This window comes from Physcomitrium patens, chromosome 17 (genome assembly GCF_059467195.1).
Source record: "Physcomitrium patens ecotype Gransden chromosome 17, ASM5946719v1, whole genome shotgun sequence".
Taxonomy (NCBI): Eukaryota; Viridiplantae; Streptophyta; class Bryopsida; order Funariales; family Funariaceae; genus Physcomitrium; species Physcomitrium patens.
Window position 1 is genome coordinate 7600194 of NC_143426.1, and position 72089 is coordinate 7672282.

Consider the following 72089-nt stretch of genomic DNA (forward strand, 5'->3'; position numbering starts at 1 on the left):
CTTGGTAAGGGACACTACCGATGGTTGAGAGGCCCTATCAATCATCTTCGAAGAGAACAAAGATCAGAGTATGTGGCGAATACAATTCGTCGCATCATAGATTTTTTCAACATATGATGATCGCTCTTCATGGAACTCATTCCTAGAAAGAAGGGTAATGTTACGGACATACTCATGTAAGCTAGTAATTATATATACAAATAGGTGGAAGTAAGTAAAAGTAGATAAAAGTAAGTTAATTCTATAGTATTTAATATGAAAGCTTCCTAGAAGCTTCATAGACGCTGCTTTGACTTCATAGGTGTCTTTAATTGATTTTTTGGATTAGAAACGTCGTCAACAAGTTGGCCATTTGCCACACATGTTGTTAGCTTGAAGATCAAGCTAACTATGTGGCCCACATGTAGAAAAACTTGCCTTATAAGTCAAGACATGTGTCCTACAAAGTCAACACATATTGGAGGTCTTATAGAACGTCGCCATGTAGCCCCTAGTTAGATAGTATATATAGAGACAAGAGTGAAGCCTTCTTCACTCTTGTCAACTCCTTTCTTGCTTCTAGTCTAGTTTCAAGGGTCTTTAGTTTTCTTATCTTTTGGCAATATCTATTCCAGTTTCTCTTTCAATATACATACTTGTTTATTTATATTTCGTTATCTTTCTTTGAGTGAAGTCTCACTTGTTTGAATTTCTTTTTTATCGAGTTCTTATCCATCACACTAATAAGTGCAGCACTATGCCACTGGATATCAATTGCAAGTTGTCAAAATTGTGAAACATACAACATTATTGATTGATTGTCTTGTCATAAAATACGGATCTTATTGGTTGCAAGATGAATTGCATCATATTCTCCATACATGGATCAAAACTCCACCAAAAAAGCCTCTAGATTATCTAGTATTGGATCTCGTCATTCAAAAAAAGATGAAAATCATGATAATGCTGAACCTAAAAGAAGCTCACTAATGAATTTAACTTGCGATCTTGGAGTTGGATAACTTTGGGATTGAAGTTCAATTACAAGTTGTACTTGATTGATAAATCCTCTAAACTTTGATCTGGTGCCATCAAACTTCTCGGATAGGATAATTCTAGGTTCTCTAACACTGGAAGGGCGTTCCACCATAGGAGAAGGGATATGATTTGGTGCACATGTTGAAGCAACTCTAATCATTTCTATATCTTCACTTCCTGCCAATCTTGTTGTTCATTGTCATGGTAAATTGAGTTGATGCATCGCAAGCATTAACTCTCCCAATTGCTCTTGTATTTGTGCCATTACACTCTTCATTTCAGCAAGTTCTGCCATGATAACACTTAGAAAAAAAGATGTTTAATATTGCTCAAAACAAATAGAAGAGAGGACTTGAGAATAAAGAAAATATTATGGATAATATGAGTTTAGAAGAGGGTAATCTGCAACTTCTAATATGTTTATGTCTTATCAAGAGAAAGGGATAATCCACTCTTAATGAAGATTAGACAAAGCTCTGATATTATAAGTGTACTCTTGTCTATCTGTCAAAGACAAGAACTTGATAAAAGCAAATAAACAAGTGAGACTTCTCTCAAAGAAAAATGACAAAATAGAAATAATTCAATATGTATATTAAGAAAGAAACTGGAATGGCTATTGCCGAAAGACAAGAAAACTAGAAACCCTTGAAACTAGACTAAAAGTAAGAAAAGAATTGACAAGAGTGAAGAAGATTTCACTCTTGTTTCTATATATACTATCTAACTAGGAGCTACGTGGTGATGTTCTATGGGACCTCCAATATGTGTTGACTTTGTAGGACACATGCCTTGACTTACATGACAAGTTTTTCTACATGTAGGCCACATAGTTAGCTTGGTCTTAAAGCTAATAACATGTGTGGTACATGGCCAACTTTTTGACCACATTTCTAGTCCAAAAAGTCAATTAAAGACACCTATAAAGTCAATGCAGTGTCTATAAAGCTTCTAAGAAGCTCATATAGCAGATATTGTAGAATGAACTTATTTTTACCTACCTTTACTTACTTCTACCTATTTATACATGTAATTTCTAGCTTACTTGCATATATCCATGACAAGGTGTTGCAATTGCTAAAGACTTTATATGATTTGAAACAATTTAGACATAGATAGAAGAAGAGTTTAGATAAATCTTTATTAAATCTTGGTTGAGAGCGCTTAGAATAAAATCTTTATTTGTAAGCAATGTATATCGAAGAACTAATTCTTATATTAATTATTTATGTTGATGGTGTACTTATTAGTAATAAGAACTATGAGATCTTTGTGATTTACAAAGATGAATTGCAAGTTTGTCATAAGATGAAAGACGTTAGTAAACATAGTAATTTTTTTTGTATTTATTTTTTGCAAGATAAGAAAAATGGTACTATTAGTTTGAGCTAAATTAAGTACATTTGTTGAAATTTGGAGAAATTTGGAATAAAAGATGTACAGACAATTGCTACACTAATGGTACAAAGTTATGTTACTAAATATAAGAATGATAATCTTTTGGATGCAAAAGATATAAAGCTATATTAAAAGGCTTTAGGTTCATTATTGTACCTTGAAAATGGTATAAGATATGACATTGCATTTGCTTATCAATACTTTGCTCAATTCATGGTATATCCACATGTTTCACATTGACAAGGAATTAAACAAATATTTTATTACTTACAAGAAATAAAATAATTGATATTGTAATATGGAAGAAAAAAAGAAAATTTAAAACTTATAGGCTACAATGATGTAAATAGAATAAGTTGTATAGAGATGCGTTGTTTAATAGGAGGTTATGTCTTTATATTGGACAGGGCAATTATCACTTGGTCAAGCAAGAAACAATCTTTAGTTTCTATTTTGTCAATGGAAGTAGAATATGCAGTCTTGGCTATTGCAATAAGAAAAACTTTGTAGCTTTATGAAGTACTTAGGAATTATGACATTTTTGAACCAAAAAGGATTATCATTTATAAAGATAACCAGAATGCCATTGCTTTTGCCAAGAATTCAACACACCATGGTTGTATAAAGCATTGGGATATAGAATATCATTTTATTAAACAATGTGTTGAGAAATGACAAATTGGTTTAGAGTATTGTTCCACAAAGTAGATGGAAGCAAATATCTTCACAAATCTTCTCCCTAAAGATAAGTTTCTAACTTTTAGGGATATATTAGAGAATTAAATCCCTCTTTTGGAAGAGTGATGAATATCCCATATTATATATACCAAAAGCTATGACTTATCCAACTAACACATGGAAAGTGCCCTTTTTCTTGGCTTCTGGCACCTTTTGTTAGCAACAAATAATATCCATATTGCTTTCATGCTTTCATATCAATTGTGCAACAATTGCAGGTTTTTGATAACAAGTCCTAGAAGTTAATTGATAAGAGGAAGAGCGAGGCAAGTCAAGGGTACTCTTGCGGTTCTAATGTCTCGCTTCTCATATGGAGGTCACACCTCCACACTAAGATGTCTGACAGAGTACCTGGAAATTAGCAGGCGGTGGAAAATTTCACGCTTATGAGATGGGACTAGACTTCATTTGGAATAGGACCAGCCAGCCGCATAGGTGGAGGAAGCTACCGACGAGAATCAATGTAGGAATCTATTTGCTTGTATCCTCGGCTACAATTTATCTTGCCTGTGCTGTTCAAATGCAACGGTCCAAGGTTAGTACTAATTTACGTTTTTGACGTGGGTTTTGCAAAAGTAGGAGCAGTTGAAGATTTGAAGATCGAGCGAGAATATGAGTCATGACACCTCCTGCCGTCTACCCTACCTGAGGGATGCAGAGATTCATTTTTGTCGCAGTTCTTGGAATCCCATACCTCAGTAGATGTTACTATCCAGTGAGAACGACTTAATTGCGTGGGATTGAGAGAGCTCGTAGCCAAGTGGCATAGGTGAGAGACTTCCACCTGGGAAGTTGTGCTGGCCTTGACTGCCTTTGACGATATCCGCAGCATTGAGGATAGACACAGCGGGCTGGGATACGAATTTTTTATTGATTTTCTATGGTAGAATGTAGGCAGGATTGGAGCTTTCATATATTCCGTGGAAACTTCGTCTGTTTCGAGTCAGGGGGTGCTCGCTCTTGAGTTTTAAGCTCTCGTCTCGCAGTGAGATGTCCCATTCTGCCGTTGCGATTCTTGGCTAGAAATATGGCGTCCGGAAACTTGTTTCGTTTGTTGCTGCGGGGCTGGAACATCCCTCTATTTGTGTTCACAGTGGGATGCACTCTTGTCTACCTCCTCAACTTCGAAAACGCTCATGTGAGAGTACATCGCGCTTGGTGCTGCTCCGATCTGGATTATGGGTGTTGAGTTTGAGTATGTTAGGGTCTTTCCAGGATGGTTCTTTGTCTTGAGAATGGAGATGTCGACGAGAGATACACTGGTCAGAATCATAAGCGACACAAGGTTTAGACGTATAAAAGTTGGATGGTATGTACGAAAGTGTCCGCAGCAGAAGCTCTTGCAAATGCCGTTGTCTCCGGCGGTGGCAGTTTTTTCTTGATGCTGTTAGTGAAATTGTATGCTGACATTTTCAAGTTGTCGGGTGGTAATTTTAAGGGCAGACCTTTTCCTTGATTACACGATTAGATATTTTCCCTCTTGTGAATCTAGAAGAATCCACAAGAGTTGTAATGTCCTTAAATACAATCAGAATAGTGTAACATGCCTTGACTAGACCAGATGCTTTTCGTACTCGTCTTGTTTTAAACCCGTGGATCTGTAGAATATGGCCATGACTTGTGAGTTGGGTGTGGGTAGGTTTTGCAGCGGAATGAAGGATGTAGTCTACTATCTGAAACTCATTTCGTGCTCTATAGCAAGCGTGTGGTAACTCCTGCAGGGATCGGGCCATATGCAGGTTGTCTACTGCTCCTCGCTTTTTGCAATGGATAGTAGCGACTTCAAACTATTCGTATTCAACATGCTTAAGGATAAACCATGCTGTGCTCATTATAGAAGCTTATTAGTTGATAACCTTGGAGATCCCTGCATGAGTTTCTGGACACCTCAGATCTGCATGCTTGCATCTGGTCCGGTCCATTTGTAAAGGTTAAAAGTGCTGAATATTCGGAAACTAATAAGTTGTTTGAAGTTAATACAAATCTAGCATGTTGGTTTGCTGGTTACAGTCCTGCAACCTTGCATAGAGTCTCAAATTCCGACCCTGATGCTGCGGTTTCTGTAAATACATAATCTTTGTTTTGCAGTGGAAGTGGAGGGCGAGAGGATTATTTCTATGACGAAGAGAAGTGAAGCACCTAAGAGCGCAGGAGGGAAACCTCGTGTATTGGACTATGGAAATGCTGTCATCATGCCCGGACTTATTGATGCGTACGATAATTAACCCTTTCAGTCGCTAGGAATAAGTGTACTGGATGCAGCAATTTGTGTCTTGTCTTACCGCATGGATGCTTTGGTTAGATAATTTTTTGCTAAGTGTGTTAGCTCTCTCTGCAGTTAAAATGCGAGTCATTGTCTACACGTGTTTGGCTTGGATTACAATCTCTTTGAAAATAGGAAAATGGAACATTTATGGGCAATAATTAGGACCTTGAGGGTGATGTTTGGTGCAGTCATGTACATATTAATGAGCCAGGCCGAACGGAATGGGAAGGTTTCCTTACAGGCACAATGGCTGCTGCTGCTGGTATGTTCATTTACTGGATTTTTCCTCACTTTCTAGTTTTGGGGCTCCTTGCCTTGTGCCGAACTTATTGTTGATTATGCTGAATTGCAATATGTTGGCTGTTACAAATTAGGGGTGCCTGCCTCCTCGTGTTTGTTCTGATATGCATGAAGCATGATGCATGCAATGATTCTCCACATTGTGCTTTTCAGGTGGTACAACCACGATAGTGGATATGCCTTTGAATAACCATCCCACTACCACAACAAAAGAGCATTTGGAAGAGAAGGTTGACTTGACTGCTATTCTCTTTTCTCTCTTTGTACCACACAATATCTGTTGCATCTATGCTATAACCATGAGAGCTTTAAATAATTTTGTGAAATTACTAAATATGTGCACATGTTCATGAGTGTGTATTTAGAAAGAAGCTGCCAAAGGAAAACTTTATGTGGATACTGGTAAGTATCTTGATACGTAAGTGGTGTCTGAGCTAGATAGTGATATTTGCCCCGATTAACTAAATTTTCCCCGTCATTGGAACTCACATTGTCTTCTGAAATCTCTCATGATAGATTTAGCTTGTGATCGATATGTTTTTTCACGTAGATACGCTGGTCTCATGTGCAAATTAAAATTAATTCTCACAAGAGTTTGTGTGCAATTTTTTTATTTGAGCTAGTGGTGGACCAGTAGGTGAGCATGTATAAATGAAGCAGGTACTCTACTGCTTCTTTTTCATATCTGATGTGTGCCCATTGCTTTTGCAGGTTTTTGGGGAGGCTTGGTTCCAGAGAATGCTCACAATGCATCGGTCTTGGAGGACCTTTTTGAAGCTGGTGCTCTAGGCCTTAAGGTTAGAGAAAATTTTCTCCCTTCTTTTTGCTGTGTGGTTCATGTTTTTCTCAGGATCTCAATGCAACTTGTGTGTACAGTGTTAGAGAGCAATTGAAAGTCATTTATTTATTTATTAGTTTTTTCAGTCATAGCAGAAAATAAGTTTGTAATTAATCTGTGAAAATCTGCCTTCATGTTTTATCATGTTATTATTTTTGTTTTGATTTTTATTCTGTGTGTGTGTGTCTGTTCAGTCATACTGAACCATGGTGTATAGTATGGTGAAAACAAAGAGTATGATATTCTTTAATCATTAGTGCTCATACACGTCAAGTTTTTACTTAAATTTTTTTGTGATTATGATTATCAATAAGGAACTTGTTTGCGGTTGAATTTTTGCAGGCATTCTTGTGTCCATCAGGAATCGATGACTTTCCTGCTGTTACTGCTAAACAAATAAAGGTTAGTAGGTCATGAAACAATTTGTCATTGCCTTGTTGGATGGTGGTTAATGTGATATTAAAATTGTTCTGAAAATTTTGTGTCGAACCGTGTAGTGTTCATATTTTTCTTAGACCTACAGATACTAGAGATTCATTGAATTCGTTTTTCAATTAGCTTTTTAATTTAAACTTCTTATTTAGTCGTAGTTAATATTACATATTAATTCTCAGTCATAAATGGTTACTATTTTTTGTTAATGGGATCCTTTTCTGAGTCTTGCCTCTCTGTTGATTGCTTTTGGTAGGCTTCTTTACCAGTGCTCGCAAAATATAGACGTCCTGTTTTGGTGCATCAGGAAGTGACGGACCCATCTGCCGTTCCTTCTGACTTGATGCCAGGGGAGCCACAAAGTAATGCTCGGGATTACATGAGATATCTGAGCTCTAGGCCTTTATCATGGTACTTTACCTGGTTTCCTCAAGTCCGATTCTTTGAGTTTGACCTCTTACCATAAAATTTCATTGTGGAGCAGAAATAATGTATAATATAGAATGTGCTTATCCTTTGCTTCTTTAGCCGATTATCACAGTTCCCCATTATCTCCCTTCTTTCTAGCTACTGTGCTTATCAGAACGGTTCTCAGTCATCTTTATTGATCCATAAAGTGTCAAAGTTTTAGTTATAGACGTTTTGTGGGACACCTAACTATCCATTGCCAAGTAGCAGAAAATTTGTTGAAGTCTTGGTCAGTTTTAAGCTTTAGTCAATCATTGGTCGTGTTCGTTGGTACAGGGAACGTGAAGGAGTAAGACAGTTAATGGAGGTGGCAAAAGATACGAAACCTGGTGGCGTGGCAGAGGGAGCTCATGTGCATGTTGTGCATCTAACTGATGCAGAGGATTCCCTCGATCATGTCAAGGTACGAGTTATTCTTGCTCTGCTTTCAGGACAGTTATGCTTTGAACATGAAGTTTTTGATACCGTAAATGCTATTCGTGAGTAATAATCTCTTTGACAAGTCTGGTTTTTGAACATATATATTTGTAGCTTTTTGTTTATTAGAAGTGATAATGGCTGCTTGCATAGGCAGCGAAGGCCGAGGGATCCAGTGTGACTGTGGAGACATGTCCACACTACCTTTCTTTTGCTGCAGAAGATGTACCGGAAGGTGCCACGCAATATAAATGTGCTCCGCCTTTGAGAGACGCTCGTCACCGAGAACTTCTGTGGAAAGCCTTGCTGGTGGGAAATTCATTTAATATTTTCAGATTCTGTGATGCTTGAACGTTTTTTCAACTTCTGTTGGTTTCTAGACAGCAAATCTGTTATGTGGGTTGATTAACTCTACCGGCATTAGTCGCTGTGCCCTGATCTCAGCAGATCTGAGTAAGGCATTGTCGTTCCTTTTGTGAGACGGAGAAAAAGAATAGTAACACACCAAATTTGAAAAAGTACGCTTAATGATTAGGTGTGCTTCAACTCTAGTGATCATATTGTTCAGAATGTGGGTAGACTAGCATGACTTTTGTCTTGCCTCTTTTTCTGTGCAGAATGGGGATATTGACATGATAACAACAGACCATTCACCCTCTACTTTAGCTTTGAAGCTATTAGAGGAAGGTGATTTTCTGAAGGCTTGGGGAGGTATTTCTGGCATCCAGGTTAGTTTTCAAGTTCTGCTATTTTGACCTCGCCTTTTGCATGAGCAGAGGACCTTGCTGTTAGAATAGAGCATGTCATCTTGGAACCCAGTTCGTTCTGGAGACTCAAGGCCGCAATCACTGCTATAATGAGAAAGAGGTGCAAAATTTCACGCTCACAAAACCCTGAATTCGAGGTTACGTTTTTGCAGTTTTCATTGCCAGCTACATGGAGTCATGGGCATGCCCGAGGCATGACTATCGAGCAACTGTCCAAACGGTGGAGCACGGTGCCAGCCAAGATGGTCAACCTTCCACGCAAGGTGCTCTGAATTTATTTCTATCCCTGCATCAGATATATTTACGCCTGACTCTCCACCTTCTAGGACATAAGGGAACCAACAGAGGTTTGTCTATACTAGAATCCAGAAATTCTTTTCGACTCTTTCTAGATACATTCTTTATCATTAAAAAAAAGTGATTGTCATAGTCATGGTTGTGTGAATAACACTGTAGACTTCGTTGTGGAATTAACAGGGTTCACTTGAATTTGGGAAGGATGCTGACATTGTTGTGTGGGATCCCGAGGCATCATTTTTCATCAATAGCACGTATCCCATCTATTTCAAGAATAAGGTAAAAATACTTGCTTGTTATGCTTAGCAATTATTTCATTCTCAACTCAAGTTTGGAAGTGGTTTTGTTCAGAGGGTAACTAATTATCAACATATGTATGCAAATAGGTGGCGCCGTATATAGGCCACAGATACTCAGGAAAGGTGATCACTACGTTTGTTCGAGGACGACAAGTCTTTGAAGAAGGTCGGCATGCCAAGAAACCTTGTGGCGCTATGATCAATCCAGTTTTGATTATAGAAAGAAGTGGTAATGAACTGCTGAATTAGTGTGTTTGAACTATCAGATTTTCTAATGGAAACAGGTCCACTCTGCACAGCAGACGAATTGGTGGCTTACTCAGTTGTGACATATTAGTGAGATTTTTGAGGGATCTTCTCGCTGTTGTGGAAATAACGGAAGGTTTATAATTCAAGAAAATTGTATACATTGCATATGAGGTTGTTTTGGACGTTCTACCTTTTCATATCACTAGAATTGTCCAGCTTTTATGAGTGCCAAATTAATTTGAGTTTAGTATCTGATACGTGAAGTGAGGCCTTACTGTGAATATCCTCGACATTCTTGCTATGAATTAAACACTTTGAAGGCAAGATGCGGTCTCGAAATGCGTATGTAGAACCTTAAAATTTCAATTTATGTTTTGATTGAATTATGACCCAGGCTAATTCGAACTTCACAAAAGCAGCGAATCATGGAACTTAGCAAACTCTGGGTATACATGGTCATTTTATGTGGTGAATGGTGCGGTTTTCACTGCGAAAAGATTACACGAGTTTGAGTGAGTGGTTGACATGGCAAGTTATTAACGTGTAGTCACCAGCATACATGATATGTAACACGGGTGCCAAGTGCTTTTGATGCAGAATCTGGTATATTTTCCGGCATACCAGTATTGGGTGATGAAACAAGTAAACGAAAGGTGAAAAACCTCTAGTTCTGTTCAAGAACTGTAATCTGGACACAACTTTGTTAAGAAACTGGTACTTCAACGACACAACGTTTCGTCGTGTAATAATCCGGTTATGGACCTTCTGAATATTTCTGTAACCAAATTAAACTAAACTCAGACTTGGAGAAAGGAATTCTTCAAAAAATCTCTGATATTTTCGGCATCATCAAAAACATAAGTTCAACTCACTCAGACGTCTAATTGTAGGCTCTGCTTGCATGATCACTGCTGTATGGAAGTATCGGGGTGGAGCTGATCGTGTGGCTCCAGAAACCTCCTTGCTGTTCTCGATCGCCAGGAACTTCCGGATTCGATACGATATATAAAATCTGAAATGCTTCGTCACCAGGGTGACGGATCCTAGATTACCAGCTTGCATTTCAAATTTCAGTGGTGGTTACAGTAATCATCATAAGTTACAGTTGAAGCATTCAAACCATTTAAACTGCTGATAATGCACCCGACGAGTATTCGACATTTACATTACGACCCATTAGAACGCACACGTTTTAAAAAGAACTTTTCTACAGCCCGAGATGAGCTTGCCCACCCCAGAGCTCCTTGCCGGTACCGTGAACCAGGAGCACTCTGTCCAAGCCCTCACACAGCTCTTCACAGTACTCCATGTACCGGTGCGGTGAAATGCCCTTGTAATGGTCTGGAAGGTTGATGAGAACCAGTTGGGCGTCTTTGGATTGCTCTAGAATGATATCGTTCAACTTCTTGGGAGAGTAACTCTGGCTAAACGTTTCCCATGTCCTTCGCATGGGTTCAACCATGTCCTCGGACGTTTCAGGGTTGCCTGCAGGAGAGCCTGGGTAAAATTGCCTTGTGTTGTGTGTTGTATCATCATGGTCTGATTCGTCCTGCAGATCACCAAATATTTTGGTTAATGGTTTCCAGTACAACTTTGGCAAGAGAGATGACTAAACGGAGGGCTTTGTCTGAATTCTTACCTCGTTGCTTTCGACAGTGTCAAGCCCATGCCGACCATCGTCGACTACAATTTCCAGAGATGCCTCGCCTCCGTCAGCCCATTTTGTCGTTTTCTTAGGCTTCCTCCATGTTCCCAATTCTCCTAAGGAGCTGGGGTTTGACTCAAGCTCTCCGCAAGCTGGCGTCTGGTTGGATTTCCTCTTGGAAGGTGAAGGGGATATGACAGGAGTCCGAGACGGAGAGGATGGAAGGAAAGATGGCATGATATTATGTGACTGTGGCTGTGAGTTGTTGGAACTCAGTATAACATCGTCTATATGATCGGTGGCCTTAGAATTATGTTTTGGAGATGCTTTTCCAGCGCTTGGACCTGAAAATAGGATATTTAAAACTGTGTCAACGTGATAGTATAATGTACAAACTTTGTATAAACTACTGCTCAGATTGTTTCTTCACGTTTACATTAAATCTACAAAATGAGTAATCTAATCTTGAGAATATCTTACTCGGCGGATTTCGCCGCAATTGATCCCGACGCCTTGAATGGTTGACTCCTTCAAGTTCACTAAGCTGAAAACTTGGCAATCCCTTTTCCTTGGATTTAGGATTTTCCTTCGGTTTCTCTCCTAGTTTTGGAATCTCAGTCCGCCGTTTTGAGTTTCCGGGACTGTCACTTCCTCTATGTTCGATAGTCTTCCTGTAGTCAAACATTTGCCTAAGTGGATGGGTCCTTGTACACCCTAAAATTTAGCGGGACGATACAAATGTATGATATATACAAATATTTCAAATAAAGACTTGCAAAAGCCATTGTGGAGTAGCCTAGCCAGGACACGGGTTGTTTACATGTCTACAAGTGGCTTCACAAGTCTAAAACAATGTGGAAAATTTATCTTACCGATAGTTGGCAACTTCCTCAGCAAAAGCTCTAGCTTCCTGTACTCGAATGGTGTAGTCAAACGTGTATGGTGCCAAGCACGACTCATCAAGTTCTAATACCTGAACTTCAGCCTTGATTCTCACCTGCCAAATCCAAGAATAGTTATGTCAAACAGCATTTAGAACAACTTACAGATGAAGCATGTGTTTTCATAGTTTGTGGGGCATATTATACTAATGCCGACAATAAAAGTCTATGAGTCCTTAAAGAATAAGAGATTCTCACCAATTCCAAAAGTCTCTCCAGATTTTTCTTCACCACTTGGGAGTTATCAAGCTTCTCAGCCACAGTGTGCACACGAAGTTTGCATTTGCGCCAGATCTTGTGCTGCCGCAGAAGATGAGCTAGGAGCAGTAGCAACCCTCCGTCATGGACAATCCACCAAACATCAATGAATCCTTCCTGAAATTCCTCCTTCCCAGGAAACCGGTCCAAGTGCATACACAACAAAACAGCTTTGTCTACTGCTCGGCATTCAGTTAATGTCTCCAATAAAATCTGCACATATGTAACCACGACAGTGTAAAAAAATAAGAGTGGCCAAAGAAAATATCAATCATACTGCAGTGCTACATCTTAGTAGCGACAATTGAGAACCTTCTTAATGGATGAAACCAATTTATGGTTAGTGGAGAAGGCAAAATTTACCTCAGCATTATCATCATGTCCCTCGTCACGCCACTTTGTGGGCCATCCAAGAACCAAAGTGTTGGGCTCTAAACTACCCAATCCTGATGACTGAATGGCGTAAGTCTTGCCCGCACGGTACGATTGTGCAATAAGTACTCTTCCAAACCCAGTTACTTTTGCTTCGGCCATTCGATTCTCCAACTCAATCTGCCAACACACATAATAAGATTATTCTACTTTTTATTGTAGCGTTTTGTAGAGTAGGGAGCCCTTGCATTTCAGATCCAAACCGGCAATGAAGCATGAAATTCACTACTCAAATGGTGAACATCTTTAAGCGGAATGGCATCAAGTTACAACAAACAAGGATGTTACCTTCTCCGCAGATGCCTGAGCTGTCATTTCTTCTACTTTGCCCTCAAGAATGACCGTCACCACACACAACCCTTGTCCCTGTGATTTCCAAGCAACAATTCATAAGCATACTTTACAAAAATATAAGAAAAATTACGTACCTGATGATTATAACTAGAAGAGAGAGAGCGAGAGAGAATGCAACATGCCTTCTTCAATTGGGACGTGAAGAAGAGAAACTCGTGGTCCGAGTGGCTATTGTCGGTCCATGAGGTTCGAGGCTTGGAAAGACAAAGGAGCTGAGGCCGCCAATTCACGGTGTAGCGTGCCTCTTCTCCAACAGACAAAATCCCCCGTACTGCAATTTGAAGACACAATCCTCCTATTCCTGTACCCCAATTCACTTCAACCTGCAAAATTCCAATTAACAATCATCTTAGTTTCCTGCATTTTTTTCAATACTTCACGTTTCCAGTTTCAAGTGAAAAAGTCGCATCATGACTAGCATATGTTTATTAGTGAATAAGAAAATATGATTGTAAGGTTGAATGACACTTGAAAGAAGGAGCTACCTGGCGATAGTCAATGTAGACGTAAATGAACACCAAGAAAACCATGGCAACCAAAGCCCAGTACCATACAATCACAAAATTCATTGCTGCACATGCCACAAACCCGACAAGGGCGGCCGACCAGTGATAATACTTCCACTTTGGCCTCCAACTGCACAGCACAACATGAGTTTACCGATCTGTATCAATCTTCACGTGACAAGTTCCATATTTTTCCTAAAAACATCAACAACCTTGTGACCAGAGAAAATTCAAGTTGGTTGGCGTTTTTCTTACCTGGGCGCGTTGACCACGGAGAGAACAAGACATGAGAGGTTTAGTGCGGCGTAGCAAGTTAGGAAACAGATAGAGACCAATGGAGCCACCGCATTCAAGCTTCCAATCATTGCAAAGACAATGCAAAGCAATGTGGTAACCATCAAAGCCTTCTTAGGTTCCCCATTCTTTGAAATGGTGGCTATTGGTCCCAAGAATGGAACTACTCCATCTGCAGCAATTGCCTGAATTACACACAAACAGTGGAACATATTCCTGGTCATTACTGATGTGAAATTTAGAAAGGAATAGAAAACCTCTTAAAAATATATAACGTTGGCGTACAATACTTCCAGTAAGTGCAATCACCTGAAGTAAGCGAGGAGAGATGATGATGCATTGCATGGCTTGCGCAATGGCAGCTATAGCGATACCAAGTTCCGTCAAAATTGCCACAGGAAAAGATATTTCTCTGACGACGTCAAGCATGGCATGATCACCGCCACCTATATTTCCCAGAAGATAATCTCGCTTTGCTACTGCTGCCCATAATCCCATGTAGGACATGTACATGACAAAACTGACCACCACAGCGCCCAATGTTCCTTGAGGAATCGACTTCTCTGGTCGTCGAAGATTGGTTGCCCGATCGGCTCCACTGCAGAGATAAAAGTGATTACTAACCAAGAAAATTTACTTAATTACTTGAAGCAATATCAGAGCTAAAGCTCTTCAGTGGATTGAGCTTAAACGGAAAACCAAGAGAACCGTTCAATTGGAATATTGAAGTACCTCAAAATTCCAGTGAAACAAGGGAAAAAGAGAGCTACAGCTGTGGAGAAAGACTTTCCCTCTGGGTATCCAGGGCTCCAATTGCTTTTAAATGTAGTCCAGGAAAGACCAGTAAGAGATGGTGGGTGGGCTCCTCGGGGAGCCAAACCCAAACCTAAATAGAAAGAAAGCATTGTGTAAAGGACAACAGCGAAGAAGATGAGCCCCAGCTTTGAAACGAACTTGATTCCAAAAAATACCTGCATCAATCACATTACACCCATAGTTCCTCAGTTTATTTTTTGTTTCTGTGACATCCCGGAAGCAGAGAAGATCATCTTGAAGGTCTCCCTAGTAAATAAACTGCCCTTGCCATGTAAAAAAGGCATTGAGGAGTAAGTTGATAAATCAAAGCTTTTCTTTCAAAAACTTACGAGTACACCAAGTATGAGCAGGACAATCGCGCCTATGATTCGGTTTCCCGACACAAAGTTGAGCTGTGGGAAGGTGAACATCAACATCTCCACTGATCCCAATCCCTGCCATCGCGTCACCGTAACATTACACTTACATGAGCAAAATCAATTGTGAGATCCTAAGCGTGTCTTTATATTCGTGGGCTATTGACAATCCTAATGCGTGAATTGTGAACCAGTTCGACCCACAAGAAAGCACAGAAACCCTATTGAATTGGATGTCTTGTTCTTTGGCCTCATGGAAAATCCTACTAATTCTGTGTTCAAACTGGTCGCTGCTTCTGAGCTAATATAATCTCCTTTTCAGGCCTCTTTCTAGGTTATACAGTGTAGTCGCAAGTTTAAACTACTTTCTTTACTGCAACGAAGACTGTTCAAATGATGCTGTTGAAATGAGAAAAGTAAAGGGTCACCTTTATGAAGGATCAGGACTGTCAAGTTCCTTACTATCAAGCTCATTCTATGCTTCCCCAGTCCTCGTTTAAGAGGGTTACAACGAGAATTGCACTTGGCGCTGGTAGCAAGGATCCCCCACAATTCCAAAACTTGCTCAGCTTCTAGCTCTACGAAAAAGTGTGCATCTCAAATTATTTTGATGTTGATGTGCGTCTCAAATACTGAACCGCACTGAAGACTGCAGTTATTTGTTAAATTGCTTTCTGCAGTTTTCCCTGCAGGAGAAATTTTCTTCGTGTTTTTATGTTCTTTCTTTGATGTTTTTTGACATTTTATTCTTCTTCGTTCGTTAAGTTTGAGTAACCTCATGATCAGACACGTAAGAAATGTGGTATTACCTCCAAAACTGCAAGCAGAACTACTCCAATATAGTACAGCAATCCGACAGCTCCACCAAGCTTTGGTCCCAAGGCTCTCGAGATGAGGTAACTGTCACATATTAATATTATTTGTAAATATCTCACCGAACATGGAGTTCGCTAAACAGGTGGCATAGCAATGAACGCCACAACATGAATCTCCTGATATGAATAAAGAGAGCACACCATTTCCATTCCCTAATTGAATTTCTCAGCATAAAAGTTTAAATTGGCTCACTAAGTCCCTCCTTGCTCAATTTTCCCATTCGTTGCAATGGCGCTCAACGACATGGTGGTAAGCATGGCGCAGAGGAAGGAGACGAAAACGATGATGAAAGTCTGCCAGACTCCTGCACTACCCACGATGTAGAAAAACCGCAAAAAGATCAACACTCCTGCACACAAAGCACATTGGTAGCTCGATTAGAAATGCTGGCTCAATCGCGCAATTGCGAGGATGTCGTACCCAAAACTCCGAATGCCATGCATGCAAATCAAAATTACACAAACATGCATGGAAACATGGAACGGTGGTTCTCATGAGGAAACGGGGTCACCTACCCCACATATTCTCGCATGTCGGAATGAGAACGCCGCTGTAGGTGCCCAATCCTCCAGTCTTCTTTGGCCCTCCCCGAAGCTTGTGCATCATGTTGTACCAAATCCGCTGTCCACTGGCGGCGGGGCCTTTCTTCACACTAGCTCTAGCAACCTCCAGCGATTCCGACGAGGACGCCCGCGCCGTCACTCGCACCGGCACACATGGACAATTGCTGCCCATGGCACTCGGCTCATTATGAGCCTCACTTTGCAACACCATCTCTTATACCAGTCAAACGCTCTCAATTACAACCACAAAACCAGCAACCCCTGCCTAGACTCACGATAACACCGCAGCTGTTGCCTCAATTGCTCATCACTCGCCCGCCGCACCACCACACATCGTGACACTGAAACCGCGATTCCCACCCTCCTCACCTCTCCACAGCAACTACAATCAACACACAACTAGGATCAATCTTTACTTTCAAGTACCTCTCGGACACGACGAGCAATCGACGCAATTATCAGAATCAGAACGGCAATACGTGATCAGCAACCAACAGTTCGGTGATCAGCATGCTCTGATATTAGCCTCAAGAGCTGAGATCTTGCAGCCGCGACTGATTGTCTGTCTGCTGCAGTATCTGCTTCAAAAGGTGATGGCGTATGCAATTAGCCGACGAGCATGTGACGAGTATTCGATGTCACGCTCTCCTTGCATCACTGTTCCTCAGTCTAGTTGGAAATCTTACGGCAGCCCCCGGACACTCACATTCTTTCAACTCGATCGATCAGAACCGCTAATTGTAGCACCACTCGCTCAAGTACCCTCCGCTAAACTCAGACGGAACACTGTCGTTGCGGCTCTCCAGTATGCGCAGAGAGCTTAAGGGAGAGAGAGAGAGAGAGAGAGAGAGAGAAAGAGAGTGCGCGAGCGAGATTATTTCCCTTTGCCCTTCTCAAATTCCTTAACTGAGCCTCTCTTCTTCCCTTTTATGCTAACCCAATTGCACCTCCCCGCTAGTCATAAATGATTTATTTACTAATTCAGACTTCCCACAACTTAGCCACAGCCTCTCTTTCCCATCCTTGTCACTGGAAGCATATTAAAATAAATACTTGTTTTTTCATTAAAGTCCACTTCATCGAGGGAATGATGATAGGAATGCATCAATCTTTTTGGTAACTAAAATGAAGACCTAACTCAGAAATTTTGCGGCACATGCATGCGCAAGCATAAATCGGTGCAGAATGGTGGCAATTTTCTAGAAAGTTTTGGGGATGCGTGCAGTTTTTTTATCGATACCCTTGAGTCAAATCTAGCTTGACCAGTTGAATCTCCATATGCCATTTACTATGAGCAACTTGTTATTTTCATGTATGCAGCTTGACTGAGTATGATAAATGAGTCCTTTAACGAAGCTGTTGATCCTGACGCTCTGTCACTAGCATTGTCAACTTTCACGTTGTAAGAAGCCTCAGCTCGACAATTAGCCGTCACCTCTAAATCATGGTGACGCTTGTGGGGAAAGTACAAGCTGTCTAAAGTTCTTTCGCTCTCGTTCAAGCCCAAGTAGTCGGACACTACAGTAAAAATGAACAATAATCAAGCGTTCAAGAGTTGGAAATGCAAACTGTGCTCGACTCCTGCGATTCGGAAGCGTGATTGACAAGTTGTGTGTAATGTGCTGCGGTCATTCTCTGTCCAATGATTTTGCTGGTGATACTTCGGAGTTTTTAATTTAATTTAATTTAATGTTTTATCATATTCTTTTTATTTACAAGTCACAAAGAATGAGAAAACAGATAACCGTATCAAAATTGTTCCAGAGCGCATTGAAAGGCGTCTGATACAGCAGTCTAACAAGCCGAAACTCAACAGTAGTCTTGAAAAAAATGGTGGTAATTTTCAGCACCAAGTTTCCAAGGCTGAACATTATGTATATAAACCTTGCGGACCCATGCTCTAAACAACGCTACAACTCACCTTTTTCCTCTTCAACGCAAAACAAAGTTTCTGAATATATTCTCATTATATGTTTTTGGAATGAGTATGAGAACCTGGAGATTAATCAGGGGTAGGCATCCAGAAAAAGAACTCCTTGCTCACATGAAAACTCTCTGCATGTGAAAGGTCTGCATTCAATGAATGCTCATTTTGTGCTTCTGTGGGAGCCACCGAAGGTCCTTGCAAAAAAGCATAAGTTACTGGCCCATATTATTTTCTAGTCCCAACACAAATGGTACACTCGAGAGTAGATACTGGACATTTACACTGTACTGAGTGCCTAAAATTGATATTTGTTTTCCGACTTTTGAAGCGTACAAAATTATGTGCTCGAATTCCAGATTGAACGGTTCATTCTAGAAGAGCACGTGCAATCGGTACTTGTTGCGGAGCATACGCGGGAGCCTTGCTTTCATCCTTTCATGCTTTCGCAGACAAATCCGGGGGTTTTGTTGCCTCGGCACCTGCAGAGCAATAGCTGGAGGGGTCGCTTGGCTTGCGCTGCTGTGCGGCCTCCTTTTAGGAGGGATCACAGCAGCATGTGATGGATAAAAGGAATTTGAGTAGTTAAGTTCGTCACGAGGTTTTGCCACCGCAGAGAGGATTCAGGGATGTGGGCGAACCAACCTCACGGCCACCCACAAAATAGTACACGGGATGAAAGGGGATGAAGTCCCCATCTACGTCGAGTTTTTATCTCTCTCTTGCTGCTGCTACTTCTACTTCTCCTTCCTCCAATTCTCACTTCTCTATTTTCAGAAGAGAACAAGGATACGAGTACAGCTCAGTGAGACTGCAATGCCGGAGAAACATAGTGTTGACAAAACGTACCTACCACAAGAGGAATCGATGGAGCGACAAACGCAAGTTTCAAGGAAGAGCGATGTGATTTGGGGTGCAAAATACAGGATGCGAATAGAATAAAAGGATGGCAAGCAAAGGGGATGATTCCCCACCAGCTGTTTCTGTTCTCACGAGAGGAAGCACGCAGGGGAATGGAATGTAGGCTGGGGGGATTGGATTCGCACAGCCCTCCTCCATCTTCTCCTCCTCCTCCTCGGTGCGAGCGCAGAAATGTGAGTGAGAGAGAGAGAGACCCAGTGGATGGGAATGTGCAACCGCGGAGCTGGGCCCCCACCAATCCAAGCCGCCGCTCACCCAATCCCCCCACGGCACCCACTCCGTTGACGACGTCCGTGTGGCTCTCTTGCTCTGTCTCTGTGTCTCTCTCTCCCTCTCTCTCGCTCGAAGATGGCATCCTTCCAGTGCGTGGGAATTGCGGACGCTACGTAAATATCTCTCATGCTGCACTACAGTACAACATGGGAAAGCAACCGAGCACGCACCCTGCCCCTTTTCCTCCTACAAATCAATGGCAACATCACCCAAATCCCATGAAAACATCCACAACAAAAAAAAAAAAGAAAAAAAAAGAAAGAAAAAAGGCATTCATCGCCGCACGCCGGTTTCTGATTGGTCGGAGCGATTGGCGGGGATTAGACGTCGGTTTATATACGGACGCATTGGGTTTGTACATATGATATGGGGTTTCCACAATGACACGACGCACAGCTGGTTTTAAGAAGACTATGGGCGTAACTTCGATTTATAATGAGTAGTGAATTTCTTTTTGGACTGGTTGTGGATATATATTTTTTAAATTTGGGATTTTCTTTTAATGCAAAGAAAATTAAGTTGGGAAATAAAAAAATGTAGGAAGTTTTGTTATCTCATTTGTAGTTGGTGAATTATTTTAAATATTATTTTGACATTTTTTTATTGTAAAATTTTAATGTAAAAATGAAGATTTCTTCTTCCAAATTAAATTATGTGTGTGAGTGTGTGCTTTTTCTTATCATATTTTTTGGCCTTATCCTATATTTTGTACTCTAAAAAATTGTAAGTTATGACCTAAAACTGATAATAACCATGGCATTTTTTTCCAATAAATTTTCATGTGGTAGTAGAAAATGATGTATTTTATTGATATAATAATTAAAATATTATAAAAATACAATATGAAAATTGGTAGATTAAAAAATTTGTAATATACTTTTTTTAGATAGAAAACTATAGTTGCTTTAGAATAAATAAAGGTGGCTTTGAACTTCTAAAAGAATATCACGAAAGTTTTTTATTTTACTTCTATTTTTTTAGAAAATTAACATTTTAATGGGTAACTTATGTTAGTATTATTTAGCTTATGTTAGTTATATTTAAAGTCATTGAATTAGCTTAGAGAAAATTCTGGATTCTCTAAAATAAAAATAAATAAATAAATAAATAAATAAATAAATTTTAGAAATTTGATCAAATCGCTACAATAGCATATAAAGATGCATCCATGTTTCAATCAAAAAAATTGCAAGCATATATATATATATATATATATATATATATATAAAGATATAGATATAAATGTAATACACTGTTGTAAATAATTTACAATCTTACCATAAATAAATAAAATTAAAAATGTTCTATTTGAATCAATATATTTCTGAAATAAAATAGAATCAAAGATACAATAATAAGGTACCAAGACGCTAAAAGATACATCAAAAGGCTCTTTTTATATAAAAATTACATAACTAATGCAAAAATAATTAGCCAAAAAATACTATTAATAATTATCAATAAAAATAAAAATATAATCTACTTTAAAATTTTAAATTATAATTTACAGTAATAAAAAATTTAAAAAAAAATTAAGTTAATATTTATTGTTTAAAATTTACAATATAACCATTCACAAATGATTCTTGATAGATAATGTGTAAGATTTTTTGAATTCTAGATAATTATATTTTTTCCAAAGGAAAATAATATTAAATCTTTTTATTGTTAATATATAACACATGCAATGTAAATTAAAATTTGATATAGAATTATTATATTACATTGGTAATTTTTTTAAAATTAGTGAGTATATTCTAAAATATTAGAAAATATTACGAATAAACCCAAATAAATATTTTACTAATTTTCTTTTAAAAACTTGTACATTTAACAATTTTGAATTTATTTCTGATTTTTTATGTGTAACTTAATTCTCTCTTTTTTCTTTTTTTTTTTTTTTTCTGTATATACATGTTCTTAGATTAAAGAAATATTTTAAAATTGATATTGCATGTATTAGTTGATGAGTCATTGTAATCAACTGTAAGTTAGAAATATTTTATGATATGATCAAATTACGTAATTAATCAATACTATAAAACACAAAATTATAAATATATTTTACAACAAGTTTGATATTTGAATTTAGTTTTCAAAGATAATATAGATTCTATATTATCATGATTAGTGATTGTGATTACTTTTTGTCATAGATTTAAATAAAAACATGAAAATTACCATAAAGTAAAAAATTGATAAAGTAAAATAGTAAAAATGAAAACTTTGATTGTATTAAAATCCCCATTTTTCTAGTTTTTAATGTGATAAGTTAATATCATTTAATATGCTTTATAAATTGTAATAAAAGTTAAATTGTCTAATTAATAAAAAAATGTTATTATTATTATTATTATAAAATTCTTAATACAATATATAAATATATATATATATATATATATATGTTTGACGTCCATAAATGGGTGCACATTTTTTGTCACTCTACTTGTAATTGCTATACATATTTACACAATACCACCATTGCGTTTTTGCACAACATACATATCATAGTTACAGTTATGTTATTAAAAAGAAAAAAAAAGAAAAAAAAAGGTTTAATGCTCTCTATATATTTAAATATAAATTAGAAGCCACCCTTGGCCAAAGCTTTTAAATGACCCTTAGAATCAATGATTTTAATTTTGATAATTCCATAGGCAGGCTTTGACACTTTTACCAATTCTATCCCAAATTAAGGACATGAAAAACTCCACTCCCTCAAAGCTCTCTAATTGCTCTGCTCCAAATGAAATCTAGTGCACTCCCATAGTAGCTCATTCCAGGGGACACACAGCCTCATGTGCAGGGGGCACCTCTTTTGTGGCAAAATTCCAATATATCATAACCAACACTTTATCAATGATGATAAGTTATTACATTGTTTAACAAAGCTTATTCTACAATATCTTAAAAATTAAAAAATTAAAAAAAAAATTTGTTTATTAAATTCATTATTTCAAATGGAAATGATGATAACCTTGAAGAATGTGATGCATGTGTTACCACGTTGACCACATTCAAACCCCCAACCAAGCAAAGCCTGTAAACTATGGGACCCTCATTTTTAATTATCCGTATATTTATCTGTTTTATTAATCTAATTTTGAAGTCTGTATGTGATAATGAATCTAAAATGTTTCACTAAGATCGATGAATCTAAGAACGGCATGGGTATTAAGGATAGAATCTCTCAATAATCCTCTATTAAGATTTGCCAAAACTTTTTTCATGGGTTGGGTTGTCTATAATCTCCTCCGCTAAAATAGGTCTTGAATAATCCGAGTGCCCTTTCCAAGTACCCAAAGAACAATGCACATTAGAGCATAATTCTATATTAATTACACCATAGAAGGAAGGAAAGAAGGAAGGAAGGAAGGAAGGAAGGAAGGAGAGAAGTCATCCAATTGAATGGATGTAGAATCCATGCACCAGCATACAAGTGGATGGGGTTCATCCATTATGCCACGTATGACCATGCACTCGACAGATTCCGACTCGAGCACTGCATATTCCAACATGCAGAGAGAAAAATTCCAGCTCATCCACTTGGAAACCGTCATGCAGTGCGACTGCCAATTATGCACGGAATTGTCTCCTTGGCCTAGACGCATTCCTAGGGGTGCAACTTTTCCAGCCCCTAATTCCTTTATTCTTCTTCTTCTTATGCTTTGGTACCATCCAATCTTTATGAGAAACCAGCCGCCCTCTTTTATTTTTCCCAATTATTTTTGGGAGCTTGGCTTTGCTCATAGATTATTGTGCACTCCTAGGCAGCCTTGTGTTGGCTCTTGACTGGTTCCCAAATGCACGCTGTTTGAATGTCACCAACTATTCAATTTAATTAATTAATTAATCAATTAAGTAACAATACATTGTTAGTTTTACTTCATGAGATGATGGATTTTAACTCTCTATGGGTAGGGAATTGCTTTTGAAACTCCTGTGGCTGGGTCAAGTCCACCCCTGAGAGAACAAAGAGAAGTGAGGGGATTGACTAAGCACTATCTCCACTTGGTTTGTTACCATTTTATTTATTTATTCTAATAAATCACTTTGCAAAATGCAACTAGTCCACTTGGCTGTGCTTGATGGTCTGAGGGAATAGTCTTGTACTTCTTTATTCATAAAATGAAATCCCACTCTATATTCTTAATAAGGGGATTTAAATTTGGCCTTTTTGGGTGATATTTCACTTGTGATGAGATCTCAAAGTATCAAGTGATATTTTGAGATATCACTTGACACTTCACCAAATCACCCATCTGAGTAGTGATTTTGAAATCCAAATATCAAAAGAGGGGCCAATGAAATATGAGTAGTGATTTTGAAATCCAAATATCAAAAGAGGGGCCAATGAAATATCAAAAACTGCCTTGCTTGCCTTAATTCTCTTCCCTCTTTGACTCCATACCAAAGAAATTATAATTTCAATCAAAGAATAATATTAAAGGGTAATAAAATTTAAAAAATGGTACTTTGGATTTAATATTTTGAGTGGTCCTAAAAATATCACTGCTAAACTCTTACTTATTTGATTTTACAAATACCTCGAGTTTAAATCCCTCAAGTTTATTTAATTTTACAAATACCTCAAGTTACAAATATAAGAGCCTTATTGGTTGAAATTAAGTTCCCAATGTGTTAGATAAACTTATTACCACTAATGATGGTTGATGCTTTGTTGAATTTTGTAGTTACATAGCTTAATGTTATAAGTATCCACATGTCTACTTGTAGTTTGTTGAAAAAGGTTGTATTTAATGTGTTCTCACTAACTTGCAAAACCAAAGGCTTGTTTTCTATTAATTTGGTGATTTGTTTCCAAAGGATTAAAATAATTTTTTTCTGAATTTCTAAAAATAAAACTTACAGTTTAAGCTATTCATTCATTCATTCATTCATTCATTCATTCAAAAAAAAAAAAAACTTGTAAAATACATTCTTATCAAGTTTTGGACAGATTATATCATTTTTTTAATTATTTTTATTATTTTTATTATTTTATATGTTTCAAAAAAAATTAATAATACTGAATGCAAGATTCTGAAAAGATGTGAATTTTATGTTTGTGAAATTACTTCTTTATTTCAAGAATTTTTTTAAAAAAGAAAAGTATAATTTATTTCTGATTAAAAATATGTATCAGATTAATTTTATGATTATATTTAATCCTAGAAAAATTATAAATGAATAATTAAAGTATATGTATATATATATAATTTTTTTTACAAATATGGTTTGTATTAGTGATTTTGTAATAATATTTAAACTTCAAGTACAAAGATCTTGCATATATATATATATATATATATATAACATGTTTTAAAGAATAAGTACACAACTCAAAGTTATTATTGATGTTTCGTATTCTTTTAAAGTTTTGTAGACAATGGAATTGATGATCTTCTTTTTTCTTAATTTAGTTTAGTTATTTATTTTTTAATTTTTTCCTTAATTCTTCTATAATTTGAGATTTAAAAGCTGTAAAAACTCATCTTAAGGTGAATGTCCATCAATTTGAAGATGAAAAGCCGAAAAGAACTTTATATCTACCTTTCAAATCTTGAATAGGATTGTTTAAAATCTTAACACAAATTGAGTCTCCTTAGTTGATATAATATCTTTTGACAATCCACAATAGCAATAGATATTGTCAATTAAAAGCTTAACTATTTATTTACCTAAAATAGATTTTTTACATAATATAAAATATGCCATTTTTATGAACCAATCTACAATAACAAATATAAAGTCATATGAACTTGAACTTGAAAGATCCATAATAAAATCTATAGAAATAAAAGACCATAATTGTTGTAGTATAGGCAATGGTTGGAGAAGTCCATAGGATCGATGACGAGGAGTTTTTGATCTTGAACAAATGTCACATGATTGGACAAAGTCTTTTATCACCTTCCACATTTATAGCCACCAAAAATATCTAGATATAAGCTCTAAAGTCATATTTTTCCAAAATGTCCTACTCTTCGAAAGTCATGACATGCTTGAAGAATACATTGTCATGTTGTAATACAATTATATGGTGAAAGATAATAATATGGAACTTATTATAGAAGAGTCAAGTTAAATGATAAAATAGAAAAATATGCATAAAAGATAGAAAGGTAGTAAAACTTTTAGTAGTAATATTGTCTTTTTAAAAAAATAGCTTCTACTTATTTTATAGGGCCAAAAATAAGGCAAAATAAAGTAGATTAAAAAAATAAATAATATAGATATCTTTAAGAAGAAGTTGAGAGTAAATTTTAGTAAAAATTACCTAAAAAAAATTAGATATTGATACTCCAAGAGATTCGATTATGAACGTGGATTGAAAACAGACTCCGATGCACAAAACTAAGTCTCGAAAATGATTCGGGGATTCTTTGGCTATTTAGAGAGTGGAATATGATAGCAGACTGAATAAGATTTCTATAAGCATTACTTTTGTGTGCTTTGGATTTTTAATGACTTTGTAAGGGCTTTACAAAATCAAGTTTATTTTGGATGACTTGAATTTTTGTGAAATAAAATACAATTGACATTTTGGATAATTTTGAGAGTTTTGTAATAGATCTATTGGTGAAGTTTTTTGGATTAATGGTTATAGTTATGCTTAATATGTGTTGTGAATTTTAGCTTGATCTAACAGTTGAATTAAAGGTTGTTGAGGTTTGGATTTAGGATTTTTTTTTTTCCAAGTCAATATATGATTTTAAAATCAAATCTTGATAATGACATGCTCCAACGGACTTGAAACAATTCAAAACAAGTGTCGACATGAAATACTAAAGGTTCTTGTGATTTATACATATTTTATCCAGACTTAAAGAGCCTTCTAGATAATGATGCCATTTTAAAAATGAATCTATAATTGCAAGAAATTCTTTGTCATGGATCTCATAGTTAATCTCGAGTGCTGAAATTTTTTTGGAATAGAAAGCTACTAAATGGAATTTGTCATCTATTCCCATTTGTAATAATATTATACCTTAGGCAAAATTTGATGCATTTGTTTCTATAAAGAATGCCTTAAAAAAGTAGATACAATATAAAGTTGGTGCACAAGTAAATTTCTTCTTCAAAGCAACAAACGATGCTTCAGCTTTTTTATTCCACTCAAGTTTGTCTTTATAAGTCAAACGTATAAGTGGAATTGTAACTTGAAAAAAGTTCTTGATAAAGATATGGTAATAATTGGCATAGTCCAAAAATCATTGCACATCTCTTATTGTTCTTCAAATCTTCTAATCTATGATAGTTTGGACTTTTTTTGGATCCATTATAAGGCCTTCATTGGAAATGATGTATCTCAAAAAATGAACTTGAGTAGTGTGGAATACATACTTTTCCATCTTTGCATATAATCCTATATTTCTTAGTTTTTGTAATATATGACAAACAAGAATTTTATGTTCTTTTGTATTCTTAGAATAGATTAAAATATTATCAAAATAATAGACAACAAAATCATGAAGAAATTCATGAAAGACCTCACTCATTAAATGTTAGAAAGCTACTGGTGTATTCGTGAGTCCAAAAGGCATGACATTATATTCAAAATGTCCATATGTGATTTAGAAAGCAATCTTTTATTCATCTCTTTTTTTTGATACGAATCAAGTTATATGCTCTTTGTAGATCTATTTTTGTATAGATCTTTGCTTGATTTAATTGATCAAGAAGTTTTGAAATCAAAGATAGAAGATACCTATTTTTTATAGTGATCTAGTTAAGTCCTCAATAATCCACATACATCTATAGAGATTCATCTTTTTTCTTTACAAATAAGATAGGAGCCCCAATTAGAGATTTAGAATGGTGTATAAAGTTCTTAGCAAAGTTAATATCAAATTACTCTTTGAATGCAGCTAATTTATTTTGCAATAGAATATAGATTGGTTCAAATGGTAGTTGAATTCTTTCTTGAAGATCGATGGTACAATCATAAAGATAATACTTTGGAAGAATATCTGTTTTTTTTTTTCAAAAAATTCTTAGAAATCTTAATACTGGCTATGAATACCACTTGATATCTTCTCACCATCAATAATGGGCATGACATATGTAGCAAAAGATGGCACTTTATTTGTGACATGCATAAAAGCTTTTTCATCTATCAATAAGGATTTGGATATACTATACTTATAGATTTCTACTTACCTAACAAGACCTTAGAATAAACTATAGAAAAAATTAAGATTGCAAGAAATCCAGTCTATCAGAGGGTTATATCTTTTTAACCATGATAATTCTAGAATGATTGAATTAGAAGGAGATTTAATCACATTTAATAATATTAAACTATTATGAACACTAGTTGCTACTTCTACAAGAATAGTTTCATGTGTAATATCTCCAAAAGATAATGAACGTCTATCTATTACTTTTACATGTACATGTTTGATTTTATTAACTAAGGATATATCTAACTTTTTTACAAAGTCTTCATTTATAAAACAAGCTAAGGCTCTTGAATCCATTAAGGCTAAGACTTTGTGATTTTTTGATCTTAAACAACTATTATAAAACAAGGTGAGGGATCAGAGGAGAAAATAAGATCTTTACTACATGTTGCACATGATTCCAGCCGCACAATGTCGTGTTGTAACTTGACTATATGGTGAAAGATGATGATATGGAGCTTATTATAGAAGAGCCAAGTTAAAAGAAAAGATAAAAAAATATGGAAAAAAAATAAGAAGGTAGTAAAACTTTTAGTAGTAATACTCCTTTTTTAAAAAGGTGACTTCTACTTACTTTGTAGGACCATAAATAAGGCAAAACAAGGTAGATTGGAAAAATAAATAATATAGACATCTTTAGGAAGAAGTTAAGAGTAAATTCCAGTAAAATTACTTAGAAAAACTAGATGTTGATACTCGGAGAGGGCCAGTTATGAACCAGGGTCGAAATCAGACCTTGAGGCACAAAACCAAGTCTTGACGACGACTTTAGGAGTCTTTGGCAGATCAGAGAATAAGTTTTGATAGAAGATTGAATAGGATTTCTATGAGTGTTGATTTAGGATAATTTGGAGTTGATATGACTTTGTAAGAGCTTTGCAAAGTCAAGGTTTGTTTTGGATGATTTGGATTTTATGAAATAAAATAAGGTTTATATTTTGGGTAATTTCAAGAGTTTTGTTATAGATCTACAGGTGAAATTTTGTGGATTTATGGTTATAGTTGTGTTTAATATGTGTCATGAATTTGAACTCAGTCTAATGGTTGAATTGAGGGATATTGAGGTTTAAGTGGGTCAAGGTCTCAAAAAGTAGAATTTTAGGTCTAGTAGGGGTTTTTAAGATTTCTTGTAATCTACTAGTTGGATTGGAGTGAAACTTAAGTGAGAGGATATTAGACTTGTTTTTCTATGTATATGAGAATTTGAAGATCAATCGAACGGTGCAAAAGAGAGATATTGGCTCTAGAAGATTGACATCAAGATTGGAGAAGGAGGCTGGCCAATACCCGAGCACATTTTTGAGGTTATCGTCAATTTGGTAACTCCGATCCTTTTCAATTTTTTTGTGCTTGTTTTGAACTTAGTTATTAAGAAGTGTGCAAAATTTGAATTAAGATCAATGGTTTATTCATTAGTTATTGAGGTTTAAATATGTTATAAGAATTACTAGGGTTTGGTTTTGTCAGGGACAAGAACTCGATGAAAGCTAAAGAGTAAGTGAGACTTTTCTCAAAAAGAAATAGGACAAAATAGGAATATGTATATTAAGAAAGAAACTGGAATGGCTATTGCCAAAATACAAGAAAACTAGAGACCCTTGAAATTAGACTAGAAGCAAGAAAGGAGTTGACAAGAGTGAAGAGGGCTTCACTCTTGCCTCTATATATACTATCTAACTAGAAGCCACGTGGCGATGTTCTATAAGACCTCCAATATATGTTGACTTTCTAGGCCACATGCCTTTGCTTGCAAGGCAAGTTTTCTATGGATAGACCACGTAGTTAGCTTGTTCTTTAAGCTTCCAACATGCGTGGCACATGGCTAACTTGTTGACCAAGTTTCTAACCTAAAAGTCAACTATAGACTCTTATAAAGTCAAAGCAGCATCTATGAAGCTTCTAAGAAGCTTCTCTAGAGGATATTACACAATTAACCTACTTTTACATACTTTTATCTATTCATATGGGTAATTATATGTATGTCCGTGACATTACCCCCCCTTCTAGGGACGAGTTCCACGAGGAGCGGTGATTATATATTGAGAAAATCTAATATGCGGCGAATTGTATTTGCTACATACTCTGATCTTTGTTCTCTTCGAAGATAGTTGATGGGTCCTCTTAGCCATCGATAGTGTCCCATTCCAGGGCGAGAAGACCACCCTGTTATTTGATCACTATTGAGGCCTTCATAACTTCCTTCAAATAATACATTTGAAAGACCATCAGGAGTCGTTCCTATCTCCAATAATATCACCAAACATCGAGAATCTCTTCCAAGGTCGTGATACCAAACGCGTTGTATCTCACCATCTATTCAAGGAAGAACATGTCGTTCTTGAGGGTCTTCATTTCGGTTGCGTCGTCTTGAAGGTTGTGACAATCGCAATGTCTCATCCGGTAAGTCAGCAAACGAAGGTTCTTGAGTTGAATCCGCTGGTTGTTGGCTCTCCATCTAATTAGCGTCACAAAATGGAAAGAAGTTACAAACAAGGATAGGAAATTGAATGTTATCTTGCCTCAATCTTGTCTCTTTTATAAGAGAGGTTTTCATCTTGGTTTTGATGGATGTCGTTGATGAAAAACTTTGACTTTAGCTGATGCATTTGCTAGATTCCTGGATGGCTCCCATGTGCGCTCACTAATATCATATCCGCACCAATGAACAAGATATTCCAGCTTATTTCGGCGCTGCCTTGAGTCTAATATCTCTTCCACCTCAAATTCTTCATTATTATCTACTTCTATAGGAGGCGGTGGCATTTGTCTTCTTCCTTGTATATCCACTGTCTTATATGGTTCAAGAAGAGACACGTGGAATACAGGATGGATCTTCATTGACTCCGGTAGATGTAACCGATATGCAACTGGGTTGATCTGTTCAGAAACAGAAAAGGGGCCAAGCCTACGATAGTCCAATTTGTCACAAGGTCGAGTGGTCTTGATATTGCGACGAAGTAGCCATACCTTATCACCCACATTGAGTTGTGGTTGCTCTTTACGATATACATCTGCATTTATCTTTTGTCGTTCTTGAGCTTTCTTCAACTGCGCCTTCATTATTGCATGTAACTCTGACAACCGATTTGCCATATCTTCTGCTGCAGGATTATCAACTTTTGAAAAATCAAAAGTATCAAGTCGTGGATGATAGCCATAATTGGTAAAGAAAGGTGTTTGTTGCGTGGAGGAATGTACCGTATTATTATAAGCAAACTCTGCCAATGGCAGAAGGTTTGTCCAATCATCTTGTTGGTAGTTGATGGTACACCTTAAATACTATTCCAAGACTTGGTTTACGCGCTCTGTTTGTCCATCAGTTTGAGGATGGAAAGCTGAAGATAGCTTTATGTCCACTTTTAAAATCTTGAAAAGAGTCCTCCAGAATCTCGACACAAATTGAGTTCCCCTATCCGATATGATATCTTTAGGTAATCCATGATAGCGATAGATATTATCAATGAAAAGCTTAGCTGTTTCTTCACCTGTGATAGATTTTGTACATGGCATAAAATGTGCCATCTTGGTGAAACGATCTACTATCACAAATATAGAATCATAAGATCTTGAGTTTGGAAGATCTGTGATGAAATCCATAGAAACAGAAGACCATGGTTGTTCTGGTATAGGTAATGGCTGAAGAAGTCCGTAAGGTCGATGTCGAGGAATTTTTGATCTTGAACAAATATCACATGATTGTACAAAGTCTTTGACTGACTTCCACATTTGTGACCACCAAAAATCTCTTGATATGAGTTCCAAAGTCTTATTATATCCAAAGTGCCCTGCTGCTGGAAAGTCATGACGTGCTTGAAGAACACGCAAACGTGCTTTTCCTTCTGGAACATATAGGCGTCGTTCAAAATATAATAGATTATTCTTGAACTCGAACTTAGAAGAATCATGAGACTTGGAAGAATTATTTTCAATATCATAAACAAGAGGGTCTGAGGACATACTGGACTGGATTTGCTTGAGAAAAGTTGAATCAACAATCAATGTTGATTTCACTGCTCGGAGATGAAATTGCTCCGGTTTCAAGAGGACCGTTCTTTGTTGCTCAAAAGCTGCATCTCCTCTTTTTGGTGCAAAATAAGAACGTCTAGACAGGGCATCGGACAAACCTTGTTGTTTTCCTGGCCGATAAGTGATAATGAAGTCGAATCTTGACAAAGACATACTCCAACGAGCTTGACGACGATTCAACACGCGTGTTGACATGAAATACTCGAGGTTCTTGTGATCTGTATACACAGTGACTGGACTAGAAGCACCTTCTAGATAATGACGCCATTCTTGAAAGGAATCCACGATTGCAAGAAGTTCTTTATCGTGGATCTCATAATTGATCTCGGCTGCTGAGAATTTTCTTGAATGAAAAGCTATCGGATGAAGTTTGTCATTTGTTCCCATTTGTGATAAAACTGCACCCAAGGCAAAATCCGATGCGTCTGTTTCCATAAAAAATGCCTTGGAAAAGTCAACACGATATAAGACTGGTGCAGAGACAAACGATGTCTTCAAGGCTTCAAATGCTGCTTCCGCTTCTTGATTCCATTGGAATTTATCTTTACTAGTCAAGCGTGTAAGTGGAGCTGCAACTCGTGAGAAGTCTTTGATGAAGATCCGATAGTAATTGACAAATCCCAAGAAACATTGGACATCTCTTACAGTCTTTGGAATCTTCCAATCCATGATTGTTTGGACTTTCTTAGAATCCATCATAAGACCATCATTTGAAATGATGTATCTTAAAAAGTCAACTTGAGTAGTATGAAATACACACTTTTCCATCTTGGCGTACAATCCTGCATCTCTGAGTTTTTGTAATACTTGACGAACATGTATTTCATGTTCTTCAACATTCTTAGAATAAATCAGGATATCATCTAGGTAGCAGACGACAAAATTGTCTAAGAATTCACGAAATACATCATTCATGAGATGTTGAAAAGCAGCTGGTGCATTCGTGAGTCCAAAAGGCATGACATTATATTCAAAATGCCCGTACCTGGTTCGAAACGCAGTCTTCCATTCATCTCCTTCTTTGATCCGTACTAGATTATATGCCCCTCTTAGATCTATTTTTGTATAGATCTTAGCTTGATTTAACTGGTCAAGGAGTCCTGATATCAAAGGTAATGGATACCTGTTCTTGATTGTGATCTTGTTGAGTCCTCGATAGTCAACACACATTCGTAAAGATCCATCTTTTTTCTTTACGAATAAAATTGGAGCTCCTGCTGGAGATTTTGAATGGCGTATGAAATTCTTCGCTAAATTCTCGTCAATATATGTCTTGAGTTCAGCCAACTCATCTTGCGATAAACTGTAAATTGGTCCAAATGGTGGCTGAGTTCCTTCCTTGAGATCGATTGAACAATCGTATGGGCGATGCTCAGGAAGAATATCTGCATTCTTTTTCTCAAAAACGTCTTGATAATCCTGATATTGACTTGGAATGCCACTTGAAGTCTTTACGCTTTCAGAAATAGGTGCAGCATAAATAGCAAAAGTTGATCCTTCTTTTGCTGCGTGTATAAATGCTTTTGCACCTATAAGTGCGGGTTTTACTATACTAGACTCATGGTTTTTTACTTGATTAATAGAACTGTTACTAATGCTCCGAGGAAAATCAAGTTTACGAGAAGTCCAATCTATTCGAGGATTATACTTTTCTAACCATGATAAGCCTAAAATTACTGGATTAGAGGGAGACCTAATTATATTAAAAATTATGCAACTACTATGACCATTTATTACTACATCTACAGGAAGTGTTTCGTGAGTTACATCTCCAGAAGACAATGGACGACCATCTATGACTTCTACGTGTACAAGTTTAGTTTTTTGTATTAATGATATTCTATGACATCTAGCAAATTCTTCATCTAAGAAACAAGCTGAGGCTCCTGAATCTATCAAGGCAGAGGCTTTGTAATTATTAGGTCCTAAACGCACATCTATTATAAAACAAGGAGATGGTTCTGAGGAGAGGATAGGACCTTCATTAGAAGTTGTACAAGATTCCAGCCGCACGGTCCCTATTGTAGCTGGACGTACTCGTTTTCCGACATACTGTCTTCTTTGATAGCCGTACTCCTCATTTTGTAGTTACGTCGCTTCTTTGGACAATGTTGAGCAGTGTGCTTAGGTTCTCCACAATATAAGCACAATCCTTCTTGTCGACGACGAGACTTTTCTCGCTCAGTAAGAGGTTTGAAACGTACCGCATCAATTTGCATATCCTCTACTTCTGAAGGTATGTGTTGAGGAGACGTCGGTGTTGCCATTGAATTGTAGTAACGTTGAGGCCTACTTGTGCGACTCTCGGATCGAAATTCAAAAAGTCGATTGTCGCACTTCACAGCAAAGTCAATTGCTTGACTCAATGTTTGAGGATCAGGTAAATTAAGCATCAATTTCTTTACCTCATATTGTAATCCGTAGAGAAATTGACTCACAAGTGCGGCATCATCCCACTTGATATCAGTTGCAAGTTGTCGAAATTGCGAAGCATATAATGTTACTGATCGATTGCCTTGTCGCAAAATACGGATCTTGTTGGTTGCAACACGAATTGCATCATGTTCTCCAAACATGGATCGAAACTCCGCCAAAAAAGCCTCCAGATTATCCAATATTGGATCTCGTCGTTCAAGAAAAGATGAAAACCATGACAATGCTGAACCTGAAAGAAGTGTACCAATGAATCTTACTTGTGACCCTGGAGTTGGATAGCTCTGGGGTTGAAGTTCAATCACTAGTTGGACCTGATTGATGAATCCTCGAAACTTGGATCTGGTACCATCAAACTTCTCGGACAAGGCAACTCTCGGTTCTCTAACACTCGAAGGGTGTTCCATTCTGGGAGAAGGGACATGGTTTGGTGCAGATGTTGAAGCAGCCCCAATCATCTCTATATCTTCACTTCCTACCATTCTTGTTGCTCCTTGTGGTGGTAAATTGAGTTGATGCATCGCAAGCATTAACTCCCTCAATTGTTCTTGCATCTGTGCCATTGCACTCTTCATTTCAACAAGCTCTTCCATAGTAGCACTTAGAAAAGAGAAGATGTCTAACAACGCTCAAAACAAATAGAAAGAGAGGAATTGATAACAAAGAAAATACTAAGAACAATATCAGTTTAAAAGAGGGTAATCAGCAACTTCTAATGCGCTTATGTCTTATCAAGAAAAAGGGGTAATCCACTCTTAATCAAGAAAAGACAAAGCTCTGATATTGTAAGTGTACTCTTGTCAATCTGTCAGGGACAAGAACTCGATGAAAGCTAAAGAGTAAGTGAGACTTTTCTCAAAAAGAAATAGGACAAAATAGGAATATGTATATTAAGAAAGAAACTGGAATGGCTATTGCCAAAATACAAGAAAACTAGAGACCCTTGAAACTAGACTAGAAGCAAGAAAGGAGTTGACAAGAGTGAAGAGGGCTTCACTCTTGCCTCTATATATACTATCTAACTAGAAGCCACGTGGCGATGTTCTATAAGACCTTCAATATATGTTGACTTTCTAGGCCACATGCCTTTGCTTGCAAGGCAAGTTTTCTATGGATAGACCACGTAGTTAGCTTGTTCTTTAAGCTTCCAACATGCGTGGCACATGGCTAACTTGTTGACCAAGTTTCTAACCTAAAAGTCAACTATAGACTCCTATAAAGTCAAAGCAGCGTCTATGAAGCTTCTAAGAAGCTTCTCTAGAGGATATTACACAATTAACCTACTTTTACATACTTTTATCTATTCATATAAGTAATTATATGTATGTCCGTGACAGGTTTAGGGTTTGGTTAGGATTTGGTTAGGATTTGGTTTAGGGTTTGATTTAAGGTTTATTTAGGGTTTAGGATTTTATTAGGATTTAAGATTTTATTAGTTTTGGCCTAAAGTTTGAATGAAGTTCAATAGGATTTTAACTGGAATTAAATTAAGATTGAATTGAGATGCATTTGAGTGATATTTGTGATCCTTCTAATATTTTTTTAAGAATTCTTATTGTTTGTTTGAAATTTCTTTGAGGTTTTTTTAAATTTGATTAATCTTGTTTAGCATTATTATGGTTTAATTAGAGTATTGTTAGTATTCTATTAGAATTAGGATTTTGTTATTACAATTTCCATTCTTCCTTCCACAGCCAGGTACCTAAAGCATTTTCAAGCAAGACTTCACATATTACGACAACGGTCTCTATTGTAGCTAAAACAACTTATTTTCAAACTCATTGTCTTTTTTGACAATTGTGCTTCTCATTTTATAATTGCATTGTTTCTTTGGACAATATTGAGCAGTATGTTTATTTTTTCTATAATACAAGCATAAGCCCTCTTGATATCATGGACTCTTTTCCTGCTCTGTAAAGGATTTAAAACGTATCGTATGAAATTTCATTGGTTCTAGCTTTGATGAATAAGCTTTTGAAAACTTAGGAGTTATCATCATTATTTGATTTGTTTCTCTCTAGCCATATTTTTATTCTTGATGTCTTTTAAATCAATTGATTGTTACATGCAATGGCATGAGTAATAAATTATTCCAAAGATTTTGTCTTTGACATTGTTAGTAAGAAGTCTTTGACATTATCCTTCAATCCATATCAAAATTGATTGATAAGGGCTTTTTTATTTCAATCTTTATTGCCAACGAGGTTTTGGAATTCAACAACATATATAGTGGCTGACCATGATTCTTGCCATAAAGATAAGAGCTTGCTCTCTACTACTCTTTCTTGATTATTTTCTCCAAATAATGACATAAAAACTTCTAAAAATGAATTCAAATCATAAAGGAGTCATGAAACTTTTTCCATTGAAGGTGCAAACTAAGAGAGAACACTTCTTGATAAAAATGTATTTATGAATCTAACTTGAGTAAATCCAGCAGAGTATTGAAAGGAATGCAATCTTAGATAGAGCTTGACTTGCTATAAAATTCTTGAAAATTATGATCTTGTTCCATCAAACTTCTTAGGTGTCACGAACACAAAATACAGACTTGAAATCTAACAAGAAGTTCAAGAAGAAGTGGCAGAACTAGATTAAACAGATGAGTACAACAACAACACCAGAAAGGTGAGCTAGAACTCCAAGAGATGTGTTGTCGAGAGTGAAGAACCCTTCAGCCTCGACTCCTATATATACTACTGAATAGGAAGCTTCTCGAGCTACTTCCGCTAACTAGGACGCTTCTCCAACAACTTCTACTAATTAGGAAACTTCTCGAGCAACTTCCTAAAATCTATCAGAATATTCTAGAATCTTCTAAGCAAATCTTTAGAGAATATTCTAAGAATCTTCTAGAACCTTTTAAAGGAATCTTTAGAGAATCTTTAGAAAATATTCTAGAAGAATATTCGAAGAATCTTCCAATGTATGTCCATGACTTCACCTCCTCTTCTAACTTCGAGGTCTCCGAGAAGCAATGTTGTTATCAGTCAATACCAACGCAAGAAAATGAAAATCTATCGTATCACATCTGCTATGAATTCCAATTGTTGTTCGCGAGGCAAATGATTCATCGGCCCTTGGAGCCAACGGTAGTGACCAACACCTTCAACCTCTGACCAAGCGTGGACTTCTGTGTCTTCATTGTGAAACTGTCCTCCAAACACACCTTCTGGCTGACCGTCGTAGGCAGGCTCGACCTCAAATACAATTCCTAGCGATCTGTTGCTCGGTATCCTCCGACGTCGTCGTGGTATAGGCAGTTCTTCATCTCGCGGTCGTCTTCGTGAGCTAGTCGCTTGAGATGACATAACAAGTGTAGTATCTTGACTATCCATGTGCAAAGGCTAAAATGATGAGAGCAAACTATAGTTGCTAACAAAGTTCTACACTATCGAACTATGGGTTTTGGAAGTGCCCTCCCCCCTTTTTATACTACTTGATGAGCAAGCTTCAGCAAGAAGCTATCGTTGAATCGGCTTAGGTTTATGAGGATATCGTTGATGAAATTCTTGTACCTTTTTTGGTGCATTGGCAAGATTTTCGGCACGCTCTCACGTTCGTTCATTGATGTCGTATCCACTCCAATGCACTAAATACTCCAATTTTCTCCTATTACGCCGTGAATCTAGTACCTTTTCCACCTCGTATTCCTCATGGTTTTCAATTTCGATACTTGGTGGCGGACTTTGTACTCTTTGGGGAAAAGCTGACTCTCGATAAGGTTCCAACAAAGACACATGAAAGACCGGATGTACCTTCATAGTAGCTGGTAACTCCAGACGATATACCACCGGATTGATCTGCTTCCCGATAACAAATGGCCCTAATCTCCAATAGTCCAATTTGTCACATGGCCGCTTGGTCTTGATATTCCGTCGAAGAAGCCATACTTTACTTCCAACTTTAAAAGTAGGCGCCTCATTTCGATATTTATCTGCAGATGCCTTGTAACTCTCTTTGGCAGATTGCAATTGAAGCTTCAACGTTGCTTGAAGCTCCGATAGTTGCTTCACAAATCCTTCTGCTGCTGGGTTATTATTTGCTGAAGAACTCAATAAATTGAGCTTGGGGTGGTATCCGTAGTTGGAGAAGAATGGTGTTTGTTGAGTTGACGCATGAAGAGTGTTGTTGTATGCGAACTCAGCAAGCGGTAGATATGCAGTCCAATCATCTTGTTGATAGTTGATGCTGCATCCTAAATATTGCTCCAAAACTTGATTCACCCGCTCCGTTTGACCGTCAGTTTGAAGATGAAAAGCCGAAGAGAGCTTAATATCCACCTTCAATATCTCAAAGAGGGACCTCCAAAACTTGGATACAAACTGAGTACCTCGATCCGACACGATATCATCTGGTAGGCCATGATAACGATATATGTTATCAAGAAAGAGTCTTGCGGTGTCTTCACTTGACGATGTTTTCTTGCAAGGCACGAAATGCGCCATCTTTGTAAATCGATCCACCACAACAAAGATGCTGTCAAATGAATTCGATGGCGGTAGGTCCGTAATGAAGTCCATAGAAACTGAAGACCATGGTCGGTGCGGAATAGGCAATGGCTGGAGAAGTCCATACGGACGATGTCGAGGGATCTTGGATCTTGAACAAACATCACAAGAAAGGACAAATTCCTTCACATCCTTCCACATTTGGGGCCACCAAAAATCTCGTGAAATGAGCTCCAAAGTCTTGTTGAATCCAAAATGTCCCGCAGCTGGAAAGTCGTGGCGAGATTGAAGTACTCGGAGTCGAGTTGGTCCTTTCGGGATATACAACCGCTCCTCAAAATACAGAAGATCTCCCTCCACCTTAAACTTGTCATTATCGACACGTTGTTTGATGTCAAGAGCTATAGAATCCTCAATGGTCGCAGTACGTACCTCGCTGAGGAAGCCATCATCGATAGTTGCAACAGTAGCAAAAATCCTAAATTTTTCTGGTTTCAACAATGTTGTACATTGTTGATCAAACGCTGCTTCTCCAGCCTTTGGCGCAAGATACGATCTCCTCGATAATGCGTCAGATAATCCTTGCTGTTTTCCAAGGCGGTAGGTGATAATAAAGTCAAATCGTGATAGAGACATATTCCATCGAGCTTGACGACGATTCAAAATTCGAGCTGTCATGAAGTACTCCAAATTCTTGTGGTCCGTATAAACAGTCACTGGATGTGCAGCTCCTTCGAGGAAGTGACGCCACTCTTGGAAGGCATCCACTATAGCAAGCAGCTCTTTGTCGTGGATCTCGTAGTTGATCTCAGCAGCAGAGAACTTTCGTGAATAGAACGCAACTGGGTGAAGCTTCTTGTCTATGCCCATCTGTGAAAGCACAGCTCCCAAAGCAAAATCTGAAGCATCGGTCTCTAAATAGAAAGCCTTTGCAAAGTCAGGGTGTACCAAGCTTGGAGCCGTAATGAATGCCGTCTTGAGATCTTGAAATGCTTTTGCTGCTTGTGATCCCCATTCGAGCTTGTCTTTGCTTGTTAGACGCGTGAGTGGTGCAGCAACTTGAGAATAATTCTTGATGAAGATCCGATAGAAGTTAGCAAATCCAAGAAAACACTGAACATCTCTAACCGTCTTCGGAACTTTCCAAGATATAATTGCTTCTACCTTTTTTGGATCCATCTTCAAGCCCTCTGTAGTCGCAATGAAGCCCAAAAATTCCATCTCATTCTGGTGAAATTGACACTTCTCCAACTTGGCGTAGAGTCCTCGTTCGCGTAGTTTTTCAAGAACCAAACAAACGTGCTTCTCATGTTCTTCTTCATTCTTGGAAAATATCAAAATATCATCCAGATAGATGACAACAAAGTCATCGAGGTACTCCCAAAAGATGTCGTTCATCATATGCTGAAAGACCGCTGGAGCATTGGTAAGACCAAAAGGCATGACATTGTACTCAAAATGGCCATACCTTGTACGAAAGGCTGTCTTCCATTCATCTCCTTCTTTGATTCACACAAGGTTGTAGGCTCCTCTTAAATCAATCTTTGTAAAAATCCTTGCACGTCCAAGTTGATCTAAGAGGCCGGAGATCAAAGGTAAGGGATAGCGATTTTTCTTGGTCACCTTGTTGAGTCCTCGGTAGTCCACGCACATCCGCAGTGAGCCATCCTTTTTCTTCACGAATAAGATTGGTGCTCCAGCTGGCGACTTTGAATGTCGAATAAAATTCTTGGCTAGATTCTCATCGATGTACTTCCGCAATTCTGCCAACTCCGTCTGCGATAGGTTGTATATTGGACCAAAAGGTGGTTGCGCTCCTTCCTCTAAGTCTATGGCGCAATCATATGGTCGATGTTCCGGTAGTATATCGGCGTTCTTTTTCAGAAACACGTCTTCAAAATCCCTATATTGCTCTGATATATTCGATGTTGAGATATTCTCGCCGCTAGTTGGAGCTGCATAAATGACAAATGGTGCGCCTTCCTTGGACGATCTTAGGAACGCTCTCGCTCCAATAAACATGGATTTCTTCATGTAGGTTCTACCAACAGGTTTATTATTATTTTTTTCAGGAAATGTTATCCTTCGTAGCCTCCAATCAATGGACGGATTATGATCTTCTAACCAAGAAAGACCAAGGATAACAGGGCTTGATGGGGTTCTAATAATATTAAAAATAACGTGACTACTATGGTCCTTAAACACCACTTCTATAGGTTCTGATTCGTGGGTAACGTTGCCTGACAATAAGGGTCGTCCATCTATCACCTCTAAGTGAACAGGTTTGGACTTTTGTACTAAACGGATCTTGTGGCGTTTAGCAAACTCTTCATCTAAAAAACAAGTAGATGCCCCCGAATCCAATAAAGCTAAAGTTTTTTGTTTTTGAGGGCCTAAAAACAAAGGAATTATAAAACAACGGGCAGGTTGGACAGAGAAGGAGGAACCTGATTGTTGTCGTGATATTAGATTGTCGAGTCGCACGGTTCCTACTGTGGCTGGGCGTCGTCGTTTTCCGGAATCATCGCACTTCTAGTCTTGACAGGGTGCTAATTTTGCTTCTTTGGGCAATTTCCAACCTTGTGACCTTCTTCTCCACAGTACAAACATAATCCTTCCTCCATACGCCGTTTCTTCTCTGTTGGAGTAAGAGATCGGAGACGCGCCGTATCGATTTGCATGTCTGTTGCCTCCGAATGTGAGTTTAAGCTATTTGCAGACATAGTCACGTCGTAAGGAGTCATTTGGTGTCTTGGACGTTGGTCTTGGCGACGCTGGAATAGGCGGTTGTCACACTTTACAGCTTGGCTAATAGCTTCGTTGAGCGTTTGAAGATCAGGAAGAGATAACAGCAAGTCCTTCACATCATCCTTCAAGCCCCAATAAAACTGACTCACCAATGCCTCTTCACCCCAATTAATGTCACTTGCCAATTGTCTGAAATCCGAGGCATAGACTGATGCAGAGCGTGTTCCTTGTCGTAGCGATCGGATCTTTGTTGTAGCCCATCGAACTTTATCATGCTCGCCAAATGCTTCTGCAAACGCCTCCAAGAACGTTTCAAAGTTGCTCAAGATTGGCGATCGCTTCTCGAACAAGGGAGTAAACCAAGACAGAGCTTGTGCTGTAAGCAAGGTTCCAACAAGCCCAACACGCGCTTCCTCCGTCGGATAACGTTCGGGCTGTAAAATTGTTATCAACCTGATTTGGTTGACAAAACCTCGAAACTTGGAACGAGTTCCATCAAACTTATCTGGAAGACTAACTCGAGGCTCCTTTCGTTGTAGGACTACTCGATCTTGTTGAAATGGACGTAGAACTGCTTCTTCTGGCGCAGAAGTTTGAGGCTGATATGCTTTAGATGGCGCTATCCCAGATGCTCCATTGTTATGGAGTCCTACCATGACTCCTTCGATCTCTGTTGTCCTATGTGACAACGAGGCAAGAGCATTTATGATGGCGTCTAGTTTGGATTCCAAACTTTCAGCCATTTTAACGTCTTAATCTTCAACTAACCTTCAGAAAGAAGAAAAAAGAGTTTTGACAAGAGGACAATATTGGTTCAGAGGAGAGTACTCCGCAACCTCTAAAACGCCTTAAGACTCCAAGATGAGGGGTAATCCACTCTCTCCAAGAAGAATAAGGCTCCAATATTGAAAAAGAAGAGATATCAGTTTAGAGGAGGGTAATCCGCAACCTCTAAAACAGTAGCACACCTTCAAGAAGAGGGGTAATCCACTCTCTAACAAGAAGGAACTAGCTCTGATACCAGTGAAAATGCAGTCTCGACAAACTGTCACGGACACAAAATACAGACTTGAAATCTAACAAGAAGTTCAAGAAGAAGTGGCAGAACTAGATTAAACAGATGAGTACAACAACAACACCAGAAAGGTGAGCTAGAACTCCAAGAGATGTGTTGTCGAGAGTGAAGAACCCTTCAGCCTCGACTCCTATATATACTACTGAATAGGAAGCTTCTCGAGCTACTTCCGCTAACTAGGACGCTTCTCCAACAACTTCTACTAATTAGGAAACTTCTCGAGCAACTTCCTAGAATCTATCAGAATATTCTAGAACCTTCTAAGAGAATCTTTAGGGAATATTCTAAGAATCTTCTAGAACCTTCTAAAGGAATCTTTAGAGAATCTTTAGAGAATATTCTAGAAGAATATTCGAAGAATCTTCCAATGTATGTCCCTGACATTAGGTATATTAATCTTTATCCCTGTCATACTTATAGAATCAAAACTCCCTAAATTTGGTTGTAAGGTCAATCTACTTGCTTCCTTTAACTGCTCAATTTCTTGTTGCAAACTTTGAACTTCTTTCATATGCATAGGCATAGTACCTCTATGATTTACATTGGAAATACATGAGATTTTTATTCATAGAATATTGATAAGCTCATGTAGATTTATAATAGTTACAAATCTATGCTTACTTTTGCTAAGAGTAGCAACCATAATTATTTTTTATAGATAATTCAAATAAATTTAAAAAATTAAATTAGAGGAAGGTTACCTATAACTTTTAATAAAAATTTCCACAAAGAGGGATAATCCATTCTCTTTAAAGAAAAGATTGAAGTTAAAAAATAAGAATTTTTATTCAAAGATAGATAGTTTGTAACCTTTAAAATAAAAATAGAGTAATCTACTCACTTCTAAAATAAGAAAAAAATAGTATATTAATATTCTTATGAAACTATCAAGAGCATGAATCTTGAACAAAGAAAATCTTCAATATATTCTTATATCATTGAAAAGAATTAGAAAGTCTTTCAAAGATGATGTACTATTGAATTAGAATGGTTATTGCAAAAAATAAGAAGACTAGAAAGTCTTGAAATAAGATTAAGGACTAGAAAGTCATTGACAAGAATGAAGAAAGATTCATTCTTGCCTCCATATATATTCTTAACTAGGAACTACATTGTCAGGGTAGTAAAAATTTGCCTAAAGAAAGCGCTAGGCTCTTAGCTGCCACTAATTGCTCAATTAAATCTTGAAATAAGAAAGATCAAGTTTATATATATATATATATATATATATATATATCACTTTAAAAAAATAAATACGAAATATATAAGTCTTAAGTTTCCAATAACATCCAAAATATAATAAAAAACTATAAATCCTTATATATCCTTATGGGATATTATTTCTAAATTTTAACAACTTTTTTCTTTCAATCCGACCATTTAAACACACTCAAATTTTATATGAAGTACTAATGTACTTCTAAAAACTATCACAATAAATTTCAACTACAAATTCATTGCAGAACTTAAGATATTATTAAAATTCTAATAATAGCTTCAAATCCTAATTTTTTAATATCTATATATAATTTTCTTTATATTTCACAAATAAAGTATTTAAATATCATAAAATTTATATGTATAGCTTTTTAACATATTAATCTATCTTTTTCAAAAGATTTGACTCTAAAATTCATCCAAAATCTTAAGATATGGCTTCAAGCATTACTATGAACAAAATCACTCACTTATTGCTTTTGATTTATATATATTGTCTTCAATGCCTTATAATTCCTTCATCCAAACTCTAAATGTAATAATCTTTTCATAAAAGATATAAGTTATAAAATTTCTATTTTAGTCACACCTTTCGGTTTCCAAAAGTTGTCGTAAAAATCCTTGTATGCTGAAAAGAGCAACAATATGTTTTAAAATGATACTTTAACTTCAAATTGCTAGAACTTCTTTATTTTGACTTTAAACTCACTAATTTTTGCATCCAAATTATAGTTCAATTTCGAAACCTTATAATCCTAGCTGTTGATTCTTGAATGTCCTTTTGAGGTTGCCAAAAAACTCTTGTGGTTACAGATTGCCTCCTAAAAGCCTATTGGGCATGGCCTTCGATTAATAGGGATGAAAATCTTCATTCACTGCCTTCATCCGACCATGCCTTGCCTTCATTCCTTCCAATAAGCCTCTTACTAGTTTAGATTTTCATCTTTAAGCTCTAATCTCCTCTCAAGGCTTCATACTAAATATTAAGGTTCTATAATTTTTTAAATATCATAATCAAAATAGATAAAACTCAAATTAAAGTTTCTTATATCTACTTTCTTTAAATTAATCTATTAACCATTCTAATATATACCAAGACTTATGAATATATTATATGTTCTAATTATTTTTATATATTATAAGCAATTTTTATACAACAACATGGTGATATCCTATAGGATTCCCTAAACATGTTGACTTTGTAAGATACGTTTTTGTATTATGTGTTGTCTTACTTGAAAATACATTGGGCACCTAACTGTGGAAGGTAAAGTTGTGTTTTACAAACATTCAAAAAAGCCTAATAGGTTTTATTCATATAAAAAGAATATAATTCAAATTTTGATTCAAAAGTGCTAAAAAACACTCTTCTTAGTAGCTTTAATTACACATAAACCTCAATTATCTTGTTACTCTCATATTTAAGTAATTTAAATTTTTCTTATAAGCCCCAATCCTAATTAGTGAGCTTTAATAAGCTGTAACTTTTAATTTGATTGTCTACTTTATGTAAAATTTTGTATTCAATTTTTAATATAAGTCTTCTATATGTTTAAGAATTTTCAACATAATCCAATTCACGGATTGTGAAAAAACCTCCAAACATTGCACTAATGTCACTTGGCAACCAACTTGAAAAGTGAAGTAAGAATTCCAACAGTGATTTCTCCTTTTTCAACTATTAACTTCAACTCAAAATTAGTATGCAACTTGATCTTCAAGTCTTTTAGCACCATGCCAAATTTTACCTTGATCAGACTAGTAGATCTCTAGATATTATAGAAACTCTACCCAATTCCAAACTGCCAACTTTTGAAACCCTCTTGTGCTAAAAACTAGATATTTGTAAACCACACTATTAGATTATCACAAAATTTTTTATACACTTAGCACACCCAATAATCCTATCATTATCAAATTTTGAACTGTAGATGTTACATCAATTGCACGAACTAGTCAAAATTACTAGTCCTAGTTAAATTATATAAAATTCAAAATCACCAATACAAATCCTAACTTTGAATAAAAATTACCAAGTCCTCAAAAATCCTACAAAAACAATCCTTAAGCTACTGAAAAGAATTTCAAGCTAGCTCTCAAATTCTAATCTTTGATCTTTGAATGAATCCCTAATTTAACCTAGGGAGTCATTTTAGTAACCAGAGGTCTGATTTCAACCTTGCCTCACAAATGGTCGACCTCCAAGTATCAATGTAATCTATCTTAAGGATTTTTTAGTCCAATCCTACCCTCAACTTGACCTTAGTATCAACAATACCAACCATTTACCTCTTCTACCCTGATTTTAATAATTTATGGTCTTTTTAAAGCAATAAAAAAGTTTTTATAACTTAGAAGATAAAAATATTAACTAACTTTTATCTACTTGCTATTAAGACAAGAAAATAGGCTAAGAGGCTTTCACAAAAGTCTTATTAAAATATTTTGAATTCTTGTTGAACTAATATAATAGAATATTAATTAAAAAATTATTTTTAATCATATTTTTATTATATAATCATATCACAATATGACAACATATCTTAACTTGTAAGGCAAGTTTTTTATATATGTACCATATAATTAGCTTGTTTTATAAGCTACCAACAAGTGATTAATTTTTTGATCAAGTTTCTAACCTACCAATCAAATATGAATATATATAAAGTCAAGCGACGTCTATAAAGCTTTTAGGATGCTTCTCTAAATGGTCTTATAAAACTAACCTATTTTTATCTATTTTTATCTATTTCTACCTAATCATATAACTATATATTAGAATATCTATGTATATCCATGACAAACAATACTGAATAGAATTAGATAGAATAGAACATAGAAGACCAAACTAAGCAACCAAAATTAAAATAAAATAGAACAAAATAAGAAGATATAAAATCTAATTATATTAAGAAAAAGGGTTCAAAGCCATATTTGATCAGATGCCCTCAAAAGCCATGGCTAATCCTATTTATACTTTATTCTATCACCTTCGACTTTCTAAAATATTCTTAGATAGTAGATCCAACTTAAATAATTACCTTAAACTCCTTCATGAAGGTTAATTAGTAGGCTCCATCTAGATAATTGTCCTAAATTCATTCTAGAATGTTCTACAATGAATCCTACCTGGTCGACTATCTATCCCTATGTATCAATAATATAAATATCTTATCTATACTTTATTATAGGCCACTTGTAGTAGAAATTTGTAATGTAGCATATATGAAGATCTCCATTCCTTGCCTTCATCCAACCATGCCTTGCTTTCATCCCTCCCAATAAGCCTCCTACTAGTTAAGAATTTCTTCATTAGGCTCTAATCTCTTCTCAAGACTTCATATTAAATATTTAGGTTCTATAATTTTATTAAATGCTATAATCAAAATAGATAAAATTCAAAACAAAGTTTCTTATATCCACTCCATTTAAATTAATCTATTAACCATTCTAACATACATTAAGACTTATGAACATATTATATATCTTAATTAATTTTTACACACAATAAGCAATTATAATACGACAATATTGTTATGATGTAATATGACTATATAGTAAAATTATAATCAAAATTGAATTTCTAATTAATATCTAATTATCTTAGTTTAATTATAATTTGAGGTATCTACACATGGCTTTTATAAAAGCCTCTTAGGTTATTTTCTTATCGTAATAATTAGTAGGTTGAAGGTTAGTTAGTAATTTTACCTTCTAGGTTATAGAGACTCTTCTACTACCTTAAAAAGATCATAAATTGATGAAATCAGGTTAGAAGAAGTAAATAATTAGTATAGTTGGTACTAGAATTAAGTTGAGAGTAGGTTTGGGCTACAAAATCCTTAGGATAGGATAGATTGATACCTGGGGGTCGATCATTTGTGAGACAGGGTCAAAATCAGATCTTTGGCCATTAAAACAACGGCCTAGGGCAAAATAGGGTTTCATTCGAAGATCGGAGGTTAGAATTTGAGAGCTAGCTTAAACTTCATTCCAAAGACATAAGAATTTTTTTGAGAGGATTTTAGAGGACTTAGCAATTATTGTTCAAAGTTAGGATTTGTATCAATGATTTGGATTTAATATAATATAATAAGGGCTAGCAATTTTGGCTAGTTCGTGCAATTGGCATGACATCTATAGTTAAAAATTTGATATTGTTTGGATTATTGGGTGTGCTAAGTGTATACAAAATTTTGTGATAATCTAACGGTGTGGTTTAGAGATGTCTAGTTTTTAGTATAAGAAGGTTTCAGAGGTGGCAGTTTGAGGTTGAGTAGGGTTTCTATGATATTTGAAGATCTATTGGTCGGATTAAGGTGAAAATTGGCATGGTGTTAGAAGACTTAAAGATCAAGCTACACACCAATTTTGAAACAAAGTTAACGGTTGGAGAAGGAGAATTCATTGCTAGGATTTCTACTTCACTTTCAAGTTGGCAGCCAAGTGACATTGGTGCAATTTTTGGAGGTTTTCTCACAATCTGTAAGTTGAATTGGACTAAAAATTCTTGAGCATTTAGAAGACTTTCATTGACAATTTTATATAAAATTCCACATCAAGTGGATGGTCGGATTGGATGTTACAGCTTGTTAAAGCTCACTGATTAGGATTGGGATTTATAAGAAAAATCTAAATTGCTTAAATATAAAAGTAACAAGATAATTGGCATTTATGTATGATTAAGACTACTAACAAAAGTGTTTTAAACACTTTTGAATTGAAGTTCAGATTATCTTTTTCTTGCATGGATGAAATCTATTAGGGTTTCTTGGCTATTTGTGAAACATAATTTTACCTTCTATAGCTAAGTGCCTGGTGCATTCCAAAGCAAAACAACACGTAATACAACATAAGTGAAAGTTTGGAATAGAAGATATTGAATTGAATTTGTGGTTATTTGGAATTGATGGCACAAGAAGGTAAAAAGGTTGAATTTATAATTTTTTTTGGACCTTTGGATGGAGCTTTAAGTAGATCTTTTAGTAGAGCTTCAAATGAATTTTCTATTAATGAACAAAGTATGTACTTTTATCTAAACATTGCAAAACTATTTCTAGTATTTATATGATTTATGCAACAACAACAAAGCAATGATTACAGAGAGGCTTTGGCTACCAAAGCATTATAAGTGGTGATTAACAAGGTTGACCAATTTGATGGAAGAGATATTTTCAAATATTTAAGATGTTATGTACAAAAAATAGAATTGAATTATATTTTTGAAAAGAAGATGATCCAATTATTTGAACTGGCTATGATACTAGGAATAAAAGAGCATATAAGGTCTATTATAGGATAATTTAAAAGTTCATAGAAGGTATTTTTACATATGTTGAAGGATGAATATTTTTTAGAGTATATTCATTGAGTTACTAAAAAATTATTCTTGGAATGGATTAAATGATCTAATAAGAATTTTTAAGCTAAAAAATTATTTTAAAAATTTGAAAGATAATTTTATTGATTATTGAAAATAGAAAAGTTAACATTAGAACCTAATAAGAATGATTTTTTTTTTTGAGCTACTGATAGAAAATTATAAGAAAAGTTAGATATTCTTCTTGAAGATAAGGAAGAAGATGAAGGGTTGACAATAAAATAGAAGGATGTTGAAAATTCTATTGGATTGCTTGCCAAAAGAGAATGGAGAAAGAATAGGGTTGATGCTCAAAGGATGGTACAAATATCAAAGAACCCAATGCATATTATACGATTGATTATGCCTATTGTCCAACCTCTAGTAGCTACACCAAAGAAAGGAGATATGAGATTTGAAAAGATTGTATATTGGATGCAAGATCTTCAAATCAAATTTTCAAGGCTTCAAGAGAAGACTTCTATAATAAATTTTAGGCTAATTTTAAACAAAGATATATACAAAGATGTATTTGGTGTAAAGATGATTCTTGTTCTTGAAAAGATTGTGGTCAATTCAATGAGATGGTGCAACAAGACATTGTGTATTGAAAAGATGGAAAAGTTGCATTAAAGGATATTAGTGATCTTTTCCAAATCAACTTTGATAAAAGAGATATGAAAGTGTTGATTAAGAATTATTTGGCAATACATAGGATTAAAGCAATAGAAGCTATAAGTTATGAAATTAGGATAGATAATGATAGCAAATAAAATTTTGTTGGAAATATTCAACTAAGTAGACTTTGGTCTTTTGCCATTTTTATAATGTAAAAAGAAAAGATGCCACGAGAAGCTTTATTAAAAACTGCTACAATAATTTGTGGTGCTAAAGATTGAGGGGATCTTATAGAAGCTTTGTCTGTACATGTATATATTGCTAAAATCTAATATAAAGCTGTAATAGAAGAAAAGAAGAGAGGAAATTTTGATGATACAAGAGAAGAAAATTCTTCCAAGAGACAAACTTGAGGAAATAAGGCTTGTAAAGCAATTTCATAAGAATTGCCTATAAAAGATATTTCAATTATATTAAAAGAAAAAGAAAAAGAGACAAAAGATAAAAATAAATTAATAACTTACAAACTACTCTTTAATGTTGAAGCGGCAACAAATTTAAAGGAAGTGTATGAAGAACATGTACTTAATGCTAAAATTGAGTTCATCTTAAAGAAAATTTTAGAAATTATCAAGAAGAAATTCTATGATGTCATTATACATAGTATTAAACAAAAGAGGCAATTAATAGAAGAAGCTAGATTGAGTCGTACTATTGATGGATAGATATTTAAAGATGAAGAAGATGAATTTTACAATTGTTACAAACAATAAAAAAGTGAGAGGAGGAATCATAATCAAAGAATATATTTTGATGATCAAAGTAATAAAAATAAAGAAGTTTCAAGTCATTATATTTGGAAGTATTGGACTAGAACAACTATAGAGGCATAAGTGAAGGTTGGAGATATGCATGAATCAATTGTTGCTTTGATTGAGCATGGTTTGGAGATAAATCTTATATCTAAGGATCTTTATATGAAGCAAAGGTATTTAATTGATATGGAGTATGGATAGATAATATAGACAAGTAATAATATACAAAGTGAGTTATATGGTGCTTACTCAAATGTAAAAATTTGAATTGGAGATGTTGCAATAGAGTAAAATTTCTTTAATCAAGATGCACTACCTTATCCTCTTATTTTGGAGCAACCATATATTATTGCAACTTGGATAGAAATAAAGGTATTTGATATTGGTTTAGCTTATGCTTAAATTTGTAGTAAGGATAGGAAGAAGGCAATAGAATTTTTGATTATATCTCCAAATCATGAGCAAAATTGAGACAAATTGTTAAAAAATTTATTGCAAAAGGTTGTTGAAGAATTTAAGGATTTTTGGAGAGATAACCGCTATAAAATAAAATTATAGAGGTACAAAAGAAGTAGTACTCTTGTAAGATGTAAGTACCTTTGATGTAGGATTTATTGGCATTTTTGAGAATAGAAGTATTATGTATAAGAGAATTGAAGACTTAAAAAAAAAAAAAAAAAAAAAAAAAAAATCATACTATTGAAAAAGAGTTGTATAGATTAATAATATAAAAAGATAATGAAAAGATTATTAGTATTTATGAAGAAAATGGATTGTAGAATCTTTTAAAATTGATTGCATCTATTGGATTAGGTAACCATGATAAAGTTATATAAATTCATTTAAGAGAAGTTTATAATATGATTGAATCTTTTCAAGCACCAAAGATTATGATTGATACAAAATATAAGACAATAGATAAGAAGGTGAAATCCATTACTAGACCTTTGCCAAAAGATTCTAAAAAACAAATGGAAGAAGAATCAAGACAAAAGAACTTAAAGGATCTAAGGAATATTGGACATAAGTTCACTAAAGAGACTTTTGAAGAATTGAAGATTGGTTTTGATGATTCTTTATTGCTAGAGAAAATTATTTGCTTCTAAGAGATGTTTCCAACTCTACATGGAACAAGCTTAGTAGGTATATATTGATGGAAACACCCAATAAGCATAATGGGGGTGTAAGAAGACCACTTCGTCGTTTCCATTACAGACAGGTTGGTCATTATACTAGTGAATGTTCCAATCTCAAAGCTAGTGATGATTACATGCCACTGTATAGGAATTGTAAGAAGTCAAGGCATACTTATCAACAATATAATATTTTGTCTAATTTCAATAAACGAAATCAGCAGATCCAAAGCCAAGGAAAATTTGAGGAGATAAATCAAAGTCCTCAAGATTCTCCAATAAATCGTGTGAAATGAGTCCGAGCCATTCTTACCAGGAGTCCGCAAAAAGAGAAAGGACTAATTCAATATTTGGGTGAGTCTGATGTGAAGGACCAACTTGACCCAATTGTGGGGACATTCAATCCAGGTCTTGGTATGGGCCTCTTACCTAGTATGAAACTTGACTTAGTTGGACAACGCAATGACGTCCCGAATACGGAGGCTTTGGTTCGATTTCAAGTTGTTTCATTCTCTATGCCATTTTGGTGGAAACGTTGTCGTGTTGTAACACGAATATACCGTGAAAATATAAAGAAAGAGGACTTTTATTAATGTTCAGTTACCTCAAATATTGGAAGCAACGACCAACTCTGGTGCAAATACTGAGTGGCCAAGTTCAGTCACCCCGTTACAGTCAGCCGAGGGATACTGAAATGCTCCATTCGATTCCATTAACGGGAGTCAGCAGGAAGAGAAAGGACCAATTCACACGACAGATGAGCCTGGTTCGAAGAGCCAATTGGATCCAATTTCAAGAATCCAATCCGGGTCGCCTTATCTAATATGAGACTTAAATTGGCCGGGCAACCCAATGCAGTCTAATTACAAAAAAATCCAAGTCTTACTACGGGCCTTAGCTAATCTGACACGAGGACCAATTAGACCCAATTACATGAACATCCAGGTTACTACGGGCATCTTACCCAAAATGAGACCTGAATTGGTCGGGCGACTCAATGTGGACCCGAGTACGGGGTTTCGATTTTGTTTCAGGCTGTTCTATTCTTTGTGCCGTTTCAGGGAACGTTGTTTTCGGTAAATGGATCTCTTAAAGGTAAAAACGGAGGAAAAAGCTTTGATGGCGAGAGCCAATTTTGGATCTAAGCTCTGACGGCCGGAGCCAATTTCGGATCCAAGACGGAAGATTGAAGAAATTCAGAGGATAAGGTTTTTTGAAGATCAGGGGGAGAAGAACTTCATGCTTCGGGCGGAGAAAGAAGACACAGAATTGGGTTTTTTTTTCTTCATAGGATTTTGGGAAGACTGAAGCAATCATTGCGGAAGTCAGTGTTGTAATGGTGAATCGAGATTTTTAATGAAGTGGGTTAGATTACTCTTGACTGTTTTGTGAAATCGAGTTACGTCTGAGATTGAAGAATTAAAAAGGTGTCTATAAGATTGAGTATGCGAAGTGAATGAAATTTATTGGATTAATCTAACAAGACAGTCAATGCATACAAGATTGTAAGTACAAAGCGGTGTCGAAGATTCACAGTTGGGTTGTTCGGGGTTCTCTGTAACCTTTAGAGACCTACCAGCCGGGACAAAAAAGACTTCGACGAGCAGATGAAGGGGCATCCGTATAGATTTACGATGTATTCTTGCAATCATTTATATTCAAACAGTCAAAAACCAATAGACTGCTTGAATATTAGCGAATCTCCATACTACCTTCTACAGCCAAACGTCCAGCGCATTCTCGAGCAAGAAAGCACGTAATACGACAAAAGTGGTGAACCTAACGTGAAAGCTTGAGGTGGAAGGTATTGGATTTCATTTGATTTTATTTTTATTTTTATGGAAAACGAAAATAAAAATTTTGAAGGATCTTTCGGAGGAGTTTCTGGTGGGGGTTCTTCTAAAGGACAAGGTATGCATATGGATCCGTCTATTGCTAGTATGTTTCAAGCCTTCTCATTATCAATGCAGCAACAACAAAGCACTGATCGAAAGGAAGCTTTGGCAACCAAAGCATTGCAAGCAGAGGTCAATAAAATTGATCAATTTGATGGAAGGAATATTTCAAGGTATTTAAGATGTTATGTTCGTGAAATGGAATTAAATCGGGTTTCTGAGAAGAAAATGGTTGAATTATTTGGACTTGCCAAGATACCGGAGATAAGAGACTATATTACATTGATTACGGATCGTTATGGGAATTCATGGGAGGTTTTTTCACATGCATTGAAAGACGAATATTTCTTGGAAGATGCTGATCGTGTTACTAAGAAGTTGTTTTTGGAATGGATTGAACGGCCCAATAAGAATTTGCAAGTAATAGAGCTACTAAAGGAATTTAAAAGGCAGTACTCTCAATTGTCGAAGGTAGAAAAATTGACATTGGAGCCGAACAAAGTTGATCTATTTCTTCAAGCTGCTAATGGAGAATTGCAAGGAAAATTAGAACTTCTTGAAGACAAAGAAGAAGATGAAGAATTGATAACAAGGTGGAAGAACGTTGAAGATGAGGTGGGGTTGCTTACAAAAAGAAAAAAGAGGAAGGATAGGAGTAATATTCCGAAAACAGTACAAGCACCCAAAGCTCCAATACGTACAACACCACCAACAATGCCTACAGTTCAACCTTCGACATCCTTATCAAAGAAAGCAGATATGGGAATGGAAGAAATTATACGAGGAATGCGAGATCTTCAAATCAAATTGGCAAGACTTGAAGAGAATACTTCTACAAACAATTCGAAGAATGTTTCAAAACAAGGATATGTACAAAGATGCATTTGGTGTGATGATGCTTCACACACTAGAAAAGATTGTAATGAATTTAATAATATGATACGGCAAGGAATTATTTGCTAGAAAGATGGAAAAATAGCATTAAAAGATAGGAAGGATCTTCTTCAAACCAATTTTGGCAAGGGAGGAATGAGAGCATTGGTTCAAGATTACCTAAAAGAGCATGAAACAGCAGCCCGAGAAAGTGCAAGTTATGGTGCTAGAGTAGATGATGACCTTGGTGGAAGTACGGAAACTAGTGAATTTTGGGCTTCTGCCGTTTCTACAATGCAAGAAGGAAAATTACCTCGAGAAGCATTATTGAGGACTACAGCTACAATACGAGGTGCAACAGGTTGGGAGGATCCTGTTGAGTCTCTTTCAGTTCATGCATATATTGCTAAGAGCCAACATGAAGCTTTGATGGAAGAAAAGAGACGAGAAAATTTTGATGATATGAAAGAAGGAAATTCTTCTAAGAGGCAAACTCGAGGAGACAAGGCTCGGGAGGCAGCTTCATAAGAATTGCTTGTAAAGGATACCTCAGCATCATTGGAAAAAAAAAGCAAGGGAGACAAAAGATAAAGGCAAATCAATTGCTTATAAGCTACTTTCTCACATTGAAGCGGCAACAAATTTGAAAGGGGTGTTGGAAGAACGTATATTAAATGCTAAGGTGGAATTCACATTGAAAGAAGTTTTGGAAATTGCAAAGAAGGAGTTTCATGATGTTATCATTGACAATATTAAGCAAAAGAGGTAATTAATAGGCAAAATTGGAATGAGTCATGCTATTGATGCAAGAATATATAAAGATGAAGAAGAGGTTGATATTAGTTAAAAGCAACCAACAAATGAAAAGAATGGGTATAATCAACGAGTACGTTTCAAAGATTATAGTGATAAGGAAATGGAAACTTTGAGCCATTATACTCGAAAGCATTGGGCAAGGACAACTACTGAGGTATTGGTGAAAGTAGGAGATATAGAAGAACCAATTATTGCTTTAGCCGACCATGGTTCTGAAATAAATCTCATGTCTAAAGATCTTTATAAGAAGCAAAAATGGCCAATTGATATAGAACATGGATGGGCAATACGAGCAGCTAATAACACACGGGGCGAATTAAATGGAGCTTGTCCAAATGTCAAAATTCGGATTGGGGATGTTGCGACGGAGCAACATTTCTTTGTTCAAGATACAAAGTCTTATCCATTGATTTTAGGACAACCTTATATTACGGCAACACGGATGGAAACAAAAGTACTTGACGATGGTTCTGCTTATGCAAGGGTACGGAGCGAAGATGGGAGGAAAGCTGTACAATTTCTAACAGTACCTCCTAACCATGAACGGAATCGAGATAGGTTGAGGGAGAAACCATTGCCAAAGATTGTTGAAGGAATTAAGGATTTTGGGGAGGTACCACTGTAAAGCGAGATTATGGAGGTACAAAAGAGGAGGTACTCTCGCGAGATGAAGGTGCCTTTGATGCGAGTTTTATTAGTATATTGGAGAATGGAAATATTATGTATAAGAAAGTTGATGATTTTAAAAGAAAAGAAAGAAAAAGATTATATGATATTGAAGGACAATTACGCAAGTTAGGTACATTGCAAGATGATGAGAGGATTTTAGGTGTTTATGAAGAAAATGGACTTGAAGATTCATTGAAATTGATTACATCTATTGGATTAGGGGATAATGATAAGATTGTTGAGATTCATTCAAGAGAGGTTTATATCATACTTGAATCTTTTCAAGCACCAAAAGTCACTGTAGAGACGAGATATAAAATGACAGATAAGAAGGTAAAGCCTGTTGCCGGACCATTACCAGAAGATTCTAAGGAAAAAATGGGAGAAGCATCAAAAGAAGCAAGTTTAAGAGATCCAATGAGTATTGGACATCAGTTTACCAAAGAGACTTTTGAAGAATTGAAGATTGATTCTGATGGTTCTTTATTGCCAGAGAAAATTACTTGCTTCAAAAAGATGTTGGCTAAACAAGGTAGATCATTTGCCTTCGAATTTTATGAAATTAGGTGTATGGATCCGAATATTATAACACCTATGGTTATCTTCACTGTACCGCATGTACCTTGGAATCTAAGACCAATTCCAGTACCGAGAGCACATTTACCTAAATTGGTGGAACTATTAAAAGAAAAGATAAAGATGAAAATATTGAAACCTTCATTTGCACCATATTCTAATCAATGGTTTACGGTACATAAGAAGAATGGGTCACTACAGTTTATTCAAGATATGCAACCGATGAATGCAGTAACTGTCAAGAATGCTAGAATTGGGCCTATTGTGGATGAATTTGCTGAGGCGTTTGTTGGAAGGGCGATCTATTCAATGGGTGACTTGTATTCAGGTTATGATCAATTTTAACTTGCCAAAGGAAGTAGAGATATGACAACGATGAAGACACCACTTGGATTGTTTGAATGTGCACTCTTCCTCAAGGCGCGACCAACTTAGTTGCGCATATGATGAATGGAATGAATAAGGTATTGAGAGATTTTATTCCAGAAAAGATTTACCTTTTCTGGATGATGTTCCTATAAAAGGGTGCAGAGAAGGAGACAAGGATGAAACTTTAGATACGAGGGGGTGTCGCAGATATGTTGTTGATCATATACAAGATTGTGAAAAGATTTTAACTCGGCTTGGAGAAGTTCATCTTACATTATCGAGTATGAAGTCCATATTTGGGGTACGAGAGGTTGTGATTGTTGGACATTCATGTGGATCTTACGGAAGAAAACCAGATTCGACTAAAGTTGATGCAATTAGAAGGATGAAAGAGGATTGTGATTCTTTAACAGAGGTTCGCAGATTTTTAGGTGCATGTGTATTCTATCGAATCTGGATCCCTCATTTTGCTCACATAGCGGATCCATTATATGAACTGTTACGCAAGGGTTACCGATTTGAATGGGAAGAAAGGCATATTCAGGCAATGCAAAGATTGAAGAAATTATTGATGTCACCTCCAATATTGAGGAAGGTTGATTATAAGTACAATAGACCAGTGATTCTTAATGTGGACGCTAGTCTAATTGCCATTGGATGGACTGTGGGTCAAGATGAATTAAGTGGGAATAGATTTGCAGTTCGATTTGGAGCTAAAGTTTTAAGTATTCGTCAGCGTGCATATTCGCAAGTCAAAATAGAACTTTGGGGAGTCATTTCGGCTATGAAAGCTGAAAAGGACTATTTGATTGGGGCAGTAGTAGTAATTGAAACAGATTGCTTGCCATTGCTTGGAATGATTATTAACTGTTCAACACCAGATATTGTAATGTTGAGATGGAATATTTATATTAAGTCACTAAATCCAAAATTTAAGCATATTACTGGGAAGGACAATTTAGTAGCAGACATGCTATCTCGAGCAAGATACAAAAGAGAAGACGAAATGGTTGAAGATATTGATGACGTCGGATTGAAATTCTATTCAATATCAAATCTCAACAGAGAAGACAAGCTATTTCTTGAAGAATCTTATGAAGGAGAATTATTGGATATTGGTCATTACTTGAATACCTTGATTAAGCAGGGGAATTGGTCTACAGCAAAATTCAAACAAATAAGAAAAAAAGCATATGGATTTTTACTTCGAGATGGATTCTTATGGAAGAGATTGAAGAAAGGAATTGGGATGCCACAACGAGTGATAGGCAAAAAGGAAGAAAGATTAAAATTATTAAAGGAGTTTCATGATAGTTTATGGGTAGGGCATAGAGGAATCTGGGCTACTTTTGCTAAACTCAAGGAACGATATTGGTGGAAAAATATGTATCGAGATGTGCTCTCATTTATAGAGTCATGTGAAATCTGTCAATCATATTCTAATATCCGACATCGAGATGGTCTTCATCCTACGTATCCTCTGGCTATTCATTTTAAATGGGTTGTTGATTTGCTTATTATGCCGGTTGGGTTATGGCAGATGAGATATTTGATTTCAGCTCCTGAAGATTTATATAATCAAGTAGAAGGAAGAGCATTGAGGACAAAATCTACAGAGGGGATTTATAGATTTTTGCTTGAAGATGTCATTTGCCGCTACGGATGCGTAGGAAAAATCACTGCATATTGTGGAGAATTAAATGTTCAAGAAGCTCGTAAGTTCTTTGAAAGATGTGGAGTTAAACTATCACTGACTACTACTTATAATCCGGAAGGGAATGCAAAAAGCGAACGCGGTCACCCACCGATTGTGAAAGCATTAGTTAAAGCTTGTAATGGGAAAGTTAAAGAGTGGCCACGGCTTTTGTCATTTGCATTATGGGCTGATCGAACAACACATAGTTCGGTGACAGGATATATGCCAATAGAACTTATGACAGGTCAAAAACCAACTATGCCGATTGAAGAAAAGGTACTTACTTGGAATTTGCTACCATAGAAAGATGGATTGACAAGAGAAGAACTTCTTGCTATTAGGATTCGACAATTGGAGCAAAGAACGGAAGATGTCCAGATAGCATTGGGAAGATTAAAAAGAGCAAGGTTACAAAATAAGGTGCGATTTGATAAGCAACATCGATTGAGATCAAAAGCAATCGAGGAAGGTGACTGGGTACTTATTTATGACAATAGTCTGGATAATCAACATAGTACTTTGCGGAAATTTTCAAAACATTGGTTTGGACCATATGTAGTAACAACTGTTCATAATAATGCGACTTACTCATTACGGGAGTTAGATGGTACAAAATTGAAAATACCAATTGCAGGGAAGCGAGTAAAAATATTTAAACAAAGACACGCGGAGATGAATATGGAAGACCTTAATGAAGGTATAGAGATTCCGCAGCAAGAAGATGAAAGTGATTTGGATAATGAAGGTGACAAAGTCGAATTGGACAAAGACGTAGAGGATATATATTCTGAATCAAATAGCAATTGGGTAAATTGGTGTAAACCGGAAGATGCACAGGTTCAGAGGGGGTGGATGTCGTGTTGTAATACGAGTATACCGTGAAAATATAAAGAAAAGGGACTTTTATTAATGTTCAGTTACCTCAAATATTGGGAGCAACGACCAACTGCGGTGCAAATACTAAGTGGCTTGGTTTAGTCACCCTGTTACAGTCAGCCGGAGGATACTGAAATGCTCCATTCGATTCCATTAACGGGAGTCAGCAGGAAGAGAAAGGACCAATTCACACGATGGGTGAGCCTAGTTCGAAGAGCCAATTGGATCCAATTTCAAGAATCCAATCCGGGTCCTCTTATCCAATATGAGACCTAAATTGGCCGGGCAACCCAATGCAGTCTAATTACAGAAAAATCCAGGTCTTACTACGGGCCTTAGCCAATCTAACGCGAGGACCAATTAGACCCAATTACATAAACATCGAGGTAACTACGGGCATCTTACCCAAAATGAGACCTGAATTGGTCGGGCGACTCAATGTAGATTCGAGTACGGGGTTTTGATTCTGTTTCAGGCTGTTCTATTCTTTGTGCCGTTTCAAGGAACGTTGTTTTTGGTAAATGGATCTCTTAAAGGTAAAAACGGAGGAGAAAGCTTTGATGGCGAGAGCCAATTTCGGATCTAAGCTCTGACGGCGGGAGCCAATTTCAGATCCAAGACTGAAGATTGAAGAAATTCAGAGGATAAGGTTTTTTGAAGATCAGGAGGAGAGGAACTTCATGCTTCGGGCGGAGAAAGAAGACAGAGAATTGGGTTTTTTTTTCTTCATAGGATTTTGGGAAGACTGAAGCAATCATTGCAGAAGTCAGTGTTGTAATGGTGAATCGAGATTTTTAATGAAGTGGGTTAGATTACTCTTGACTGTTTTGTGAAATCGAGTTACGTCTGAGATTGAAGAATTAAAAGGGTGTCTATAAGATTGAGTATGCAAAGTGAATGAAATTTATTGGGTTAATCTAACAAGACAGTCAGTGGATACAAGATTGTAAGTACAAAGCGGTATCGAAGATTAATAGTTGGGTTGTTTGGGGTTCTCTGTAACGTTTAGAGACCTACCGGTCGGGACAAAAAGGACTTCGATGAGCAGATGAAGGAGCATCCATATAGATTTACGGTATATTCTTACAGTCGTTTATATTCTAACAGTCAAAAACTGATAGACTGCTTGATTATTGGCGAATCTCCATACTACCTTCTACAGCCAGACGTACGGCGCGTTCTCGAGTAAGAAAGCACGTAATACGACAACGTCATTTCCGTAGAAAGATACTCTTAGAGATAGTAATTCTGGAGAAGCGTCGTCGGCTGTTCCAAATCAAAATCCAAGGCGGGAGAAAATGGGACCACACTGAGTTAAAAGGGAGGAGAAGATAAGAAAAGGGGCATTCAGAGATCAAGATTTTGGAGTCGGAGAGCTAGCCTCAAGCTCCTCCAATAGGTATAGAATTGGGTTCATAGGGTTTGGGAGAACTTTTGCAATCATTGCTGAAGGTCAGTATTTGTATTGGTGATTTGGAATTTTTTTGTAATAAAGTTAAAACTGATACTCTTAACTATTTTGTGAAATTGGAGAAACTTCTCCAGTTGAAATTTATAGGTATCTAGAAGGTTGAGTATGCCGAGTGCATGAAAAAGTTTGTATTAATTTGACGGAATAGATAGAGGTTATTTGACCATTAGCGTAAAGAGGTATCAAAAATTAGTAGATTGGGATTGTTTAGGGTTTCTGTAATATTTGGAGATCTACCGACTTGAATAAGGTGACTTTTGACATAGTAAGTCGAAGACTTCTAGGCGGCGGTATCATACTATAAATGCTTATAATATGTAAAAATTAGCTAAAACATATTATATGTTGATAAATCTAGATGTATGTTAGAGTGGCTAGTAGATTAAATTAAAAGGAGTTGGTATAAGAAATTTTACTTTGTACCTTTATTTCTTTTGATTTTGACATTAATATATATATATATATATATATATATTTAGGACCCAAATGTTTAGTATGAAACCTTGGAAAAAGGTGGAAACCTAAGGATGAAAATCTAAACTAGTAGGAAGCTAATTGGGAGGGATGAAAGTAAGGCATGGTTGGATGAAGGCAAGGAATGGGAAACTTCATCCCTATTAGTCGAATACCATGTCCAATGGGCTTTGAGGAGGCTACCCATGATCTTAAGAAGGGTTTTGGCGACTTCAAAGGAGGCATCCGGAGATTAGAAGCTAGGGTTGTAAAGTTTAGGATTTGGAGAAAAAATTTTGTAAAAAAATTAGAGAGTTGGAGTTAGGGTGAAAAAGTCATAACCGTTTGAAGTTAAGGTGTTTATTAAAGACATACTGTTACTCTTTTGAAAGTACAAGGAGTTTTACAGTAGCTTTTGAAGATCGAAAGGTGCAACTGGAATAGTAATTTCAAGGCCTACATCTTTCACGAAAGAATTATTATTTTTGGAGTTCATATGAAGGAGTTGTAAGGAGTTGAAGGCGATGCTTCCAAATCAAAAGCAGTTAGTAAGCGGATTTGTTTGTAGTAATGGTTGAAGCCATAACTTGAGTTTTCGGACAAATTTTTGGCTCAAACTTTTTGGAGAATGTAAAATTTTGTGTTAAAAAGCTATACATACAAATTTCGTAGCATTTAAGCTTATATTTTGTGAGATATGAAGAAAATTGCACGCAGATGTATAAAGACAAGGGTTTGAAGAGGCTATTAGGGATTTCAAGATATCTCAAGTTCTGCAGTGAATTTGCAGTTGAAAATTTTTGTAGAAGTTAATAAGAATACATCAGTACCTCATGTAAAATTAGAGTTTGTTTGGACGGTCGGATTAAGAGATATGACGTGTTGAAGTTTGAGAAAATCTCCACATAAGAATAAATAAGGATTTAGAAGATTTCATCATATTTTGGAAGTTGTGGGTTACTTGAGGATTGTGTATTTGGTGTAATTACTCAAAAAGAGAAAAATTATATATAAAATTAGGGCTTTCCTTATTTTCAAGCTTGATTGAATAATTAGTGACAGCTAAAAGCCCAGCGTTTTCTTGAGGCAAACTCTCTCTACCCCGACAGTGGTCAAGATACATTAGTGTGGGTTTATGGCATTTTCTTGCAATCTGTAAGTTAGATTATATTGAAACTTCTTGAGCATTTAGAAGGCTTGCAAAGTCACTAGTGGTAGAATTTTACAACAATCGGACGATCAGATTGAAAATTACAGCTTACCGAAGCTCACTGTCTAGGATTAGGATTTAATAAAAAAAAAATAAAAATAAAATAAATAAAATAAAATAAAATAAAAAATAACAAAAAGACTTTTGCTTATAATATCTTAAATTTATTAAAAATAGTATTTTTAAGTATTTTATAATGGGATTAAGTTTTTATATTGAAATCTAAAATAGTTTATATTTAGATGGTTGAAACCCACTAGCCTATCCAAATACTTACAAAACATTGTTTTATCTTCCACATCTAGACGTTCGGTGCATTCTCAAGCAAAATAGCATGTAATACGATACTAGTAGAATATATTGCTGATACCTCTACTGCTCCTTCTCATAGTTCTGGGGATTTGATGCATACCTCTGATTAAAATTGGAACTTTGAAAGTTATTGAATGTTCAATTTTGTCGATTAAATTGATTTCCATTCCATCCATACATATTTCCTGTTTAAACTTAATTAACTTCTCATTGAGTCAATGGGATCATAGTCTGATTACTAAATTGTTGTTGCCTTTGTAAATGCCAGTAGTTTTGAATAGGGTGCTTTCCTCTGCAAAATGTACATTGAACACGTATTTGTCTGGGTGATGGACATTCCATTTTAAAATGACTTTGTCCCTTACAATTATTACACCATATATTAGGTCTCATATTAGAAGGCTTATGTCATTTTTCCTTATCTTTAGCCAAATTCAAGGCCAATTCTTCCATCTTCTTTGTTAGATTTAATAACAAGGCTTCATTTGGATCTTTAACAATTGCATTTGTGAACAACTACAATTGTTGATAGGTTGGCAATGTAAAATAAGGTGTCATTGTTATTGGTACAATTGCTTGGAGTGGTATAGCATAAATTGGTTTTTGCAACATAACATTCTTCACATTCGAGGTAGTCATTTGTAGATAATTATCCATCAACACATTTTGTGGTTGTATTTATTGCCTTCTTGAACTTGAAATCATTATGGCCTCCATTGTTAATAATTGGTCATAATGACATTCTTTCCATACCTTTGCTCGTGCCAATGATGCCTCTACTATAGCTAGTCGAGCCTCTTTTATAAATATTTTTAATTCTGGTGGATGCAAACCATTAATTAATGTTGATAATATAAACACATCTGGCATTAGATTATTTGACCATTTACAAAGTATATCCACAATTCGGCCATAATAAGATCCTACAAATTTCTTCGCAAATATCCTGCTATTCATAAAACTTTCTCGAAGCCGATCTTCAAATCCAATTGGTCTAAAATGGGTTAGGAAGGCATTCCTCAAGAACTCCCAATCAAGAAATCTATCCACTGATTGCTAAATATACCATTCAAAAGATGTATCTTTTAAAGTTGTTAGCAACCATCTCAACCAAATGTCTTCAGTTCTACCATTATTAGCCACGCAGATTATCAAAAATTGAAATATACGATGATCGGGATCAGAGCCCGGCCAACCACTAAAAGTAGGTAATAGTGCCACACTTGTAGTGCGATCTCTTACTGCTCCCATTTGTACTACAATTGGTACTTTTGGCACTCCCGCAGCCATTGGTGTTATCATTGGTCTCTTTGTTATTTGAATTTGAATTTTTCTTCTTTTGGTTTTACTTGGACCTACAATTCCTCTTTGTCGTTTCCATAGGAGATTTCTTATGCGTAATCACTCTTGTCCTTCTTTTGCTTGTCGATTAATTCTTTGATAATCTTCCCCTTCATGATTATCACTCATAATCTTTCATTCTTTTCATACAATCAATTTCTAATATTTCATATTGTTATCATTTCTCGACAGTGGTGCCAAAATGTTATTTTCATTATGTTCAAGCTTCAATATACTAAAGCAATTGAATTAATAGAGGTAGATTCGAACATGGTGTCGAGGTAGAGAGAATTTGCCTTAAAAAAACGCTGGGCTTCTTGCTGTCACTAATTATTCAATCAAGCTTGAAAATAAGGGAAGTCCTAAGTTTATATATAAATTTTTCTTTTTTGAGCAATTACACCAAATACACAAGTCTCAAGTAACCAACAACATCCAAAATATGATAAAATCCTCTAAAATCTTGTATATTCTTATGTGGAGATTTTTTTAAACTTCAATACCTCATATCTCTTAATCTGACCATCCAAAAAAACTTAAATTTTACATGAGGTACTGATGTATTCTTATTAAGTTTTACAACAATTTTCAACTATAAATTCATTGCGGATCTTGAGATATCTTAAAAATCCTAATAATTGCTTCAACCCTTGTCTTTATATACTCGTGTGCAATTTTCTTCATATCTCACAATATATAAGGTCACATGCCACGAAATTTATATGTATAGCTTCTTAACACAAAAATTTACATTTTGCAAAAAATTTGAGCCAAAAATTCATCCGAATACTCAAGTTATGGCTCCAACCATTACTACAAATAAAACTGCTTACTTACTTTCAATTCCATATAAACTCCTTCATATGAACTCCAAAAGTAATAGCTTTTCATAAAAGATGTAGGCCTTGAAATTGCCATTCCAGTCGCACCTTTAAATCTTCAAAAACTATTGTAAAACTCGTCATATTCTCAAAAGAGTAACAGTATATCTTAAATTAACACCTTAACTTCACACGGCTATAACTTCTTCACTCTAACTCCAAATCTTCTAATTTTTGCACACAAATTGTATCCCAAATCCTAAAATTTACAATCTTAGCTAATAATCTCCTAATCCTTTGAAAGAAGAATCTTAATCCCTAATAAGGCCTCAGACAACCTCCTTGAAGCCCATTGGGTATGGCCTTCGACCAATAGGAATGAAATTTTTCATTCCTTGCCTTCATCCAACTATGCCTTGATTTCATCCCTCCTAATAAGCTTCCTATTAGTTAAGATTTTCTTCTTTAGGCCCCAACCTTCTCTTAAGCTTTATACTAAATATTTAGGTTATATATATATATTAATATCAAAATCAAAACAAGTAAAGAAATAAAGTAAAATTTCTTATATCAAATCTTTTTAATTTAATCTACTAGCCACTCTAACACACATCTAGATTTATTAACATATAATATGTTCTAACTAATTTTTACATACTGTAAGTATTTATAGTACGACAATGGAAAAAGAGTGGTTATATGAATTGGATCTGTTAGTGTCATAATTGACTATACTCTAACTATCTGAAATCAATTATCAAAATATAAAACACCAAGGCTTACTACTTCCATCTTAATTTAATACATAATCCATTCTACGACTATCAATTCAACAATACTTCTCTCAATCATAATTCTTCATAAGTAAATAATAAAAGCAAAGAAAACAAAGAAGTAGTACCAAGCTTACCCCGGCTTATGACTCACATTTTGGCTTTGATCTCCCACTTCTCAACCTCTCTATCCTACCCAAAAGATGATTCGTCGACCAACGGATTTCAAAGGTTATGATCCTTTGAATTCTTAATCATTTGTTCTAATAACATCCTACTATTACGAACTAAACTGCCTAACCATAAGTCTAATTCTCAAGGTTGTCAATAACCAACTATTAATTTACCACAAAATTTATTTACCTATTCTATACATACACAGATAACTTGCCTTGCAAGTTAAATCATGTGGCTAACAAAGTCAACATGTTTTGGAGGTCCTATAGAACATCGCCATGTAGCTTCTAATTAAGAATATATATGGAGGCAAAAGTGAAGCCTTCTTCACGCTTGTCAATTTCATAAATTCTTCTAGAGATACTTCTTAGAAGCTTCATAGATGTGGTTTTGACTTTAGATGTGTTTATAGGTTAGAAACTTGGCCAACAAGCTAACCACATGTTAATAGCTTGTAGAATAAATTAACTCCATATAATAGCTTGTGGAACAAGTTAACTATATGGTACATATATAGATAACTTGCCTTATAAGTTAAGATATGTAATTAGCAAAGTCAACATGTTTTGGAGGTCCTATAGTACATTTCCACATAGCTTCTAATTATAAGTATATAAAGAGGCAAAAGTAAAGCCTTCTTCATTCTTATCAATACCTTTCTAGTCTTTAGTCTTATTCCAAGACTTTCTAATCTTCTTATTTTTGGCAATAGTTATTCTAGTTAAATATTACATCACCTCTTCAATGACTTTCTAGTTTTTTTTTAGTGACACAAGAGTATATTGAGAATTTCTTTTCTTCAAGATTCATGTCCTTAACCACTACTCCTAGCAAAAGTGAGAATAGATTTGTAACTATTGCACATCTTCATGAGCTTGTCAATACTCTTAGAGTAGAAATCTTATGTATTTCTAACAAGAATCATGGAAGTATTATTCTTACACCTATAGAAGAAGTTCAGAGTCTGCGACAAGAAGTTGTGCAATTGAAGAAAGCAAGTAGATCGACGTCACAACCAAATCTATGGAGTTTTACTTCTATAAGTATGATGGAGACAATGATTAATATACTTGAGAAGTTTAATAGAACAAGATCAAAATTTTGAAGATTTTTGCAACAAGTTAAGCTCTATCTAAAGTTACATCTATACTAATATCCTAATGGATTTACTCAAGTTAGATTTATATGTGCACTTTTATCAAGAAGTGCTCTCTTTTGGTTTATACCTTTAATAGAAAAAGATTTGTGACTCTTTTATGATTTGAATTCATTCTTAGAAGTGTTTACGGCCATATTTGAAAAAATTAATTGAGAATGAGTAGTAGAGACTAAACTCTTATCTTTACAACAAGGATCACAATCAACTACCACATATGCACGTAAATTCTAAAATCTTACTTGCAATATGGACTGGAATGACAAAGCACTTATCAATCAATTTTGATATGGATTAAAGGATAATATCAAAGATTTGTTATTAATAATATCGAAAGTAAAATCTTTAGAATAATTTATTACTCAAGCCATTCCATGTGATAATTGATTATTTGAAAGGTATTAAGAAGAAAGACTTGGCTAGAGAGGAACAAGTCAAGTAATGGCGATAGCTTCTAAGTTTTATATATTCATCACAGTTGGAACTAATGCAAATTGATACGATACATTTTAAAATTCTCATAGAGTAGGAAAAGACTCAATATTATCAAGAGGGTTTGTATTTATATTATGGAGAAGCTAAGCATACAACTCAATATTATTCAAAGAAGCAATGCAATTATAAAATAATGAGCACAATTACCAAAGAAGATAATGTATTGAAAAACAAGTTTCTCCAACTACAATAAGGACCGTGCGGCTAGAATCATGTGCAACACCTAATAAAGGTCATATTTTCTCTTCAAACCCTCACCTTGTTTTATAATAGATGTGTATTTAGGACTTAAAAATCACAAAGTCTTTGCCTTATTAGATTCAAGAGCCTCAGCCTGTTTTATAGATGAAGATTTTGTCAAAAATCAAAAATTATCTTTAGTCAAAAAAGTTAAATCCGTTGTATTTTGAAAATGTCATCCATAAGATTGTTCCTTTAGATGTAACAATTAAAGATCATAACAACATAGTAATATTTAATATAATAAGCTTTTCCTCCAATCTGGTTATTTTAGGATTATTGTGGATAGAAAAATATAATCCTCAAATAAATTGGATTTTTTATAACCTTGATTTTTCTAGTAATATTTTCCAAGATTAAGTTAGAAAAGTAGAAATACAAAAGTCTAGTACTTCCAAACCTTTATTAGTAGATGTGAGAGCTTTTATACATGCTACAAAAGAAGGATCATCTTTTGTTATATATGCTATGCCCATTTCTAATGGTGAAAAAATGTCAAGTGGTATTCCTAGCTAATATGAAAAATTCTAAGACGTTTTTGAAAAGAAAAATACAGATATTCTTTTAGAGCATCAACCTTATGATTATTCAATTGATTTGCAAGAAGAAGCTCAACCATTATTTGGACCAATCTATAACTTATCAAAGAATGAGTTGGATGCATTAAAAAAGTACATTGATGAAAACTTGACAAAGAACTTCATACGCCATTCTAAATTCCTAACCAGAGTTCCTATTTTATTTGTGAAGAAGAAAGATGGATCTCTGCAAATGTGTGTGGATTATTGAGGACTTAATAAGATCACCATGAAGAATAGGTATCGTTTCCCTTTGATTTCAGGACTTCTTGACCAATTCAATAAAGCAAAGATCTATATCAAAATAGATCTATAAAGAGCATATAATTTGGTTTGTATTAAAGAAGTAGATGACTAAAAGTCTACTTTTTAAACAAGGTATGGACATTTTGAATATAATGTCATGCCTTTTGTATTCATGAATGCATCCACCACTTTTTAACATCTTATAAATGATGTTATTTGTGAATTTCTAGATGATTTTGTCGTTTGTTATTTAGACGACATTCTAATTTATTCTAAGAATACAGAAAAATATGAACTTCATGTTTGTCATGTGTTACAAAAACTTAGAGATGCAAGATTATATACCAAGTTGGAAAAAGTACATATTCTTCACTATTTAAGTTGACTTTTTTGGATACATCATTTCCAACAAAGATCTTATGATGGATCCAGTGAAGGTCAAAACTATCATAGATTGGAAGATTCCAAGAACAGTATGAGATGTATAATACTATTTAGGCTTTGTTAGTTACTACCAAATCTTCATCAAGAATTTTTTTCAAGTTGCAGCTCTACTTATACGTTTGACTTGTAAAGACAAACTTGAGTGGAGAAAAGAAGCAAAAGCATCATTTGATGCTTTAAAAAAGAAATTTATGTCTACACCAATCTTACATTGTGTTGACTTTTTTAAGACATTTTTTGTGAAAACAGACACATCATACTTTGCTATAGATGACATGTTAGCATAAATAGGAACAAATGACAAACTCCACTCAATAGCTTTCTATTCCAAAAAATTTCAGTAACTGAGATTAATTACGAGGTCCATGACAAAGAGCTCCTTGCAATTATAAAATCATTTTAAGAATGGCATCATTATCTAAAACATGCTTCAAGTCCAGTCACTATGAATACGGATCATAAGAACCTCAAGTACTTCATATCAACACGTGTTTTGAATCGTCGTCAAGTCCGTTGTTTTATTACATGCTTTCTTGCTTGAGAACGTGCTGGACATCTGGCTGTAGAAGGTAGTATGGAGATTCGCTAATATTCAAGCAGTCTATCGGTTTTTGACTGTTTGAATATAAATGACAGCAAGAATACATCGTAAAACTATACAGATGTCCTTCGACTGCTCGTCGAAGTCCTTTTTGCCCCAGTTGGTAGATCTCTTAACATTACAGAGAACCTCAAACAATCCAAATTGCTAATCTTCGATACCGCTTTATACTCACGATCTTGTATCCACTGATTGTCTTATTAGATTAATCCAAAAATTTTCACTCACTCTGCATACTCAATCCTATAGACATCCTTTTAATCTTTTAATCACAGACATAACTTCAATTTCACAAAACAGTCAAGAGTAATCACACCCACTTCATTAAAAATCTCGATTCCAGTACAACACTTCGACTATTCAACAATAATTGCCTCAGTCTTCCTAAAACCCTATGAAGAAAAAAAACCTCAATTCTCTGTCTTTTTTTTCCTCCGAAGCATGAAGCTAGCTCTCCGCCCCTTCTCCCCTCCCAAAAACCTTATTCTCTCCCCTTCATTTCTTAACCTATCCTCTCTTTTAACCCTAATTCTCCCCTCTTTCAAATCCTAGCCTCTGAATTTCTTCAATCTTCCGCCTTGGATCCGGAATTGGCTCCGCCATCAGAGCTTTCTCCTCCGTTTTTACCTTTAAGAGATCTTTTTAATGAAAGGACGTTTTCGGAACAACACAAAAGATGGAACAGCCTGAAATGGAATCAAAGCCCCGTAATTGGGACCACATTGAGTCGTCCGACCAATTCAGGTCTCATATTGGCTAAGAGGCCCGTAATAAGACTTGGATGTTCCCGTAATTGGACCGCATTGGGTTGCCCGACCAAGTCAGGTCTCATATTGGGTAAGAGGCCCGTAATAGGACCTGGATTAGATGTCTTAAAATTGGATCCAATTGGCTCTTCGAACTAGGTTCACCCGTTGTTGAATTGGTCCTTTCCCTTTCTACTGACTCCCGTTATTGCACTCGAATGGAGCATTTCGTTACTGGTAAGTGTGCCCTGACCAACTGTGACGGGGTGTCTGAACTAGCCCCTGAATATCGACACTGGAATCAGTCGTTGCTCCCAATATTTGAAATAACTGAATATTAACAAAAGTCCCCTTTCTTTATATTTTCAAAATATACTCATGTTACAACACGACATCCACCCCCTCTGAACCTGTGCATCTTCCAATATACACCAATTTATCCAATTTTTGTTTGATTTAGAATATATTCTCTATGTCTTTGTCTAATTCGACTTTGTCACCTTCATTATCCAAATCACTTTCATCTTCTTGCTGCGGAATCTCTATACCTTCATTAAGATCTTCCATATTCATCTCCGCGTATCTTTGTTTAAATATTTTTACTCGCTTTTCTGGAAATGGTATTTTCAATTTTGTACCATCTAACTCCCGTAATGAGTAAGTCGCATTATCATGAACAGTTGTTACTACATATGGTCCAAACCAATGTTTTGAAAATTTCCGCAAAGTACTATATTGATTATCCAGACTATTATCATAAACAAGTACCCAGTCACCTTCCTCGATTACTTTAGGTCTCAAACGATGTTGCTTATCAAATCGCGCCTTGTTTTGTAACCTTGCTCTTTTTAACCTTTCCAATACTATCTACACATCTTCCGATCTTTGCTCCAATTGTTGAATCCTAACAGCCAGAAGTTCTTCTCTTGTCAATCCATCTTCCCATGGTGGCAAATTCCAAGTAAGTACCTTTTCTTCAATTGACATAATTGGTTTTCGACCTGTCATAAGTTCTACTGGCATATATCCTGTCACCGAACTATGTGTTGTTCGATCAGCCCATAATGCAAATGACAAAAGCCGTGGCCACTCTCTAACTTTCCCATTACAAGCTTTAACTAATGCTTTCACAATCGGTGGGTGACTACGTTCGCTTTTTGTATTCCCTTCCGGATTATAAGTAGTAGTCAGTGATAGTTTAACTCTACATCTTTCAAAGAACTTACGAGCTTCTTGTACATTTAATTCTCCATGATCTGCAGTGATTTTTCTTACGCATCCGTAGCGACAAATAACATCTTCAAGCAAAACCCTACAAATCTCCTCTATAGATTTTGTCGTCAATGCTCTTCCTTCTACTTGATTTGATAAATCTTCAGGAGCTAAAATCAAATATCTCATCTGCCATAACCCAACCGGCATAATAAGCAAATCAACAACCCATTTAAAATGAATAGCCAGAGGATACGTAGGATGAAGACCATCTCGATGTCGGATATTAGAATATGATTGACAGATTTCACATGACTCTATAAATGAGAGCACATC

General features: G+C 35.8%; 2 protein-coding genes and 1 long non-coding RNA gene across 6 annotated transcripts; 1 reads left to right on the plus strand and 2 right to left on the minus strand.

The window, feature by feature from the left end:
• Positions 1-4161: 4161 nt before the first annotated feature.
• On the plus strand, positions 4162-9651 carry LOC112294576 (allantoinase). Of its 4 annotated transcripts, none has more exons than XR_016497898.1 (15): positions 4162-4291; positions 4793-4892; positions 5242-5365; positions 5608-5681; positions 5873-5949; positions 6085-6121; positions 6431-6516; positions 6900-6959; positions 7246-7400; positions 7734-7860; positions 8028-8183; positions 8492-8602; positions 8794-8988; positions 9119-9217; positions 9325-9651. XR_016497898.1 is itself a non-coding variant. In XM_090243678.1 (15 exons), the coding sequence occupies exons 1-15, from the start codon at positions 4460-4462 to the stop codon at positions 9484-9486; spliced, it is 1482 nt and encodes a 493-aa protein (XP_090099804.1). In that variant the 5' UTR covers positions 4162-4459; the 3' UTR covers positions 9487-9651. The 4 variants fall into 4 exon arrangements, 3 of the variants coding, with proteins under 3 accessions (XP_090099804.1, XP_024400956.1, XP_090099803.1); XM_090243678.1 differs by having other exon boundaries at positions 4162-4462; positions 8794-8904; XM_024545188.3 differs by having other exon boundaries at positions 8794-8904.
• Positions 9652-10140: 489 nt separating this feature from the next.
• LOC112294575 (uncharacterized) lies at positions 10141-17355 on the minus strand. Its single transcript, XM_024545187.3, has 16 exons — positions 16480-17355; positions 16157-16313; positions 15898-15988; positions 15062-15166; positions 14649-14887; positions 14226-14514; positions 13878-14101; positions 13602-13752; positions 13239-13439; positions 13051-13128; positions 12694-12882; positions 12271-12543; positions 12004-12128; positions 11612-11802; positions 11126-11475; positions 10141-11035 (listed from the first exon to the last, which is right to left on the minus strand). Exons 1-16 carry the CDS (start codon positions 16736-16738, stop codon positions 10694-10696), a joined length of 3264 nt encoding a protein of 1087 aa, XP_024400955.1. The 5' UTR covers positions 16739-17355; the 3' UTR covers positions 10141-10693.
• Positions 17356-18358: 1003 nt separating this feature from the next.
• Positions 18359-20046, minus strand: LOC141046449 (uncharacterized). The gene is made up of 2 exons (XR_012219449.2): positions 19426-20046; positions 18359-19218 (listed from the first exon to the last, which is right to left on the minus strand). It is a non-coding gene; the product is annotated as an uncharacterized LOC141046449 (long non-coding RNA).
• Between the last annotated feature and the right edge of the window lie 52043 nt (positions 20047-72089).

Bases quoted from the DNA above. Each gene is read 5' to 3' on its own strand.
- LOC112294576 (XM_024545188.3), top strand. From the start codon at position 4,181: ATGGCGTCCGGAAACTTGTTTCGTTTGTTGCTGCGGGGCTGGAACATC. The intron at 5,366-5,607 runs GTACGATAATTA...TGTTTGGTGCAG, and splicing joins ATGCCCGGACTTATTGATGC to TCATGTACATATTAATGAGC. The intron at 9,218-9,324 runs GTAAAAATACTT...GTATGCAAATAG, and splicing joins CCATCTATTTCAAGAATAAG to GTGGCGCCGTATATAGGCCA.
- LOC112294575 (XM_024545187.3), bottom strand. From the start codon at position 16,738: ATGGTGTTGCAAAGTGAGGCTCATAATGAGCCGAGTGCCATGGGCAGC. The intron at 13,753-13,877 runs GTAAGAAAAACG...TGTGCTGTGCAG, and splicing joins TCCGTGGTCAACGCGCCCAG to TTGGAGGCCAAAGTGGAAGT. The intron at 13,129-13,238 runs GCATGTTGCATT...TGGAAATCACAG, and splicing joins TCACGTCCCAATTGAAGAAG to GGACAAGGGTTGTGTGTGGT.